General features: G+C 44.6%; 2 protein-coding genes across 3 annotated transcripts; both read left to right on the top strand.

Moving 5' to 3' along the window:
• The first annotated feature begins 7,888 nt into the window (after positions 1-7,888).
• Positions 7,889-10,667, top strand: SOX11 (SRY-box transcription factor 11). The gene has a single exon (XM_066597615.1). The coding sequence runs from the start codon at positions 7,925-7,927 to the stop codon at positions 9,104-9,106; it is 1,182 nt and encodes a 393-aa protein (XP_066453712.1). The 5' UTR covers positions 7,889-7,924; the 3' UTR covers positions 9,107-10,667.
• A 34,625-nt stretch (positions 10,668-45,292) lies between these two features.
• Positions 45,293-52,622, top strand: LOC136621826 (uncharacterized). 2 transcript variants are annotated; one of them, XR_010791279.1, is made up of 3 exons: positions 45,293-45,534; positions 45,801-46,095; positions 52,544-52,577. XR_010791279.1 is itself a non-coding variant. In XM_066597598.1 (2 exons), the coding sequence occupies exon 1, from the start codon at positions 46,589-46,591 to the stop codon at positions 51,944-51,946; it is 5,358 nt and encodes a 1,785-aa protein (XP_066453695.1). In that variant the 5' UTR covers positions 46,561-46,588; the 3' UTR covers positions 51,947-52,277; positions 52,544-52,622. The 2 variants fall into 2 exon arrangements, 1 of the variants encoding a protein (XP_066453695.1); XM_066597598.1 differs by lacking the exons at positions 45,293-45,534; positions 45,801-46,095 and adding an exon at positions 46,561-52,277 and having other exon boundaries at positions 52,544-52,622.
• The last annotated feature ends 19,467 nt before the right edge of the window (positions 52,623-72,089 follow it).

The following is a 72,089-nucleotide window of genomic DNA, read 5'->3' as shown; positions in this document are numbered from 1 at the left end:
TGCAATTTAAAAAAAAAAAACGGATCTGCCTAAAGAGGAAAACGAAAAGCAGATGTGAACTTGCACTGAGACTACCTACACAGGTGAGAGCACGCTATCAGACCGTGAAACTGCGATTTACCTGCAAATGTGTGGTGTTTTTTAGCCAAAAATGCCTTACATCGCATCTGTGAAATTCCGATCCTCTTGCATGATTTCCACATGCGATAGGGAACCGGAAGTGTTTCTCACGGATTTTGATAGGAAACAAACCTCGCACAACTTTTTATTGGGCCGTGTGAAATCGGCCTGAGGCTAGTTTCACATTGGCGATCGTGATTTTGCCGTGAGAATATTCATATTCATACTGACCCTTGCATCAGGCAAAAATTACGCGATTTTCTCGCCCATGTGAAACCACTCTAAGGGCGCATTCAGACGACCGTATATAGGCTGAGTATTCACGCCGGCCGATATACGGCGTCCCTCTCTGCAGGGGGAGGAGGCTGGAAGAGCCGGGAGCAGTGCTCTGAGCTCCCTCCCCCTCTCTGCCTCCTCTCCACCCCCCTGCACTATTTTCAATGAGGAGCTAATTCCCGGAACTTAGCCCCGCCCCTGTACCACCTGCTCTCATTGCAAATAGTGCAGAGGGGCGGAGAGGGGGTGGAGAGGAGGCGGGAGCTCAGTGCACTGCTCCCGGCTCTTCCAGCCTCCTCCCCCTGCAGAGAGAGACGCTGTATATTGGCCGGCGTGAAGACCCGGCCGATATACGGTAGTCTGAATAAGCCCTATGGGTGTTAGCAAACGGGGCAGTTCGATTGCAATAAAAACTGCACCAAAAATTGCCACATTTCACCACAAACACAGTAAAAACACAAACGCTTCACCAACGCACTTTTTGCTGCATTTTGTGTTGCAACCGAACCGCCCCATGTGAATTAAAGCTAAAAGAAGCAAGCGGAAGGGTGCGACCCTGCGAACAATCCTTTTTTTATGCGCAAATACCCTCCGAGCGTATTTGCGCTACATTTATCTGTTGAAGCTCTAGATGTTGTATTATTGTAACATTTTTCACTTTTAGGTCAGGCTCACATGAGCGTAAGTTTTTCACGTATTATGCGTGAGATGTGCGTGCGTTTGATAGGCGGTAATTCGCAGGCAATAAAATACATTGCCTTACACTGATTCGCTCACGTTTTGCGGGTATGCATTGCGTAATACGTGAGCGTAAAAAAGAATACAGCATGTTCTATTTTGACGCATATTACGCGCAAGAGAGCCCATTGTTCTTTATGGGCGTGTAATCGGCGCTGCCCATGCGTGACGTATATATGTGCCGCTGTGAAGCAACAGCGCAGGCCGTTTATATTAAAAAAAAATATATAAAAAACGGAAGACTGCAGGAAAACGTGCGTGTGGTATGCTATCATGCGCAATACAATATCGCTGCCATCCGCGGTGATTGGCCGACTCCTCGCCAGTTCCACAGTTGTAAAACTACGCAGTCTTTTATGTGTACGGTGATCTCGACCTCATAATCATGTGACTATACGAAGCACTTGATTTTTAATGTGAAAAATGCTGTAAAAATCTGCAAACAAAAATGCAGTTACTGTAACCGACTGTTGTGTATAAACAACCCAAAAAATACTACAAAGTACCAGAAATAGGGGCAAAAAGAAAACACCCACAACAATACTGTAAATACATTTTTTTTTACCTAAAATGCATGAAGGTGCCTTTATCCAGGACGACAGTCGGCCACACTCACACACGTTTTCAGATAAATGGCGCTCAAAACCGCGGCATTTTATCACAATTTCGAGCGCGATTTTGAACGCATGGTACAGGGTTTCACAGCACTTTTAAATATACCCAACATTGTAAAAAACAGGCAAAAAAATAGAACATACAGCGCTCAAAAATTGTGGCATTAGAAATGCCGTGTTCGGGCGCAGGTCTGAGAGGCCTCATTGAAATCAATGGGAGTCCCGAGCGCAGCACTACCACCCAACTATCACTCCTGTGCTGCATGCAGAAAACTGAATGACGGGTTATTCTATGTGAACAGGCAGTTGTTCGTCTATGAATGACTGCCTGCTCACTGTGAATGCAGGTGGATGACAGGAATGACCCCCGACCCGCTCCGCCTCCATTCAATCAGCGATGCTCCTTCCAGGGTAAACGCACAAGAATGCTTACCGTTGGGTCGACCTATCAGGCGTCTGCTGTCCGACAGGTCGTCCTGTGTATAGGCACCCGTAAGGCGGCTTGAGACGAGCGTGTGCACAAATACGTGATGCTGAAGCGAGTGAATTTGCGCAGTGAACTAGGTTGATTTGCATGTGTGTTGGCACATTGTACTGTACTATTCGTGCACACAACGGTCCTGTTCACATCCGCATGCTACACCTCCACCGCCGCCCTGACTATAAGGGTTCGGTCACACGAGCGCATAAACGGCGCGTTTTTGCGCCCAATTGTATAAATGTGACCATCTAAGGCGTTGGTTTGCAATGTATTCGTTCACACGGGCGATTTTACGGCGCGTAAAAACGGCAACCCGAAAAAAAACCGGAACATACGCGACTAAAATACGCGCCAACGCATATTCGATGGCCGAAAAGATAGTTTGCAAAGTAGGAAAAAACGATAATATGCTTTCTAGCTCTGGTCGTGATCGCCGAAAAACTTTCTTTCCGGCGATTAAACGCTGCGCACGTGCGAACGTAAATACGCCTATGCTCGTGTGACCGCGCCCTAAAGACTATTCAGCCTAATGAGGTCCAGATGCGTTTCTTCTCTTTTTCACGTAATTGCGCAGCGTATTGCACATGTTTTTGTGTTTTGCGCACCTCCCATAGACTTGGAGCCCTTGATGCACAAATAAGCAGAAAAATAGTGCAGGTCCTCCTGCAACTTACCGCTCACCCCGCCGGCACCCGAATCTTTTGAGACGAGCGGGCAGGTACTCGCAAAAGGCACTACTCGCTCGAGTATTTGCCCTTAGTGAATACGCTCGCTCATCTCCAGTTGTGTTGCTTGCCTAAGACTTGAGGTCACATGACACTTGTGGTAATGTAGACGTAGCCTAAAGCCCTTTTCCATGGGCCAATGGTCATGAATGAAGCTTCATTAGAATGCTCGCTCACCTCCTCGTAGCTGTGGAATTAGGGCAGCAATAAGCAATGAATGAGCAAACCCTCGTTTGTCAGCTGATTGGTTTATGTGTGCCGCCAGAGAAGTAAGCCTGAGGGCTCTTTCATACGACTGTATGTGGTTTTACGCCGCCGTAAAAGCGTATGAATGAAAAATTGCCGAGATCGAGTACCGAATGTTAGCCTCGTATTTTCTGCCGTTCACACGGCGGCTGCGGTATCTTTTCCCAGCGTTGGACGCAACTAAACTCCCTCCCCCTCCATTTTTTCCCGCTATCATTGAAGTCAAAGGCAAAAGATAGGGCAAGCGTATAAAATCGGCGACCGAAAACGGTCATCAATATGCTAATTTTTTCGGCGCCCAGAAAATTGTTCATCTGAATGAATCCATTGGAATCCAATGCTTCAGCTGGTCGCCATTTTTGATACGACTAAATAGCTGCGTATATACGGTTGTGTGAATGAGGCCTGCCTCTCTGTAAGGGGGGGTAGGGGGGTCTCATATGAATGGATTCTAATTCCAGAATCCGCGACAGACTTTCCACGGCAAAACGCTGGCATGGAAAGGCATGTAGTTTCAGGTTTTCCTGTACACTTGCGGACACGAGTTTTGCTGCAGACTCTGCGCGGATGACCTCCATTGAAGTCAATGGATGCGTTCGAACCACAACCTATACGCAATTAACATTGCTTATGAGCTGCGGGCACCCACATCATCGCTATGCGAAGGCGTGGGAAATACGAATAACAAACAAAAAAACTGTAGTGCGCATAACCGCCTGTGAGTCACCGCGATCATTCGCAATATAGTTTAAACAGGTATGCACTGGGCCTCGGTCGGCAGAACGCCTTTAATGACTTTTAAATGCCCCACTACAGGCAGCTGTCAGTGTTTAGCGGTGCTAGCCGCTGTTAAACTCCCTCCCCCTCCCTTTTTCAGGCAGCTCCCATAGAAGTCTATGAGTCCTAGTGCGTTTTGCGGTCCACAGCTAGGTCTTGCCCTTTTAGCGCACAAATAAATTTTGGCATTAAAATAACGCGCTTATGTCCCATCTTTTGCGGTCTGATTTTTTGAGGTACGTCCAAAAATTGTTTGTCTGAAGGAATCCATAGGAAACAATTGGTTCTACTGCATGCCATTTTTTTTTTTTTACATGCCTACTTATGGTCAAAATAACGCTCATGTGTAAGAGGCCCCAGGGTGCATTCACGCGGTCCGGGAAAAGCAGAGTGATATCGCATGTGATTCTAGATGCGAGCGTGATGTGGTGTTGGTTAAAAAAAAACGTATCGCATCCATGTAGTTGCGATTTTCATGTTTTCAATGGTAAAAAATCCCATTGCCCTCGCAAATCATAAGGCATCCAGGAGTGATGGGATAAAAGATCCCATAGGAGATGATGTGGGATTCCTTATGGGAACCGCCAATAATGGGACAGGCAGCAATGCTTCAATGTATTATCAGATGCAACTTCTGGCCTTATTGTTATCGGATGACACACGGGGAACACCATAGGAGCAATGCAAACGGGTGAAAAATGGTGTGGAGCGAATTACGGAGGAGGATGGTAGCTGTGTGGAGCATTATGAAGGATGATGGGTGTTGGGTGAAGGACTGTGGGGGATGATGGGGGTTGGGTGAAGGACTGTGGGGGATGATGGGGGTTGGGTGAAGGACTGTGGAGGATGATGGGGGTTGTGTGGAGCATTATGAAGGATGATGGGTGTTGGGTGAAGGACTGTGGAGGATGATGGGAGTTGGGTGAAGGACTGTGGAGGATGATGGGGGTTGTGTGGAGCATTATGGAGGATGATAGGGGTTGTGTGGAGCATTATGGAGGATGGTGGGGGTTGTGTGGAGGATGATGGTGGTTGTGTCGAGCATTGTGGAGGATGATGAAGGTTGTGTGGAAGTTGATGGGGGTTGTTTGTAGCATTATGGAGGATGATTGGGGTTGTGTGGAGCATTATGGAGAAAGGTAGGGGTTGGGTGAAGGACTGTGGAGGATGATGAGGGTTGTGTGCAGCATTGTGGAGGATGATAGGGGTTGTGTGGAGCATTATGGAGGATGATGGGGGTTGGGTGAAGGACTGTGGAGGGTGATGAGGGTTGTGTGGAGCATTATGGAGGATGATAGGGGTTGTGTGAAGCATTATGGAGGATGGTGGGGGTTGTGTGGAGGATGATGGTGGTTGTGTCGAGCATTGTGGAGGATGATGAAGGTTGTGTGGAAGTTGATGGGGGTTGTTTGTAGCATTATGGAGGATGATTGGGGTTGTGTGGAGCATTATGGAGGAAGGTGGGGGTTGGGTGAAGGACTGTGGAGGATGATGGGGGTTGTGTGGAGCATTATGGAGGATGATAGGGCTTGTGTGGAGCATTATGGAGGATGGTGGGGGTTGTGTGGAGCATTATGGAGGATGGTGGGGGTTGTGTGGTGGATGATGGTGGTTGTGTCGAGCATTGTGGAGGATGATGGGGGTTGGTGAAGGACTGTGGAGGATGATGGGGGTTGTGTGGAGCATTATGGAGGATGATAGGGCTTGTGTGGAGCATTATGGAGGATGGTGGGGGTTGTGTGGAGCATTATGCAGGATGGTGGGGGTTGTGTGGTGGATGATGGTGGTTGTGTCGAGCATTGTGGAGGATGATGGGGGTTGTGTGGAGCATTATGGAGGATGATGGGGGTTGGGTGAAGGACTGTGGAGGATGATGGGGGTTGTGTGGAGCATTATGGAGGATGATAGGGGTTGTGTGGAGCATTATGGAGGATGGTGGGGGTTGTGTGGAGCATTATGGAGGATGGTGGGGGTTGTGTGGAGCATTATGCAGGATGGTGGGGGTTGTGTGGTGGATGATGGTGGTTGTGTCGAGCATTGTGGAGGATGATGGGGGTTGTGTGGAGCATTATGGAGGATGATGGGGGTTGGGTGAAGGACTGTGGAGGATGATGGGGGTTGTGTGGAGCATTATGGAGGATGATAGGGGTTGTGTGGAGCATTATGGAGGATGGTGGGGGTTGTGTGGAGCATTATGGAGGATGGTGGGGGTTGTGTGGAGCATTATGGAGGATGATGGGGGTTGTGTGGAGCATTATGGAGGATGGTGGGGGTTGTGTGGAGCATTATGGAGGATGGTGGGGGTTGTGTGGAGCATTATGGAGGATGATTGGGGTTGTGTGGTGGATGATGGTGGTTGTGTCGAGCATTGTGGAGGATGATGGGGGTTGTGTGGAAGTTGATGGGGTTGTTTGTAGCATTATGGAGGATGATTGGGGTTGTGTGGAGCATTATGGAGGATGATGGGGGTTGTGTGGAGGATGACAGGGGTTGTGTGCAGGATGATGGTGGTTGTGTGGAGGATGATGGGGGTTGTTTGTAGCATGATGGAGGATGATTGGGGTTGTGTGGAGCATTATGGAGGATGATGGGGGTTGTGTAGAGGATGACAGGGGTTTTGTGCAGGATGATGGGGGTTGTGTGGAGGATGATGGGGGTTGTTTGTAGCATGATGGAGGATGATTGGGGTTGTGTGGTGCATTATGGAGGATGATGGGGGTTGTGTAGAGGATGACAGGGGTTGTGTGGATGACGTGGGTTGTGTGGAGGATGACGTGGGTTGTGTGGAGGATGACGTGGGTTGTGTGGAGGATGACAGGGGTTGTGTGGAGGATGATGGGGGTTGTGTAGAGGATGACAGGGGTTGTGTGCAGGATGATGGTTGTTGTGTGGAGGATGATAGGGGTTGTGTGGAGGATGACGTGGGTTGTGTGGAGCATTATGGATAATGACGTGGGTTGTGTGGAGCATTATGGAGGATGATGGGGGTTGTGTGGAGGATGATGGGGGTTGTGTGGAGGATGATGGGGGTTGTGTGGAGGATGTCGCCCTGCATCATCAGTGTTTGTATATTTAATGAGCAGCCCAAGATAACTGTTCGTCTTCCCATATGGCCCACAGACCCCAATAGGTTGGACTCCCCCTGCAGGCTGTGATGGCTGCTGCACTCCCCAGCAGATACAGCTACAAGCAGCAGGCTGTGATTTCCCTTACTCTCCAGGCTGATGCTCTGCAGCTTCTGCACATTAACGGATTTACTACAGCTGTTGCCCTTAGCAACCAATCAGAGCGCAGCTTTCATTTTTCCCAATAGCAGGGGAATAGGAAACGAAAGCTGCGCTCTGATTGGTTGCTAAGGGCAACAAAAACCGTTTTTTTTTTTTCATTCAGACAAGCTCCCAGCCGTTATCGCATCCTAACGGCTCCTAATCTCCCACGTAGAGCCGGGAAAGCGAATTATCCCGCCTGACAGCCTTTATATGAACTGCCAGAGCTGCTGCTACTGCTGACCTGACAACGGTCCAAGCAGCGCGGAGAGGGTTAATTAACGCTCCCCAGCGCTTACTCTATATCGGACACGCCCACCCTTGGACCCTAAAGGCGAGAGGAGGGCAGGCTTTGCTAACGATTGGTCCGTCCAGAGGTGACGTAATGCATATGTATAGCTCTAACGAGCAGCGCCTATAGAAGGGGAGACGTGATGATGCCGCCACTCTGGTCCAAGCCGGCGTGCAGAGCGTTAATCCCAATCAGACGCTCTCCAGCGGTTAGGTTAGCCACGCCCATTTGGGAGATTTACCGTCCAATGGGGGAAAGGGGGCAAGGACGGGAGGGCGTGCCAGCGCGCTACGATTGGCGCTTGCCTCAGTGACGTCATGCCCACGACTAGCTCTAATAACTAGTACGGTGGGAAGTTGAGCAGAAGGAGCATTGCAGGCGGCATCACCATGGTGCAGCAAGTAGACAGCCTGGACCTGGACAGCAGCCACCCCACAGACACCGAGGAGGGAGAATTCATGGCTGGCAGCCCCGTAGCCCTTGATGAAAGTGACCCGGACTGGTGCAAAACGGCTACTGGCCACATCAAGCGCCCTATGAATGCATTTATGGTATGGTCCAAGATTGAAAGGAGAAAGATCATGGAGCAATCCCCGGACATGCACAACGCTGAGATCTCCAAGAGGCTGGGCAAGCGCTGGAAAATGCTCAATGACAGCGAGAAGATCCCCTTCATCAGGGAGGCGGAGAGACTCCGGCTCAAACACATGGCTGACTACCCTGACTATAAGTACAGACCCAGGAAAAAACCCAAGCTGGAGGCATCTGCCAAGCAAGCCTTGGGGCAATCTCCAGAGAAAAGCCCCAGTGGTGGCAATGGTGGCATCAAGAGCAGCAAAAACTCTTCCACCAGCACCTCCAAAAAATGTCCCTCTAAGCTGAAAACCAGCAAACCCGGGGCCAAGTCCCCACAGGAATACTCTGGGATGGAGGACTATGTGTTTGGCAATCTCAAGGTGAACAAGGCTGTTAAGTGTGTCTTCATGGATGAGGATGATGATGAGGAGGAGGAAGAAGAGGATGAGCTCCAGATAAGGATAAAGCAAGAAGAAGACGATGACCAACTGAGACAATACAATGTAGCCAAAGTGCCGGCTAGTCCTACCTTGAGCTCCTCAGCAGAGTCTACAGAAGGTGCCAGCATGTATGAGGAGGTGAGCCATGCCACCAGCCTCAATGCCAACCACACCGCCGCCACCAACAGTAGACTCTACTACAACTTCAAAAACATCACCAAACCCAGCACAGCACAACCCACCGTCACCCTGGCTCCATCCCGCATTGTGTCTTCTACTACTACCTCATCCTCCTCCTCCTCCAATGACAAAGATGATCTCCTGTTTGATCTGAGCTTAAACTTCTCACAAAACCCTCAGGCCACCGAGTTGGGCAACTGCAATTCAGGAAACCTTTCGCTCTCCTTAGTGGACAAAGACTTAGATTCTTGCAGCAGTGAGGGAAGTCTTGGTTCCCACTTTGAATTCCCAGATTACTGCACCCCAGAACTCAGCGAGATGATTGCAGGAGACTGGTTGGAAGCCAACTTTTCAGACTTGGTCTTTACCTACTGATTTTGTTTATTTTTTTTCATTTTTTTTTTTTTTTTGTTTTTTTTATTTTTGTAATTTTTTTGTATTAATATTTTTGGTGCGGGAGGGGAGGTTTGAAAAGACAGAAGAAAATGGGACCTTTTTAAAGACATGATGGGGGTTACTTTAATTTACACCCCCCCTTGCCTGTGATTTCTGGCTGTTCACTGTAAAGATTTGTGAAGAAGGAGGAGAACAAGAAGAAGGAGACAAAAAATGTTTGGGTTTCTTTTTATTGCCTTGATGATGATCAACGGTCTGGAAAATGTTGTGTAGAAATGTATATTTCTTGGCAGCTGAGCTGATTCTCAAGGGGGTCATTTGTGTATTTTATTATTTTTTTTTTTTTTACTATTCACATTTCAAATTTGAAAAAAAAAAACATACAAAAATGACTGACTTATTTGCAAAAACCTTTTTTTTTTTTTTTTTTTTGGAGGGAGAAAACTGATTCTTCTATGCATCTGATTTTTTAAAGCTGCAGGGAGCTGAAAAACAAAACTTAAAAACACACACACATAAAAAAGAAAAAAAACAAACAGGACAACCTAACTGTGAACTGATGATATCAATCAGGAGTTTTTACTTTTTTCTCAGATCAATGAAAAAAAAAAAAAAAATCAACAAAAAAAAAAAATAATGTATATGGTTTCACAATGTGATTTTAATTGCCAACTTTTTTTCTACCTTGTTCCCTTTAATACCTCCTTGAATTTCAGACAACCCAGACCTCAGTACAAAACACAAAAAAATAAAATAAGGTATTGAAACGTTTTTTGATACATGACAGACCTCAGTCTTTTTTAAAAATTAAAATATTTTCAGGCGTATTTTTGTACAGTTCAAAGAAAAGGGAACATTCCTGCTGTCATATTTTTTTTTTTTTACTTTTTTTTTTGTTGTTGTCGTTTTCAGTGAGACATTCAGGCACTTCCTATGTTTTTGTTTTTTTTATCTGTTTTTAGCATGCAAGTAAAATGTTGATTAAAATGATGTCCTGATCGAAAGGATTAAAATGGAAGAAAAAAAAAAAAATAATCCTTGCATCTAAAAAAAAAAAGTGATAAGAATAAGGCCTTGTGATTTAAAAAAAAAAAACACTTTTTTTTTGTACAGCTATAGTTCAGATTTGTCCGATATTTGTAGGTAAAGATTTATTGAAATGGTGACCTAGACCTCAGAGCTGTTAGCTTGAAGATTGTATATGTACTGTAATATAGTAGGATTCTATGTATATCATATGCTGTGATATGTGGATGGGGCCTGATAGAAAGTTATGAAACTGGATGCTGGATTTTTAAGCAGTAAAAAAAAAAAAAAATTAAAAAAAAACTAAAATTTTTTTTTAAAAGGCACATACTAAAAGGTTTCTAAAATGTGCAATATAATTCGAAACATTAATACAGACCATCTGCATATTTTATAGCAAATGATGGAAAAACAGACTTGTGCACTGTCTCGACATCATTGCCTGTTTTCCCCCCTAAAATGCTGAAAGTCTGTATCTTGATGATTTTAATAAATCAGCTGGAACTGATAGAAATTGCTTGTGGTGTCAGTGTGTTTGGAGGGGGATGAGTGGTGGGGGAGGGGTGAGTGCTGAATTCATGCATTTTCTTTAATTGTATCCAATTCATGTGCAATGTTGTATTTTTTTTGAAGGTGCATGATGAGCTGAACTGGGGGTCAGTTTTGAATTTGCTGCAAACATCTACTGCTTCTGTATATTCCAACCTTTCCCCATTGCATGTTGTATTGGAAGGGGGTGTGACGGAGCGTCCCTGGCTATATACTTCCCCTAATGGATGCAGCGAAAGTCCTATATGTATATACTGTGCAGCATTTGTTAAAAAATGAATGAGGGGCAGTTCAGATCTTAAGGGTGGCATTGCATGGCATTATTCTCCAAGTGCAGGGGGTGACATTGCATGATTCTATAAGGGAAGATCTTCGATATTATGTATGCAGATCTCTCCAAAGAGCATGCATGCTTTTGTTTAAGGGAGCTGCATGCTTCCACATCTGTGCAGTCTTTTTATTACCTGCTATGCACTAAAATGAGGTTAATATGTAGGATTTATTGTGCTAAAGGGTGACATCATGTCAGTCCCCATGTGCACGCTCTGTAGAGGGTGGGGGGTGTGACTGCTTGCACTAGCATGTTCAGCCACATGCATGTCCTATTCTCTATGCTTTTGCAGATGTGGGGGGAGGGAGGATTGTATTGGGGAGGAGGGCAGATTTCAGATTTATTTAGGTGAATTAGTCTACATTTGGGGGTGATTTATATTGTTGGGTTATATATGATATTGCATGATCTGTATAAGGGAAAGGGGTAAGTCTGGTTTAGAGCATGCTTCTAGTAATGTATGTTGCCACATAAAATATACATATTTGGACACCTAATACTAATATTATTGATTGTTGCTTTTTTTTTGTTATTGTTATGTATTATTGCATCTTTCATTTAATTGCAACTTTGTATAATCCAGAGCTTGCTAGACACAGTCAATGTGTGTGTCTGTATATATATATATATATATAATCTATCCTATAAATCGCACACCTATGTGTATATATAAACACACACCCATGTGTATAATATATGTTAAAAAAAATTCACACACCCATATATGCATATATAATATATAAATCACACACACATACATGTACTAAAGAACATGCAAACATGCCCGCCTTGAAGGTATAGGAGCATACTGGAGAGACATGCATGGCAGCAGGAGGAGGAGGAGGGGGGTGTTGGGCGTGCCTAAGTGATAAGACTCCAGACCCTGGGTTCATGCTTCAGTAACATGACACTGCTCAGTGCTTTGTATGCAGTCAGTGGAGGTATCCTGACTTGTGCTGTAACCCCCACCTCTCCATTCTCTACACATCTGCATTATTTCTCTGTCTGCACAGATCCATGAACCTCAGACTACATCTGCAGCTGCTATTGAAATACATAGACCAGGTCTTGGAATATTTAGTGTGATGAAGGGCTTTAATTATTTACATACATGGAGGAGGGAGGGGGGTGATGGTCTAGTGCACTGTAGAAAACCGACTCTTGGCTGGCTGGACTTGTGTGTAACACCATACAATGAATGTATTTAAAAGACGCCAGTCACTATGGAAGGGGATCCATTTACCCTGGTGACCTAACCTAAAGGTCTGTCTTATCTCAGTTGAATGCAATCTATTGTTTCCTGTTATCAGCCAGAAGGTACTGAGTGTAGTGTTCAGTGGGACACTGACAAAGCCCAGGGAAATATTTGCCCCCTTTTTTAGTCCTCTAGGTTATAGATTCTCTCTTTCTCCATATATAGATACAGTACTGGGCAAATGTTTTATTTAGGCAGGTGTGGAAAAAAAAAACGCTGCAAAGTAAGAATGCTTTCAAAAATAGAAATGTTAAAGAGTTTATTTATTTTTGTCCTTTTAGCCAAAGAGAAATGTAAATCAAATCAATATTGGACGTGACTACCCGTTGTCTTCAAAACAGCATCAATTCTTCTAGGTACACTTGCACACCGTTTTTGAAGGAACTCAGCAGGGAGGTTATTCCAGACATCTTGAGAGAATTTATGTGGATGTAGCTTGCTCAAATCCTTCTGTCTCTCCCATGTAATCCCAAACAGACTGGGTGATGATGAGATCAGGGCTCTGGGGGGTGTGTGGGGGGGCATATCATCACTTCCAAGACTCCTTGTTCTTCTTTACCCTAAAGATAGTTCTTAATGATACTGTCTGTATGATCGGGGTTGTTGTTCTGCTGCATGAGAAATTGGAAGCCTTCTATTTTTGAAAAACCAAGAATTGTACTTTGTAGCATTTTTTTTCCACACCTGCCTACAACTTTTGCACAATAATATATATATTAGTACCGAGACTCTCTTATTTATGCATGTATGTATATATTTATATATATATATATATATATATATATATATATAATGTCACCCCAGATGTAAGAATGCTGCTAAATCTACCCCTCTCAGTCTATTACTGCCCTCTTTGAGCGTGTAACTATCAAAGAAAGGAGCAGACACATGTAATGATGCTATGACTGCTGCTTCTGTAACAGGAGAGATTACATCATTGTATGTTGGCAAGGAATAATAAGCTTGGGATGGGAATCTAATCCCTTAACAGTATGTCATCGCTTACTTATAACCCTGCACATATGAGCCTCAGCGCTGAGTTGATTTCTTGAAACACCATTATATAATATTATGCATATCATATATTTTGGATCCGTTGAAATCTTCAGCTGGAGACATTGTAAGAATAACATTGGAACATGTGACTTTTTTCCCCCCTTTCTGTCTCTCTATTCATGGTTTAAAAAAAAAAAAAAAAAGGATTACTGTGCATCTGTTCATGAATAGTAGTTCTGGCAAGCCCCAACTAGACCAACAGCAGGCGAGAGAGATAGCCCCTGCACTGGTCAGATGGTCTAAAGAGCATTATTGGACGGCCACAATAAAACGTAGCATCTGTCTACAAAGAAACCAAATGAAGATTTGCTGGGAGAAAGAAAAAAAAAAAAAGGTCCTTAGCAAATGCCTGCACCCTCAGGGCTTTCCGCTTGTGGTGCCTATAGCAGGCGCAGGAGGTGGTTAGACAACATCCATCAATACCATTCTTCCCCTCCCCCCCCCCAGCAGACAGCTCTGTGTCTGCTTCCTCCACACAGGACTGGAACCATGCACTGAGGAGAGATGGATGGGAAATGCTAGACATTCTTTATTATCTGGCATACCTTGCAAACAACTCCACATTTTAATGGAGGCTGCATTGTGCGTATATTCTCAGGGAGCTACTACAGTGGGGGCAGAAAATCAAGTGCTCTAATTTTGTAGCTTCATATCTGTGGAAAGGAAGACAGCCTCGGGGTTTGGATTCCGTAATTGTTTTCTGCAAGGAATACTTGCAGGCGGTGTCAGTTTGCAGCCTGTTTGTCACTTCTTCAGGTGTAGGAGGCTCAGCTTGGAGAAAGTAGACAACACACTATATATATATATATATATATATATATATATACATACATTAAAATAAAGGTAAAGCAGTAATAAATGTATATTTATATGTATATGTGTGTGTATATATATATATATATATATATATATATATATACACACTCATTAAAAAAATTATATATGTGTGCACACATACACATAGGGGTTTTTTGTATTCGGTCACGCCAGAGTCAATTGAGTTTACACGCAACAGAGGCTGAACACTCAGCTGCTATTGGCCTCTGTCTTGTTTAGTTGCAGGGATACAATCTAGTTGGGTAGGTGAAGTACCTGGGAGGCAGAAACAAGCCATTTTGGTTTGGCAGGGTGTTTACAATCAGCCCTACGGCAACAAAGTGATTATTTTTGCCCCCAGGTGAGGGAAAGACTAGCTACACCTTTGAATGGTTCCATTCCCTTTGGTGTCGCTCTCCGGAGAAACTATATTGTTGGCAAACAAGGTGATACAATATTTAGCTCAGTAGTTCTACATGGGGTGTTAAAAAAATCTAAAACCTTTCCGTCACTGGGTGACAAAATCCAGAATTATAATGGGAGCTTTTCTTAAACATTACCATTGGACTCCCTTCCTTCTATGTAGGCTACTATGTGTATTATTAATAATAATCTAATCGAGAAACTGGTCACGCTGAATATGATGTCTGGTCTGTAGGCATTATGTTATAGAGCGGGGGAGTCGACAACACTAATATATAGCTTTAGGGGAAAAGATTTAGTATGACTAGTAATGGACATTCCTGTTCTCAGGAGTCCAGTGGGCGGTCCTGTCAGTGATTGGCGGTTATTTCTCTATGCACAGCTATACAGAAAAGGCTAAAAAGGACCCCCCACTGGACTCCATACAACAAATTACAAGTGAGACAGAATCTTTGCCTACGTATGTTAATCTACTCGGCTCCTCCTGCTCTACAACATGCTGCCTGCAGATTGCACTCTTTTTTCAAGTTGACAGGTTCCTTTGAGATAACAATCTATTCTAGCCCTGAATTTCAGTACACTGGCCACAGAAATAACTATTGTGAAAAAGCAATGACACATCATAAGAATATAGACATTGGTGGACTTGTCTACGATAGACCCAGTTAAATTGGTCTTCACAACTCATCAGATAGCCAAATACAAGACACTGTTATGTCACTTTGGTTTATTGGTTGTATCAGCCAAAAGAATGTCTGTTGTGCAACTAAAATAATAAAATAATTACATAAAATAATAGTTGACTGATAATTATCTTTTGGCTGATAATTAAAATGGCTAATGCCTCTAATTTTCTTGGCCAAGCAAGTTTGCTACAGCTGGCCATACATTTTAGCTATAGGTCGGCCAAACCTGCCAATGTTGGCAGAATCAGACTATCATCTAATGCTTATGGTGGCTACCCGACTCCTACCCGATTGCACTTGTTGGGGGATGTAAGGATCATGCAATTGGATTTCAGCTGTCATATCTTCCTGTATTAGGGAGATAAGCTGGTGCTAAAGGCTTTCTCTCCACTCTATGTACGAGACACATGCACACTCAGCCAAGTGCATATATGTGTATAGAGGGATCAAAAGAAACAGCTGTCTATTCAACAAGTGTTCGGCTGATGACTATGTTTTGAATGGGCAGCCTAAAGGCCTGAAAATGGGCCCGCTGTAACGAGCGTCGATTGACGAAGCATAGCGATCAGTGCTTGTTCACACACAGCAGATGATCATCTTTATGGGGAAGAACGATTGTTAGTACAATTGTTCATCCTAAGGCTGGGGTCACACAGGGCTGATTTGCCGCGGATTGCCGTTGCATATCCGCACTGCGGCAAAACCGCTGCGTTTGCAGTGTAATGCAGCACAAATGAGATTTGCCAAAAAGCTGTTCTCACAGGGCGGATTTTTTCCGCACAGCCGCAGTGCGGAAATGCAACTGCGGCGCGGTTTTAAAAGATGCAGCATGTTCATTCTTTGGTCGTTTCCGCAGCGCTTTTTTGTCCATAGACCTCTATGGACGCAGCCAAAACCGCACCAAATACGCGACAAAAGTAAAAAAGCGCTGCGGAAAAAAACGCTTGCGGATTTTTCTGCACGAAAATCCGCAGCAAAATCCGCAAGCCCAAATTAACCTTTGAAGCGGTTTTGCCGCAGAAGCAGTTCTTCTGCGTCACAACCGCAACGGAAAAACCGCAGCAAAACCGCAACAAATCCACCCTGTGTGACCCTAGCCTAATAGATCTATTATTGGTCGCCTGCATATTTCTGTTTATACGGCTAGATGTGTAGTCAGCCAGAGAGAATTTTGATGCTTGCATAAATGAGCAGATTAGCCGATGAATGAGCATTTGCTCATTTGTCATCTGATCGTTTGCACATTCAGATGAGCTGATCATCGCTAAAACGGACGTTCTGGCAAATTTGCCTATATGAATGGGCCTTACCTCCATAGAGGCAAGTGGAGCTATTAGATGCCTTGTGCACCCCAGGATCTGACAATAAAAAACACTATATATGATGTATTTTACTTGAAGAGGTTTTCTGAGTTGTACAGTTTTTGTAAATCCAGCCCCCCCCCCCCCCCGTGCAGTAAAATGACAAACATATGATCCCTTCTCCCCGCTCCCACTGTGTCTCACAGCTCTGCTCCTGATCTCTCCTCTGACATCATGTTTACAGGCTTCCCTAGCCTGCTTCTGGGATATCCCAGACGCTGCAGCCAATAGCAGACCTCAGCGCTTGATTGCTGAGCTCAGTTATTGGCTGCAGTGCTTGTGACATCACCTTAAGTTGGGCAGGACTGAAGCCATTACACAAACAGAGGTGTGGAGGACCGAGAAGCGCCGTGGTATACAACGGGAGCAGGGAGAGGTGAGTATATGCTTATTATTTTAGTAGGGGGCTGGATTTACAGAGATTATGTCCACGGGGAAAATCAGGCCCACCGCGGATTCTTCATGTAGAATCTGTAGGGGGTCCCTCCTGCCCCGCGGACATGAGGCTTAAAAATCAGAATAAACTCACCTGCTCCGGACGATGCGGATCTTCCTTCCTTCGCGGCCGGATCTTCTTTCTTTGGCCTGGCAGATTTGCTCGGCACGCCGGCGGCGTGCCGCGCGCATGCGCTGGGCACACCCGCCGGGCCGAAGAAAGAAGATCCGGCTCCGAAGAAGGGAACAACCGCATCGTCCGGAGCAGGTGAGTTTAATTCTGGTATGGGTCTTCCCCGGATCCGGACGGCTTCTATAGGCTCCAATAGAAGCCTGCGGGAGCCTTCCCCGCGGGAGAGCCGCACTAAAATGGAGCATGTCCATTTTTTTCCCGCACGCGGATTTGCGCCTGACAGGAGAAATGACATCCGCAGTTATTTAACTACCTGCGGGTGTCTAATGCATCCCTATGGGGCGCGGATCCGCGTGCAGGAAAAACGCTGCAGATTTTAAGCCTGTGGACATGAGGCCTTAAGGATGTGTAATGGTCATTCTAGACGAGCCAATTCTTGTTTGAACGAGAGCGTAACGTCACCGCTAATTCGTTTGCACTCGTACAGCCTGTTTAGAACAAGAATCGTTCAGTCTTTCACAACCGCTGTATAATTTAACGACCGAACGATTGCTCTTTAAACTGAACGATAAGTGAATGAGCCAATGGTGGTTTTTATGCCTGGATGAAATGAATGAAAGGCAAAATATTCTCGTTTGTCGTTCACTCGTTGACGCACGTTTAGACCGAACGATTCTTGCTCACTTTTGTTCGTTTTAACGATTTCTTGGAACGACAATCGTTACACCTAAAAGCAGCTTTATGCAGGCCCAGTGCAGGCCACATAGTGTGACATGCAGGATTTCACCAGTGGCCAGAAGAACGCTGTTAGTAAATATGAATAAATTAATTCCACTATATATATATATGGTAATTTTTGGGTGATTGGGACATGCTGCTTTTATCACAGTCTGCTTTGGACACTGTGTTTTGTAGCATGAGCTTTAAATGCCCACAAACAAACGTATACGGTGCAAAACGTTGGTCCTTCGAGGACGATGTTTTAGGGCTTTTGTACATGGATGTTTGAAAGCTCTTAGTTGAACAGATTCACAACATGACACCCATAAAAATCTATAGTCCTACATTGTACCTACATATCGCAGGCCTCCAATTAAAAGGTGCAACGTGAAGCTGCTGGACTCCATTGCAAAATCTCTAACAGGGCCCCGCAACTATAACATTTCATTTATAATACTGATCTCCTCATGTAGAGTAGAGAGATCTTATGGGCCCCCAAAAGTTCCAGGGCTCAGGAGTCACCGCACCCTCTACACCCACTATAGTTAAAGGGGTTGTCCCGCGAAAGCAAGTGGGGTTCAGCACTTCTGTATGGCCATATTAATGCACTTTGTAATGTACATCGTGCATTAATTATGAGCCATACAGAAGTTATTCACTTACCTGTTCCGTTGCTAGCGTCCTCGTCTCCATGGTGCCATCTAATTTCAGCGTCTAATCGCCCGATTAGACGCGCTTGCGCAGTCCGGTCTTCTCCCTGGTGAATGGGGCCGCTCGTGCCGGAGAGCTGGTCCTCGTAGCTCCGCCCCGTCACGTGTGCCGATTCCAGCCAATCAGGAGGCTGGAATCGGCAATGGACCGCACAGAGCCCACGGTGCACCATGGGAGAAAACCCGCGATGCATCGTGGGTGAAGATCCCGGCGGCCATCTTGCTAAGGTAAGGAAGAAGTCGCCGCAGCACGGGGATTCGGGTAAGTACTAAACTTTTTTTTTTTTTAACACATGCATCGGGTTTGTCTCGCGCCGAACGGGGGGCCTATTGAAAAAAAAACAAAAACGTTTCGGCGCGGGACAACCACTTTAAATCACTGCTCCAGTTTTTTTTCTCATTGAGTTATATGGGTGATTCAAAAAATTACAACACGTTCTATCACACATTGTATTGTAGAGGTAGAAGCATGAACCCTAGGGGAGAATATGGTGTAATATGGAGGCACCATACCACTGCCTATGGCTCTGTCCAAATCTGTTTTGATGCCCTAGGTAGAGCTACTTTAACCATAGGGCAGATCGTGCATCTGCACCAAGCCCTTTGGCATCGGCACCAATTTCAACTATGAGGATACGGTTGAAATGTATTGAGGAAGTTAAAAAATAATAAAAAGCTATAGTCACCTATTGAGTCTCTTTGCTATTCTGGCCTCCACTGACTACTTGGTCTGTTAAAGCATATGACCACTGTGACCAGTCACCAGTCTCATTACCTATTTGCTGACAGTGGTCACATGATTAGACACATGACTGATTGACCCAAAAGTGAATGGAGTCTGTGGAAAGATGCACAGGGGGGCCCACTACTTTAGGTAAGTATAAGCTTTATTTTTTTTTTTAAAGGTAATCTATCACCAGCCCAAAGTACCATAACCTAATTTATGATGCTGTTAGGGCAGTGACAGGAAGCCGGGTGATGTATTTTTTTATTCACTCGCTCCCTGGATCCTGTGGTGCCCACCACTAAAGTCTGCACGGTACATCAAAATCTGCCTCTCTTCAGAGTCTGGTGCGTGCATTCTCACCCAACTCCCTGTCACCTTCCCTAACAGCACCATAAGTTAGTTTATGGTGCTTTAGATAGGTGACCGGTTCCCTTTAAGACAAAAAAGCTTGGTAATGGAGAGGTTGAACAATGGAGTCGGGTCAGTAGGACATTAAAATAGCCCAAGCCTTGGTGGACCCTGTGCAGGAATGTCATGAGTGAGGCCCCATGCCCCATTTCTCTGCCTTCCTCCACCCCTATGGTTAAAGGGGTTTAGACACTTTTTCCTATTAATGACCTATCCTCTGGTCGATTACCTGATTCTCTACCCAGCTGTCAGTATAGTGAGGCCAGATATTCACATCAGTGGTCATGGCTGGAGGTGTAATAGCCGTTTTCACTTGCATTGAAATCAATACAAGTGAAGCCGTCTTTTACACTTCCGGCACTGACCACGCTGTAATCGGGGCAGGAAGTGGAATAAACAGCTTTACTCCCATTGATTTCACTGGGAATGAAGCCAGCTATTACATTTCCAGCCATGACCACTGATGCGGATGTGCGATCCCGCTGTACTGACATCGGTCTGGAGAAGCATCAGCCGATCCCAAGTCGATAGTAAAAAGTGTCAAAACCCCTTTAAAGCAGCTCTGGCTCTTTAATACAGAACCGTAGAAATACCATGTGCTACAATACAAACTTTATATGATTACAGCAGAATGAGAAAAAAAGTGTGATAAAATGATTTAAGAGGTTCTAAGTTAGAAAATCAATCGGAGGCATTACTAGGTAAAAAAAAAGAAGTTTGGGATACTAAATCATAAGAAGCAAAGGTTGATGTGTAGATGAATAGTATCTGCTAAGTAAAAGAAAAAATAAAAATCTTTACCTAGTCATCTGTTAAAGGAAACTGATTGATATGGGCTTAGTACGTCCTAAGGGTAATTATTCTTAACCCACAAATAAAGGGCCATCTGCTTACAATTACCATTCACTCTGCTAGTAATTTAAGGAGAAACAGCTCTGACTCCCCCCCCCCCCCCCCCCCCCTCTTTCAGACTTGACAGCTTAACATGTACAAGTTGAAAGAAGCATTAAAAAAAGAGAGCCGTAATGGAGAAAAGCAAATAAAAAAATAAATAAAATAAAAAATAATTAAATTGCAGTTAATCTTTATTGATTTCTTCTTTTTTTTGTTTTTAGAATAGATTAACATCTACTCTTAATATCTAATCCCATTGTGTAAGCTAATTACATAGGGTTTTGCTTGTTCGGCGCTCCAGCATGCACATGATGTTTATTTTCCTATGTTGCGCTGTTTATATTAATGGAGCCAGAGACTCACATGTAGACACATTTTAGGCAAGGGATCTGGATGAAGTAAACCTTATTTTTTTTATGTATTACTGAAAATCTCTTTGAAGTGTCTTTTTTAGCCACTGGGTGTCATGCTGTGCTGTTGAAATCTGTGCGCTACATAGAGACAAGGAGAATGGTGGCTGAATCACCAGGCCTCAATACTAAAGTCACAGCATCTGTGTATACCTCTAAGGCACCTCCAGGGAATTTATGATAGTGTTTTCTAATTCTTTTTTATTGCCCTGCCCCCCCCCCTCTACCTCCCCCCTCTACCCCTCTCTACACACCTCCCCTCCTTTTCCCTTCAGTCAGAAAACCAATTCACTTTTATAAATAGGTAATAGAAACCACCGTACCATTTTATTAAACCCAAAATAAGATCCACCCAAACAGGTTTCCAGCTCTGATCTCAAGTATTAATAGCTGTTAGGAAAATATTTCCACCCTCCATGCAGCTGTGGTTACATAATAAAATTCACGTTTTTGAAGCACACTGATACGTTGTTTAGGATATAAACATACACAAATCACACTTTCAGAGTTTAAAAAAAAAAAAAAGTAACAAAAAAAAGCTAAAAAGAAAATATCATTAAAAATTGTGTTTATTGTTTTATTATTTTGCGATTTGCAATTCACATTCTAACCACCGGGGAGTAACACGGTTTGTGTTTAGAAACATCGACAAATTACAAGACGACTTGACACCGGGAAGAATGTTGACTTAAACAGCAGATTGTGTTTGTCTTTAATTTGTTTGGTAACGCTCCGCCCATCCAGTCCTCTCACCTTACTGGTTTCCATGTGGTTCCCATCAGGTAGAGAAGCTGAAGGTTCTCTCATTTATTCCATACATTCCCTGCCTACATTCCATATTATAAACTGTTCTGATGAGCCATATGATTAATAGATTATTACTATCAGTACCATCAGTACAAATGGGAATTGCAATTTAAAGGAAAAGTCTATTTTCCGTGACCATAAATAAATGTTAGTAACTAAGGGCCCTTTTACACGGGACGGTTTGTCAGGCATAGATGCTCAACAGGTTGCCCCAGTAATGATTGCTCCTGTGCTTTAAGGCTGCATTTCCACGAACGTATATCGGCTCGGTTTTCACGCCGAGCCGATATACGTCGTCCTCATGCGCAGGTGGGGGAGGATGGAAGAGCCAGGAGCAGGAACTGAGCTCCCGCCCCCTCTCTGGCTCCTCTCCACCCCTCTGCACTATTTGCAATGAAAGGAGGTGGGACGGGGCGAGGCTAAGTTTCGAGAATTAGCCCCGCCCCGTTCCGCCTCTCCCCATTGGAAATAGTGCAGAGGGGCGGAGAGGAGGCAGAGAAGGGGCGGGAGCTCAGAGCACAGCTCCTGGCTCTTCCATCCTCCCCCCCCCCCCTGTAGAGATGACGTATATCGGCTCGGCGTGAAAACCGAGCTGATATACGTTCGTGGGAATGCAGCCTTACCCACTGAGTGAATGAAGGTGGAGCGGGCCTGAGATTGTTCCGGCCTGCTTGCCTCCATTCACAGTAAACAGGCAGTCTTTCATAGATGAATGACTGCCTGTTTACATGGGCCAATTGTCGTTCAGTTTTTATGCATGCATAAACTGAACGATGAAAGAATAAATTATTGTTAGTCATGCAATTAGTGCGTAGCATTCAGACTTATTGACAATCGTTCAAATTCTCACTGGATCATGGGGACCTAAACTGGTTATCTTCCCATGTAAAAGGGCCCTTAAGGTACCTTTACACCAATGGTTTCCCAAATAATCGCTCAAATGAGGGATTATGGCTAACTGCCATCCGGTGTATATAAATCTCTACAGGCTACTGAGTGAGAACTGGCTCAGTAGACGCTTAGTCTTTCCATTTCAGCTCTCGAAATGGCCCTATAGGTGACTGCCTGTTTGCAGTAAATGAAAAGGGCTAGTAGTAGAGATGAGCGAGCGTACTCGTTTAGGCAAATTACTCGAGCGAGTATGGGCATTTTCGAGTACCTGCCTGCTCGCCCGAAAAGATTAGGGGGCCGGCGGGCGTGAGCGGTGAGCGGTGAGCGAGAGAGAGACCGTGTGCTCATGAGCCAACAATTGACTATAATTGCTCATTTGAGCAATAATTCGGGCAACTATCAGCCAATATAAAGGTACCTTGAAACAAAATGACTACTCAGCAACTTCTCTTTTAGAGTAAACAGGAGTCGTTCAATCTTTGAACGACTGCCTATTTATAGTGAATGGAGGCAGGCGGACGGACTTCTATAAAAGCACAGAAGCAACAGTTGTTTATCGTTAAAGTACCTTTATATACTTAATTGATTTGCAATCTTTCTCCACCCATATAAACTCATGTCAAAGAAAATCCCTTCCCTAGAAGGAGTTGTCGGAATGGAAGGAAACTTTCTTCGTGTGATTGTAATGTTGTAAGTGATTACAATATCTCTGCTCTGCTAACGAACCTAGACTGCGCACCCCTCTAATTCGAACTTCTCATTCCCTCCTCAAAGACTTCACTATTACTACTTGGGCTACTAGAGGGGACACGAATACTACCAGGGCCAATATAGGGGTCACTATTACTACTGGGGTTCATATAGGGGCCACTTACTACTGAAACAACTGTGGGGATACTATTCCTACAAGGCTGATATAGAGGTCACTATTACTACTGAAGCCACTGTTGGGGTCACTATTACTACTGGGGCCACTGTCGGTGGTCACTATTATTACTGAGGCTTCTGTGGGAGTCACTATTGCTACTGGGAACACTGTAAAGGTCACTATTATTACTGAAGCCACTCTGGGGGTCACTATTACTACTGAGGCTGCTGTGGGGGTTGTTATTACTACTAAGGCCAATATAGGGGTCACTATTACTACTGGGGCCACTGTGTGGGTCACTATTACTACTGGGGCCACTGTGTGGGTCACTATTACTACTGGAGCTACTGTGGGGGTCACTATTACTACTGGAGCTACTGTGGGATTCACTATTACTACTGAGGCTACAGTTGGGGTCACTATTACTACTGAGGCCACTGTGGGAGTCACTATTACTACTGAGGCTATTGTGGGGGTTGTTATTACTACTGAGGCCAATATAGGGGGTCACTATGACTACTGGGGCTGAAATAGAGGGCACTATTACTACTGGCGCTGATATAGGGAACACTATTACTACTGAGGCCACTCTGCACATGGCAGCATACCTCAAGCTGACTTAGGGTATGTTTACATTTGGTGGAAATGCTGCGGAATGTCCGCAGTGGTAATTTCCGTGGCAAATTATGCAGCATTTCTGCATCCAAAAAATAGTCAAACTTCACACTTTTGGTGCAGATTTTAACTGGATATCCGCCGCATATCTGCAGCTGAATTCATACTATGCGGTGCTACCTCCTTAGTAGACTTCCCGCTGTCAGCGCTCCCTGGCTTCTGTTTCTCAGCGGCCTGGTCAGGTGATGCCAGTCAGGTGTAGCTACTACAGGCCGCTGAGAACCAGAAGTTGGGGAGTGCTGTCAGCGGGAAGCCTACAGAGGAGGCGAGGGAGAGTGCGGCATAGTATGAAAACAAAATCCGCACCAATGGTGCTTCAGTGCTCCGGCTAGGAAAAAAACACACGGCGTTCCTCCCTGTCTATTTTGAAACAGCCTTTTCCTTTTTACGACATAGGGAAAATTATACGTCGTGATAAGCCCCGCCCCCTGAAGTATTGGCACCTTGTGATAAATAAGTGGGTTTTGGTTTGCAGTTTGGGCACTCAGTCTCTAAAAGGTTCGCCATCACTCTTCTAGGTGCTTGATTTTGTTTTACAAAGACTGTACTTTGCAGATGCATTACCTGCAATTCTCTAGTCCCTAGCTGAAAACCGAGGAGGAAAGCCATCATGGTGTCAAATTGCTTTAGGCTTCCTTACAATCTCTGTTGCATAGGCAAACTATGTCTTGGGCCGTATACACAAGGCAGAGCCGGATTTCACATGCGGAATCCCGCAGCAGAATCTGGCCCTGGCAGCAGCGGCATCCATGCGTACCTGCCTATCTTGATCTTCATCTGTACGTGGATGGTCCACAAGGCTCGGCATCGGACATGCGCAGTACAGATTATTTCTTAAACCCCTGCTTTTCCTGCGGAATCCATGGCCTGTCCGCAATGTCAACTGCAGATGGGCCGCGGGTCGGACGACCTCCATTGACTTCAATAGAGGCTGTCTGTGTGGACTCCGCCGGAATCTGGAGGCAGACACCTGTGTGCATGAGGCTTTAAATATTAATCATTAGGATAAGTTATCAATATCAGATTGTTGGGTAGCCCACTCCCGGCAACCCCACCGATCAGCCGTCTGAAGGAGCCTTCAGCCTGTAACATCACATTCACGGTCACTTGCCTTTCCGCAGTTCAGTCGCATTCAAGCGAATGGGATTGAGCTGAAACACCAGGCACCACTACTACAAAATGTATGGCTCTGTGCCTGGTAAACAGTGAAAAGGCTGGAATTCTTGGGAACATGCATGAACATTGACCAGGAATTGGGACACATCTTTCTTTGCTCACTTTATTGTCAACCGGATCTTTAGTGATCGGCACCACCTTTAGATTGCAGGCAATGGTAACGGGTCATGGTGGCAGCACACAACCTCACAGAAGCAGTCAGTTTCAGTTTCTCTTCGCCCATAGCTTCACATCTAAGTATCAGTAGACATTAGAGATGAGCGAGCACCAAAATGCTCGGGTGCTCGTTACTCGGGACGAAATTTTCGCAATGCTCGAGGGCTCGTTTCGAGTAACGAACCCCATTGAAGTCAATGGGCGACCCGAACATTTTTGTATATCGCCGATGCTCGCTAAGGTTTCCATTTGTGAAAATCTGGGCAATTCAAGAAAGTGATGGGAACGACACAGAAACGGATAGGGCAGGCGAGGGGCTACATGTTGGGCTGCATCTCAAGTTCACAGGTCCCACTATTAAGCCACAATAGCGGCAAGAGTGCCCCCCCCCCCCGCACTGTCAGCGTAAAGATCGTTCTCCTCTGCCATAGCTGTAACAGCTGTGGCAGAGAAGAACGATGTTTGCCCATTGAATTCAATGGAGCCAGCAATACAGCAGGTTCCACTGAATGCAATGGGCTGCCGGCGATCGCAGGATGAATTGTCGGGAAGGGGTTAAATATATAAGCCCTTCCCTGCAATTCATCCAGAAATGTGTTACAATAAAAATATATACCGGCGTATAAGGCGACGGGGCGTATAAGACGACCCCCCAACTGTCACCTTATACGCCGGCAATACAGTGGAGCAATGAATAAAAATCATTACTCACTTCTTCTGACGTTCTGCGGCGCTCCTGCAGGCTGTCGCTCCCTCCTGGTTCCACGGCAGAGCATTGCTTTCTGGACGCAGGGCTTGAAATAAATAATACATTTGCTAGATGTTCTCCTGCAGAGCTTCCTGGTCAGGACTTTAACCCCTTAATGACGCGGCTCTTTTTTTTTTTTCATTTTTGTTTTTTCCTCCCCCCTTTAAAAAAATCATAACTCCTTTATTTATCCATCGACGTCGCTGTATGAGGGCTTGTTTTTTTTGAGGGACAAGTTGTAGTTTTCAATGGTGCTATTTAATGTACCATATAATGTACTGAAAAACTTTTTAAAAATTCTAAAAAATCTGGAGTAAAATGAAAAAAAAAAAACAACATTCCGTCATCTTTCAGTGTGTCTTGTTTCTACGGCACACAAACTGCAACAAAAACGACATGATAACTTTATTCTATGGGTCAGTAGGATTGCTACGATACCAAACTTGTAGAGTTTTTTTTTTACTATACTCCTTTTTATTTTCAAAGACATTTAATTTTTTTCAATTATTTTCTGCGTCATCTTCTGCGCCCAATAACATTTTTATTTTTCCGTCAACGTGGTTGAGCGAGGGGTCATTTTTTGTGAGATGTCCTGTATTTTCCGTTTTACTAATTTGGAATACATACGACTTTTTGATCGCTTTTTATTACGTTTTTTCTGGGAGACAGGGTGACTAAAAAAGTGCATTTCTGGCGTTCTTTTTTTTTTTTTTTCGGACTACGTTCACCATGTGGAGTAAATAATGTACTACTTTGATAGATCGGACTTTTACGAATGCGGCGATACCAAATTTGTATTTTTATTTTATGATTTAGATTTTATAATTACAGATATGGCAAAAGGGGGGGGGGGTGATTCAAGCTTTTATAACTTTTTTTTTTTTACAATTAAAAAAAACTTTATTGATCTTTTTTTACTTTCCTTTTAAGTCCCCCTGGGGGACTACAATATGCAATGTTTTGATCGCTCCTGCAGTATGACGTACTGCTATAGCAGTACGTCGTACTGCATTCTGACAGGCAGCCTATGAAGCCACCCCACGTGGATGGCTTGAAAGGCAGTCTCTCAAAGCAGCCCTCGGGCCTTTCAGGAGGCCCCCGGCAGCCATGACACCTGCACGGCTCTCCCGATTTCACCACGGGGGGCCTTACGATTTAAATGCCGCTGTCTGGATTGACAGCGGCATTTAAAGGGTTAATAGCCGCGATCGGCCAATTGCAGCTATTGCCCATGGGTGTCAGCTGTAGTAAACAGCTGACACCCACGCTGTATGCAGAGAGGTTGCCCCGTGACACCCCTGCATACATACCCTGACGCTCCAGGACGGAAATGTATGTCCTGGAGCCGGAAGGAGTTAAAAATCCCCGCCTCCAGGAAGCTCTGCTCCAATTGATACTCGAGCACCTGGCTCAGCCAATCAGAGCCAGCGCTCAAGGAACCAATCACAGCCAGTTGTTGAATGGCTGTGATTGGTTCATCAAGCGCTGACTCTGATTGCCTGAGCCAGCAAATTGCAGCAATATCGCATGGACCACCAATGCAATATTGCTGCGATTTTCTCGCGGCGGTATCGCGTTGCCCGTGTGAAACAGGCCTAAATCACAGTCCTACTTGGGATTTAATCACTTTATACAAATCTTTGCATTTATGTATCATTAGAATAGAGGTCCCCCTTTCTTCGAACACCATACCCTACAGTGAAGAGGAACGCTTAGCCTGCATGTCACAACTCCATTTGCTTTGGGAAGGGTATAGTTTCATCTTAGGGAGAGCACCTAGAAGGTGTGAGGAGACTTATAAGGCCATCCATGCTCCTGTGGGAAATTTGAATATGCAAATTGACGATGGAACAATACCTCTATTAGAAGGCAGCATTCCTGCAAGTCAATGTCAGACCTATTAACAAGCCTTGTAATAATGACGGCGCATAAAAGCCAAAGCCAGATTTTTCTCCAGGAGGAAAAGATGACCATTGCCACTCCATGCAACATTATGTGACTGCCAGAGATTACTGGGCATTATATTTACCTTCTCTTTGGCAGTCCTATAGAGATGAATAGAGTGGAGGCATGCATGTTTTTCCAAAGATATTGTATTAAAAAAAAACAAACATATCAATTTGGTATCTTCGTTATCATACTGAACTCTAGAATAAAGTTATCATGTCATTTTTGCCACAGTGTGTATGCCATAAAAATAATGCAGAATTTTGATTTATTTTTTTTGTTTCACTCCACTTTTTTTTTTGAAAGTGGGAATTTTTTGAAATTTTTTTGAAAGTGGGAAGGTAAAAGCGAAAATCAAAAATGGGCAGCATTCTTAAGGGTTAAGGGGTTGTCTGGGTCATTTACTATTGATCACCTATCCTGAGGATAGGTCATTAATAGTTGGTCAGTAGGGGTTCTGTCATGTTGTGCTCCTGGGACCTGTCGTTCTATGGGTTTCCAGGAGCACACTTTCACAGGTATGGGATGATTGAGCTGGCTGACGGTGTGGAGTTCTCCCGGCAGCCAATCACCATAGGTAGCTGTATATAATTACTAGCCCCTCTTACTTGAGGGTGCTAGTCATTTATTCTTTTTGCTATTTTCCTCATTCCCTCTCAGAACCCTGGTCATGAATGTGGTGTTGCTTGCATGAGGTTCTGGGTGGGATTCCCTGTTGTTGGTGTGAACAGCGATGTGTTCAGTGTCTGTGTAGGTGACCAGACACTTGGTGTGATCAGCTCCCTGTTCAAGGTGTGTGTCCCTTCTCTGTTTGTGTATGTGAACTGTGTCCTATTCAGCGTATATGTTGTATACCATCTGAGACCAGCCAGGCCCCTAGGTTCCAGCGTAGGGCCGTCCCTAATGGGACAATTTCTCCTTTTGTAGGCAGGACTCCTGGGGTTAAGTTGTCTTGTTAGAGTAGAGACTCACAAGAGAACGAGGACCCTTGTCATGTGATCATGAGCTTAAGTAACTTGGCGAAAATATAAACCAATCGTATGTACTTTAGCTATGCGTGTTGGTATTCTAGGTAAATGTTTTGGTGGTTGTCAGTCGACATTGGAGATCTGCTCGTAAATCTCACATTGGTGGTTCAGTTTGTTATGGTGTTCAGTGCATGCACGTCCGCCTATTCCAATCTTTTCCCTCCAGTCCTTGTTTGGATTGCGTCCATGTAGGTCGTTGTTTCCATGGCCTGCATTGATGTTAAATAATGACCAGCCTGCTATTGGCGCTCATCTTGGGTATGGTTTATCTTTCGCTTAGGGCGAACGTGACAGGTTTGTTTCTTGGGATCTCCACCAATCAGTTGATCGGCAAGATTCCACTGATCAACTATTGATCTTGAGACTAGGTGATCAATAGTGAAAGTCCTGGACAACTACTTTAAGGGTATTTCAAACCATATATTTAGCTTATCCCATTAGCCCATTAGTAGCTAAGGTAAAATGATCGCTCAAAACTGTTAGTTTCTGACGAATGTTGAGTGATCATCTTTGTGTGTAAATGGGCCTTTAGGCTGCTTTCTGCATGATTAGTGATGAGCAAACTTTTGAAAATGGCTAACACTCTTTCAATTCAGAACCTACGCACGTCCCTGTGGATAGGAAATAACTTGTAAACTTGGTACAGCCCCTTTAAGGTATTGACTAAACTTTCAACAGACTTTTGACATGTCATAATGGTATATCAGAAGTTTTGATTGGTGAGAACCAGGTGATGAGACCGCCACCGATCATTAAATCAAACGGGCAGAAGTGCTCAGTCAAGAGCTGTGCCCCTTCAGTGTGACTCTTCAGACTTTCTATTGATCCTATACACCAGTCTCGGAAGAGCCAGAAAGATCTGATCTGGAACAGCCCTTAGATACACACTTCTGCTGCCCCTTTGCTTTAGTGCCTTAGCTCCAAGGACCCCCACTAATCAATACTGCTGACATGTTACTATGAAAATTTACATATGCTTTAGGCCGTTTCCACATGGGAGACATATGCGATTATTTGTAGCCCATATTTTCCTATGAAGCCTTCCTATGTATTGCATTGCGCGAAAATGCGTTTTTTGTGCGATACAACTTTTACAGTAGGAAATCTTACTATTTAAGCCCTAAAATAAGCCCTAACTGCAATTTAAAAAAAACACACACACACCACCTAAGAAGCGCTGTCAGCTCTGCCGCGTCTTTTTCCCAGTCCCCTGCCCCTTGTCTTCAGGCATCTCTTTCTCATCAGGGATTTGAAAAGCCCTGCCTCCAAGAAGTGCTGCCTCTGATTGGCTGAGCACTGCGGCCAATCACAGCCAATGAATGTCTGTGATTGCTTCATAGAGCGCTGGCTCTGATTGGCTGAGAGCCATGGCACTCAGCCAATCAGGGGCAGCGCTTCCTGGTTGCAGAGATTTTCAAATCCCTGACCAGGAAGAGATGCCTGAAGACAAGTACCGGGGACCAGGGAGAAGATGTGCTGGAGCTAACAGTGCTTCTTACGTTTAGTATGTGTTTTTTTTGTTTTTTAAGGCTTATTTTCGGGCTAGGGCTTATATTTCAAGCTCCTCCACCCCGCGAGAAAATGCAGCGATATCGCACTGAGCAGCGATATCGCCAGGTGTGGAAGTGGTCTTAAGTTTATGTTGATGCAGGATCACTGTATATATTTGGCTAGGTAAGCATATGTGTCTGTATAATGTATATACATATATAATACACAAAAACACGTATGCTTACCTATCTAAGTATATACAGTCAACCTGCATATATATATATATATTTATGTCCACTTGCTCTATCACGCAACTTTCCTGCCTTTTAATTAAGTGGGCTAGGAAGGATTGTGCATAGCTTGACATTAATCAGTTCTGCTAACACTTAGCCAAGCAGTCTACAAATGTTTCACCCACCTCGGCACATACTCTAGCCCAGGCACCATGCAATAAATTGTGTCATAATTTACTGAGACACATGGTTCCCTGAAATACTTTATAACTTTATTCCTGAAATGAAACGCACACTCCAAACAAGCTGGCTTTTCTGTCCGCCCTCCAAAGGGTTGTGATTTATATCACTGAAATAAAAAGTAATTCTGCAAACCAAGAAGGTTTTTTTTCAGACCTGGTGAAATGTATGTTTTGTAAGTAGTTCAAACTGGTTTTTTGCAAATCTCTGCCATCTGTAACATCCAGAGCAAGAAAGTTTATACTGGAGCCAAGAAGTCTGCTTGTAGTACAAGGTACATTGAGGAAACATATTGCAGTTTGGTGTTCTGGCGAATGCACATTAAAAAGGTTAAAATGATAGAATTGTGGCCGTGTTTATGGAGGCTGTACTGCAACACGGTGGCTAATAAATAATCTGTTTTGCTTAGGATTAATATTTATTTTCCTAGCAGTGAAAAGTTGTAATAAACTTATTACATTAAGTCGAACAGTTTGCTATAAAACTAAGTTTTACTCAAGTTTTTTTTTCCTTCTGTGGCCGTATTCTGGCTTCCACTTGGGGATAATAGTCATCTGTTGGTCAGGATGAACACTTTGTGGGTCATGTACCTAAAGTGTCACTACTCAGAATGAAGTGTAAAGAAATTATGGACAGATATGCTTTTTCAGTTCAAATGGGGGTGGCATAATAAAACTTCTCATGCTAGGCCTTTTCAGTTATGATCAAGATGGGATTCCAGCCATACAGAAGTATTTCACTTGGAGTTCTGCAAGTACGTTCTCAGGAACACCTCAAACAGCCCCTGTAGAGTTGTGCTGGGTAGATTCCCTCTACACCAGTGTACACTCTGGTCCTCAAGGAACCCCAACAGGTCATGTTTTCAGGATATCCTATGGAAAGAACAGCTGTGGCAATGTCTGAGGCATTCACAAAAATGACATCACCCGTGCAATATAGAGGAAATCCTGAAAACATGACCTGTTGGCGTGCCTTGAGGACCGAAGCTGGGAATCGCTGCTCTACACTTTACAATCCAGAAGAGGACACTATCACTCTGGGCCAACCAACAAATTAGTAATCCAAACTCCTACCATCACAAAGCTTTGCCACACAAAGGGCTCCGAGCAAACTTGAACGACCGATCCAAACCCAGCTTGGTAAACCAGCAACTAGCACCACCTCACAAAAGTCAAACTCAAGAAAACAATAAACAGGAGCCCAAAGGAATATATTGGTGACTGGAAGAATGACCTAAAATCATCCCAAAATTTGACAATATACCAGCTTCTACAGAAGGACTGCAAACGGGCCCCATATCTGGAACTTACTACCAAATCCCAAAGAGCAACAGCCTGGCCACTGAATAAGGGTGAAGGACAACTGTAAAAAATGCATCTGATTGTATAAAATTCCAACAATAACATGCGTTTTGAGACTTCCGCTAACACATGACTCAGTTACACAGGTAGTTGTAGATCAGGCACCATGTGCAGCAATAGGACTGTTTCAGTGCCGGTTTGCGGTGTTAGAAGCTGCCTGTATCGCAGCTTGTCTGATGAAGAGGCTCTTCGTCTTGAAACGCATTTTATTTCTGGAATTTTAGACAAGAAAAAGTATTGAACTTTTTTGACTTGTCAAAAAGATTTGTATTTGAAGGCTTCACCAACTCCTTTTTTACAGTTGTCCTACGCAATATCCCTCCCCCACACACCCACAAGGGTGAGATGTCCACCTGGTTGGCAGCATCTCCATTCAAACTTCATCTTCATTCTTACAGTTTTATTGAACCCCCCAAATCTCTAGACACTAATTTAGGACTACTCCACCCACATTTCCTTCTCTATTGAGCCACAGATAGGACTGCAAGCCCAGGGAAAGCCGAATATGTCAATAGTGCCAGCAGTAGGCTGTAGGCATACTTCCTTTTGTGATGCCCTAGGTATTCAGCGGTGGGGGACGCTCACTTCAGGAGACTCTCTGATCTCTTCCCAGACTTCAACTCCATGGAGGAGGAAAACACAGCAGAATAATATATTAATGTCTGCCATAGACTGAGAAGACTGTGATATGCCATGGACTTCAACACTCCCTATATCAGATGTGTCCATATCCCCCGATTCCTTGGCCTCAATCCGTCACCCTGATCCCTCAATCCTTATTCTCCACTTGATTTGGCAATGCTATTGGTTATTTGATCCTGCCAATAAAGCTTTGTTGAATTTAAATTACTGGGCCCATAGCAGTTTCTATCTCTGCTATAACAGTAGTAATGCCTTTTGCAATCCAATTTTGAATTCAGGGGTTTCTAGGGGGCTTTCTCTTTCTGCCATTTTACAATGGCACCATCTGCTGGCTAGAGCCGGTACTGCAGTATGCAACAGGCCAGAGAGGCCCCCGACAACAGAGTGGCCAGTAATATACAGTAAGAATACCCTGCCAGACGTCTTCTGACATTGAAGCAGTACAGGCTTCAATCATAATGTCTTCAGATGTCAGACAGTGGATTGGAAAGGCTTAAAACAATTGGGCCCCAATGCAAAGTCTGTAATATGACTCCCTGACTAGCAGGTGCTATGTATAGGTCTGGTATCTATGCCTTTCAACCACTCACGAACCAAGTCCTGGATGTGAATACATCCTCTGCACCCCTCATAGCTGTGCCCCCCACATAAGTATCACCATGAAGGAGTGGAATTAGTTTTCACTGTTTGATCAGTAACCATTAATGTTCTTATGTGCAGTCTTCATATTCTCCTGGAGGGATTCAATTAAACAAGTTTTCCTACTTTTTCATAGTTCAATCAAACTAATTTTCAAGGAATTTTACTTCTGACTGATTATGTCTGACGGATGTGTCTATCTTCTGATGAGTCTAAGCACTGGAGCTTCGATGATGGCTTTGACCAATCACATTGTCTGGTGCACAGAAGGATTGGGAGGTAACATGAAAGACCAATCACATGTCAGTTTTAGAGGAATCTCCTAAATTATGTATGAGGGTAACGGTTCACAGTGAATGGAGGTAAGTGGGTCAGAAGTGACCTCCAGCTCTCTCCACCTGTATTCACTGAAGGACTGTCGCTCTTGCATGAACGCACAGGAGCAATAGTCATTGAAGCAACTGCTGTCGCCCAACAATCGTCATGCATAAAAGTATACTATAGCCGCACCGGATCAATCTAGCAAATCTTTGTTCGTTGGCCGATTGCATCTTTTGTACATCTGAAAAATCACTATTGTTGGCTGCACACCTCCTGCGTGAACAGGGGATGTGCTGCTGACAGCAGTGATTCTCTATGCCGGATGAACAATCATCTGCCCTGCATAGAGTGTAAATCAATAGGCCAGGTAAACAAGAACCAATTTTGTGATCAGTGAGCATATTGCACCATGTAAGAAGACCTTCAGGCCTCATGTCCATGGGGACAGATACGCAGCGGGGCACCCGCACACATAATCCGCGCCCCATAGGGATGCATTGAACACCCGCAGGTAGTTAAATACCTGCGGATGTAATTTTGCCTTAAGGTGCGGATTGCGTGTGTGGGAAAACACCCGCAGCATGCTCTATTTTAGTGTGGGTCTCCCACAGGCTTCTATTGAAGCCTATGGAAGCCGTCTGGATCCGCGGCACACCCGCAGCTGAATTTCTGCTCTCCGGCGCGGGAGAGCGGGAGTTTAAAAAAAACGTGCTGAGCTCATCCGCCGGGCCGAAGAAAGAAGATCCGCAGGAAAGGAGGGACCCGCTGTATGTAGAATCTGCAGCGGGACTGATTTTCCCTGTGGACATGAGGCCTTAGGAAAGACACTTTTAATACACTATTCCCTTTTTTTTATATGTGGTGGACAACATTTCCAAGAAATATGTATATATTGAATTGAGTACATCTACAAGTTCTTTGCGGTTTTGCTGGTTGACCTTGGAAATAGATGACTGTTTACCTCCACTCTACTGCCCACATTGCTCTTGGAGTGTATAGTATATATACCCACACAACTGGTTGGTTTTTAGGGCTCCATCACACAGGTCTATTTGTCCGTGTAAAATTTACACGCACAATATGCAGGGAATAGAACCCATTGATTTCAATCGGTTCTTTCACATTTGTTGTGTGAGCACAACATGCTTTACTTTTCTGCACATTTGTACACCAAAGGTCCCCAAAGAAGTCAATGGAGGGAGGGTTGTGCGCAAATGCAAGCAAAATATACAAGGATATGCGTGATACGCTGCGTAATTCCCACTGAAAAAAGAACACATGTGGAACTCATTAGACTAAATGAGCCATTTCAAGTGGCTCATCTTGTTTGCTGTGCGTATATGAACATGCCCTCTACAGTTACATATGATGATACGCATGCAAAAAAAACCCTTGATCAGTGTGCAAAAAGTTGCGCTGTGGCACGTGGAAGTGCACATATGCTCATGTGAAGAGGTGCCTAAAACGATTTTCTACGAATTTTCGTTGAGGGCCTATCCAAAGGCGCCTTTACATAGGACAACTGTCGGGGTATGAGCGCCCAACAGCCACCTCATTGAGTATCGCTACCATACTTTTACACAGGAGTCTAAATAGAGCCAGAGCAGGCCGGAGATCGCTCTGGCCTCCTGCCTCCATTCTCTGCAAACAGGCAGTCCTTCATAGGTGAATAAGTGCCTGTTTACATAGGCCAACAGTTGCTTGGTTTTTGGCTAAGCTAAAAATTAAGTGACTCCAACAGGTGAGCGATTTGTTGCTCAGTTCCCTGTCGCCGGCTTCTTGTACATATGACAACGTTTACCCAAATTTGCTGTTTCTAGCAATTATTGAGGCAATAATCATTCCATGTAAGGGCACCCACCCACTGGCGTTTGCGATTTTCGTGCGTGAAGAACGCCGCGTTTTCGCGCGTTTTTTGCGGCGTTTTCGCGGCTTTTCCGTTAATTTCCATTGACTTTCATGGGTGCATTAGGAGAAAAATAAGGACACATATGCAACTGACAGTTCCTATGTTAAAAAACGCAATGCAACGCAAAAAGAAACGCCAGTGGACAGGAGTACATTCAATTCTAATTGCTCTTGAGAAAAAACGCAAAACGCAAAGAAAAAAAAATCGGCAGTGGGTGGGCGCCCTAAAGGTACTTTTAGAATAGGCTGTGATCAATGGGAGTCAAGTGAATGGTGCTAAGGTCCAGTACCAGGGACATACATGGAAATGATGGATGCATAGTGATTGAGCAGGCACCACTGCCATTTAATACTGCTGTTTATTCAGTTTCCAGGGATCAGATCCCCATTGATCACACATTGATGAAATCTTTTCTGTGTCTCACATCATAAGTGGATCTTAACAAGACATAGATACATATACAGTCTTCGTTTGTTACTTGGGCACCCTAATGTTTGTTAACCCTTTGCAATCCAATTTTAGATTCAGGGTTTCCTAGGGGGCTTTCTCTTTCTGTCATTATACAATGGCGCCATCTGCTGGCTAGAGCCAGTAGTGCAGTATGTGACCTGCTGGAGAGGCCCCCGACAACAGAACAGCCATTAATATACAGTAAGAATACCCTGACGGACGTCTTCCGACATCAGAGCTGTACAGCCTTCTATCAGAAAGTCTTCAGACGTCAGACAGTGGATTGGAAAGGGTTAATGTAAAAAATAATTAGCGTAAAAAGATAAAATAATAGTAATATAAACTACTTTGCTGCTTTGTGATTCTCAGGCCATGACTTCATTCTAGACAACTATCTGCTTGGAGTTTGTATATTTTCCCTGTCATTAGGGTAAGCATGGCTGTGTACAGATATGATTGATGTAAGGAAAGTGTATTAGAAGCTTCACTGGCATATATGTAGGAACATATTCATTATTGAGCTTTTTTTATTTATTGTGACTCATTAACATAGCACATGCATATTCCACAGTACCGTAGACCCGCACAAGTAAAATATGGTAATTATTCCTAAGTGAAGCTCCAGCTCGGCCAACCTCTTCTCACATGGTGGCTGTTCGAAGGCTAGTGTGATTATGGAGAATCTCCAAGAGATCAGCTGTTATCTGTGGGAAATGACCATGTGAATGCTCCCTGCAGTGCTGTAGAGAACACAAAGCATTCCCAGGCACCCAATAAAATGAAAAGGAGTCTATATTGTCTATTGACAGTTGTGTGTCCTCCTCCAACCTCCAGAGTCAAATGCTCTCGGGCTTATCAGAGAGTCTTCAGGAAGACATGTATGAGCTGCATATGCCCAAACAGGGCCCATAATTGGAGACTGTTTATATAACAGACTGCATCTTTATGGGTTGGATTGGCCTAGTAGAGGGCCAGAGGATTGCTTCTGTAGTGGTCAGACCTTGATTCAATAATGGATCCTAATACAACATGGCCCCAAAGGTCCAAAAAAAGGCAACTCCATTTGAAGCTGACTTTAGAGTCAATCACTTTCAGTACTACTAGAGTCCATTCCTGTTAGATGTTACAGATTATATGTCCTTCTTATCATGCAGTTTAAAGTGAACATGCACAGGTTCAGTATAGATGGAGGCAGGGCCAGATTGAGGTTTGTTGGTTACCTCATCCTACCTCTGGGATCCAGACTCAACCTGACCCTCTTGTAGCCACATATTAGATAGGTGGTAGTGCATGTATGTGGTCTTTTCCATAGAAGCTATGGAGAAAACATCAGCAACTCCCTGCTTCACATACGGAGTCCATCATCTGTGCAGAGGATCCACAGCAAATCGCACGCATTGAAAGGTATATACTTTCACTTTTTTTCTTCACACTTGCGGATACGAATTGCATATTCCGCGAGCCGAGGAAAAATCGCAGCATGCTCTTCTTTACTGCGGACTCTGCGTGGACAGCCTCCATTGAAGTCAATAGAGGCCGTCTGACCCACAGCCCGTACATATTAACATTGCCGCATCATCATCTAGCTATGGCGTGGGAAATACAAATGTTAAAAAAAATAAAATCTGTACTGCGCATGACTACCTGTGATCCTTTGTGGTCATCCGCATTACAGATAATGCAGGTACGTGGGGTCGCTGGCCGGGGGCACAGACAGATTCCGCTGCGGGATTCCGCATGCGGAACCTGGTTTTCCCATGGAGCCGGCTTAAGACTCAAAAACGTATAATCACAGTGAGGCCTCATGCACATGGCAGGTCTGGATTCCAGCTGCCGAATCCCGCATGGAATGCGGCCCTGACCATGGCAGTTGAGCTTGCATACCTGTCGTCTTCTTCGCTGGCGTCTGTGCGGATCTGTCTTCTTCCGGCTTCTCTTTACTGCGGATGGCCTGCACGGCTCGCCGTTGGACATGCACTGTACAGATTTTTTTTAACTCCTCCTTTTCCTATGGAATCCGCGGCCCGTCCGCAATGTCAATTTCGGATGTGCCACAGGTCAGATGACTTCCATTGATTTCAATGGAAGCCGTCCGTGCGTGAACCGCTGAAAAATCGAGCATGCTGTGATTTTTCATCCACGAGCGGAAACCTGAATTGCTTTCCGCTTATGCGCATGGAGAATCATTTTTTCAGAGCATGCTACACCGGCCCTGGATCCCACAGCAAAAATCCATGGGGCCTGAAGTGTGATCACCTCTTGTCAGCTAGGATCACCAAATGACCATTAAAGGAGTTGTGCTAAGTTATAAAGTTAACCCCTACCCACGGGATAGGGGATGACTTTATGATCAGTAGGGCTCTGACCAGAGGTACCCCCACTGAGCCTGAGAAGGGAGATTCAGTCAGTCCCAAAGTAAATGGAGCATAGGTCATGCAGAAAGCTGCTCCATCCACTTTAATGACAGCTCTGAAGATTGCCAAGTTTAAGCACTTTGGCAATCTCTGGTGCTGTCATTGAAATGAATGGACCAGCTGCATGCCTACGTGACCTCCAGTTCATTCACTTTAGGCTGACTGAATCCCCACTGTTAGTATTGGTGGGGGTCCCACTTGTTGGACCTCTACTGATAGTAAAGTTATTTCCTTAAGGTCCATTTACACGCAAAGATGATCGCTCAAAATTCGTTAGAAACTGATAGTTCTGAGCAGTCATTTTTCATTAGGTACTAATGGGCTAATCAGCCCACTAGTAGCTAACTCGCTTCATTTGTATGTATTTAGAGAACGGCAGGTGGTCTGTTCTCTAAATACATTGCTTTTGTTCTGCCAGGAGCTGCTGGCTGCATACAATGCTATTAGTGCTGCCCGCGGAGAGCACAGCATGCCATCCCTCGCGACGTCTTTTATGCTGAGCTTAACTCAGCAATTGACGAAGAATGCCCGGTAAGTGCACAAATGGGCACACATTTACACGCAATGGCTATCGCTCCAAAGCCATTGTTTGGACGAATTTTGAGCGATAATCATTGTGTGTAAATCAGCCTTTAGAGTGCTGAAGATGTCCTAGGGCAGGGGGGTCCACAGGCAGATATTTTAATAGACTCACCATAGAGGAGATAGTGGGGCTGGTTGGCTCCATTTTTCTGAGCACTAGGGGAAAAGAAGGCCCTGTCAAAGGTCTGACCAGACAGAATATAGCATGAAGGAACATACCCTTAAGCAGACCACATCGTGGTATTTTTTGTCATTTTGATTGCTCAGTTTCATGGACGGACAGTACAGGGTTTCTTTGACAGTAATACAGAGCTCCTTACACTCAGGTAGCACTTTTGGCAGGCAGCATCAGCTTTAGTAGATAGGATGCCCTGTCGGAGGTATCTCCTTGGCATTCTCTGTAGATCATGGCACGTTTTCCATGCAGGCCTCCCTTCTTTCTAACAAGAACGCTAACTCAACCCAAAAAATTCAGCTGCGTTACAACTATTGACTTCCATTCTCCATGGAGCTCTTAGGACCTTCTGTTCTCCAGTAACTCTCACTTCACTCCTCCTGCATGATCGTGCCATTGTGCTCAACAGCCTGGAGGTAAAAACATTTAAAAAACAGTTACATAAGAACAAAAAATAACCATTTTCTTATCAATAATAAAGTCTATAATTGACATGAAAATACCAACACTATGGTTTGCAACACAAGGACCCCACTCAAGAGCACAGCATTCTGAGATCAGGCAAAGCATCCATATCATGATGGTGCCTGTTAAGCCCCCTTACACCGATTCTCTTGTTGGGATCTGAAAAAAACCATACTGATATGAAGCTAATTATAGTGAGCATTATTACTAGGTATTAAATAAGCATTTTCCTAATTGCATTCCCGAGTAGGTTAAATAAAGCATTTCCTCCCTAGTTACACAACACTTAACACTCCTTATCTCCATGGCCTTTTGCTGCTTTAACACTTCTTGGGACCTGTATCTCTCCAGCTGTTCCGGATCCCTATGTTGCAGTTTGATCTCTTAAGCTTTGACAACTTTAATGTTACATACTGTCTATTTAGAGGACTCCTCTCAGGAATTATTATGGTATAGTTTGTAAAGCTTCCTAAATTAATTCTGTATTTTCTAGACTCTAGAGGGTTGATATTTGCTGATGGTAGGGTGGTTTCACATCTGTGTTGGGGATTCTGCTTTCTTGCTCCGTACGGGGAGCAGAATATGGCAATCCCCACGGCAAAACGGCTCCATCCTTGGACGGAGCTGATCAACTCTGGATGGACCCCATTGACTATAATGGGGTCTGTCCGCTTTTTGCCCAGCTGCCCGGCTTTTGGACGGAAGAAAAAGCTCTGCATGCAGTGCTTTTCTTGCGGTACTTTGAGCTGAATCTGAGGTTCCGACGCAGATGTGAAACTGGCCTTAATTGTCTAATTTAAAGGACTTTAGCACACTTTGAGTTAAGGTCCCCGTACACTTGAGAAAAGTTTATTAATTTTGGCCATTTCAGGCAACCATTGATTTTTTTGTGATGGCCAAAAGCAGTCTTTAGGAGACAACCCCTTTAAAACAGACCTGTTTAAATGCAGGTACACCCTTCCCTTAGGAAAGTACGACAACTGGGTATTGCCATTACTTTTCTTAAAGTGACCCTCGGGTTTCAGGACAAAGTTTTGCCCTGGGATCCAAGGGCTTAGTAGTATATTACCTGCACTTGTTCTATTATGATATCCATCTGATTCACTGGCTTTACTTCCAGTTTTAAGCCATCCGGGATGGCCACTGCAATTTTCTATCTAGCTACTGCTCTTTGATTGGTCAGTGCTGATCACGTGAGCAGCACTGACCAGTCAAAGAGCATTTATAGTGCATTGGGAGTATAACACTCCATACGTATTTTGAGGATTAGGTAGTCATTGGCTATCTTGGATGGCTGAAAATGAGACCCATAACCAGAAGAAAGGACAGACGGTAGAGAAGAATAGGTAATATCCCTCCCTCTCCCTACAGTCCTGAGACAGAATTATGTCCCAAAACTGTAGGGTCGCTTTAATTTGTGTGTTCCCGGGAACTCTGAGACTGTCCAATCAGTGTTGACTTAAGGTAACTTTAAGCGGGGGTGATTATCGCCCAAATAATCGCTGCAGACATCAATGTTCAGTGCTGGCAGGCCCTTGAACAAAGCGCCACCGACAGGGCACTGAGGGAAAAAAATCGCAATACTCCAGAATTGTTATTTCAAGGTGAATGCAAGCGTTCATGACAGCAGATGTGTCAGGGGAGCTGAAAGATCTTCTTTAAAGCATTTTCCAATATACATCGTTCCAAAAATGTTCTCTTTGCACAAAGACCATCATTAACACCTCTGCCGTATTTTGGATTTAATGTGAATAATTTACTAGATGATGCAATTCATTTCACAGCTATTCATTGATCTTTCTTCACTTTCTCTTTCGCTGGATCCATGCAAGTCCTTTCTATAACACACGTGTTACATGGTGTTGATTTCTCCATGAACCGCGTGTTGATATTCATTGTCCTATGGGCTGACGCACAATGTCGGTCAATAGTTCCCAGTGCTGCTGTGTATTGCTGTTTATCAGTAAGCATCCTGATGGGCATTATTTCTTTTTTAAGTGCTACTAACTTACATAAACCTAGCTTGGCAGTTCGGCATTGAAATGGTAATCGGTTTTCAGAGGGAAAGAAATAGAGTGCAATGTGGCGCTTTCATGTGTAAATTCATCCTGCATTATCATAAAGCACAATTCAATGTTACAGCAGGTTTAAGGTTGTTTGCTAACATTTTGCCATTCTGAAGGACATGTGGCAAGCTTTACTTTTGCAGATTTTTTTAATGCTAATTTTCAATGTATTGAATTCCCTATTTTTGGCAGATAGAAGTCAAGTTCCTAAAATGCTTTATTGGGGCTGCCATATTTGGGCACCACTTTGCCATTAACTAGTCACTCGGGGAAGAGTGGAGGGGTGTCTTACTTTTATTCCTTGGAGTAGTACTTAGCAAATGTCCCCTTTCTAGAAGGTAAGTGAAGCATTACATGTCACACATTCAAATCAAAGGGCATCCATGCATTGTAATGACATCTGTTGACCTACGGAGCAAGAGCTTCTCTTTGCTCCGACTATTTGCTTTGCCTAAAAGTGGGAAATCTTGATCAGGGGAGAGGCCCAGCGACAAGCGAAGGGTATCTCAAGAAGACAACATTGTTAGGTGAAGTTCTGAGTGTTACCATGCGGCGGTTGCTGGTCCTCATGGGGCGGCGGTGTGCAGGTTCCCGTGGTCGGGGCTCATCTCCCGGCTTGCTGCCTGGCTGTCGGGGGCGTGGGTGCCTGGCCGGCGTGGGCCACCTGTGAGTGCAGCTGCCGTGCACGAGCTCCCTTTCGGTTATGTTCTGTTGGAAGTGGGCTGTCTCTCCCTCTCTTCGCCCCTGGACGGAGGATTTTGTTCAAAGGTCGGGCAGAGACTTGCAATCACTGCCAGTTATTGGTTTCCCTCAGTGTGCTAACTAGTCTGCTTCTGTTGGTCTCCTGCTTCTGTCAGCTTGTCTGCTATACTTTGCTATTATCTGCCAGGTTTTTCCATCTGCCTCGGTTCTGATTAATTTGCTCGTGTTGGTTGCTTTACATCTGCCTTTTCTGTCGGTATTCTACCCTTTCCATCCAGGTACACCAGCGTCCCTTTTTCGGTCCCTAGTGAGAGTAGGGACCGCCACCCAGTTGGCCACCTGGGGTTAGCCAGGAGTGGAGGCAAGTAAGCAGGGACAGAAGTTGTGAGTGAGATCTAGGGAACCCGGGCTGGCGTAACAAGGGTAGTATACCATAACACCGAGCTCCTTTGTATAACCATTCAAGGCCTGCTCATTTCCATTCAGGCTTGGATTTGAGGGGTGTTCCCATCTTGGCCAAACATGGCTGAAACAGGAACACCACTGATTATGAGACGACTGGGATGATGGAAACAGCTGAGCCCGGCTGAGCATCGTTGTTTCTGTAACCTCCGTAGAAGTCAATGGGAATTTGGCAAATAGCTTAGCTACGCTGTTTAATTAGCTGCTAGTTACTGAAACAGCGTAGCTCGATGTCTTACACTGTTTTCATAACTCCCATTGACTTCTGTGAGAGTTAAGGAAACAGCATAGAGCAAGACACTATAGAGCTATTTCCATTCTTTATATCATTCCATTCATGGGGGTCGGGGGGGTTGAGGGTCCAAACTTAACATAGGTACAGGTCCCAAAGGTGGAACCCATAACTATAAGACTTTTATGGCATATAATGTAAATATTCTATCAAAGTTTGAGATGGAAATATCCCTTACGGCTAGCAAATGTGCAGAAAATGTGGTGTGGGCTCATGTCCAAACTTTCCAATCCAGGCCCTAGCTGACCCCTTGTCATGGTGATTTGCTGCATTAGGCAGATCAGGTAAATGACACAACTCCCCATTCCCCAATTTTAAAGGCAAAAGAATATTGCACTGCTGGACAACCCCTTGATTACAGACGCCTAAATCAGCCCATATTCACAGTTAATACAGACTCACTGGATCAGTCGCCATTATTAATACAGTCCTTAGGCAAAAAAAAAATACTCATCTCTCCTCTATTCAAGGCTTTGGCACCACCTTCACTGCACTGGGTCTTCTTCTGCTAGAGGTGCTGCACTATGTCCTGATGTTGCCACTGTTGTACATTACATCCTGACGATGGACAGCGCAAGGACATTACAGATACTGTAAAGCTAAGCGGTGCAAAGTTTTTCCTTTTCAATTAAATCGTACTCGTTCCTCAGCTATAATGAGGTGGCACCCAAGATAGATGCCTACCTCTTGTCCCAACCCTGATCACAGCCATATATGGGAAAGGTTGTATGTACATGACTCTCTCTACTGAAATCTATTGGAAGAATTATGCAGATGGTGACTCCTTTAGGCCTAAGATGAAAGAGCCACATGCATGCGTCCCCTCCTCTTCTTGGTTGGATAGGTTTGCGAGCAGCCATCATGAGATACTTGCTACCTTAAGAGGTGGGTGGTTTATGATAGGCGCTCTATCCTCTATGTAGCTTCTTAGGTCATAATTAGCTACTTAACGGGTCATTGATTTAATACCTAAACAGGTGATATCCATGAGAGATAGATAGCCATCGGATCATGATAATATTCAAAGCAGCAGAGCGTGTCCTGATTATCTGGAAAGACTGGTGACACCATGTAACAGAGTAATAAATGGGAAGTTGGAGGCAAAACACTGGGTATTCCTGTTCCATCTATTATAGGACCAAATTCACACCTATTGATCCTTCACATTTAAGAACTAAGAACACAATAGTGAACACTGCTTGTATACACATTTTATGTACACTGTAGTATATCTGGTTTTCATTGGAAACCGCTCAGTCAATATTTTATATAAGTTTTTTTTTTTTTTTTTTTTACATTTTCTTGTAAAAGAGAAATCATTGTTCATAAAGTTAACGTTTTTTTTTTTTTTTTAAAAGTTTTTTTAATGTGCAAAAATTATAGACCACAGCATAATTGTAACAACCTGTAGCATAGTGAACATGTTTGTCATGCCTTTGGCAGTCTCTGTTCAGTAAAATTGTCTGTACTGTATAAGATATATGATATTGCTTTATTTCTGGCATTATTAGATGGACTTTCTGTTAGGGCTCCATCTAGTGTGCATTCACATACTGAGCCTCAGTGTATTTTGTCCTCTGAGGGATGCTGTACCTTTTACCCATGACCTCAGTGACATCATCAGCTCAGCCCACAGTAGCCATTTTCTGGCACATTCCCTCCATGTCTGGACTGCTCTAGAGACCCTCTGCAAACCTTTATTATCCAGGCTCACAGTGGCATCGTCGGTATGTGATAACTTCTACCTGATGTCCTACTCTTAGCATCCTGTGTATATATGTTTCCAGTTCCATCATTATACCACTTCTATAGTTTCTAGTCCTATGTGTGTTATTCAGATAGCATAGCATGTGTCCTAGTGTATGCGCATGCACACTTATCATCCCTCATGGCTGTATTACATGCTTCCTGTCTTCTCACATGTATGTAATGTATTCTATGTACTGCTATGTTAGTGTACATTGCTAAGTGCATCATTTTCTTTGTTCTACAGTTTTACCTCTACCTTGCAATAAAGTTGAAAGCGGACATTGCTCCATCGTCATTGTGTTGCAGGGAAGGTTATCTGCCTGTCTACTTATGCTCCACTCATAGGGAGGACAGAACAGTAAAACGACGGCCACTTACAGACTGGATACCAGTAAAACGACGGCCCCTTCGCAGGCTGGATAGAGAAACAGGGACTTCTCACAGGCTGGACACAGGGCACCAGCAGTCTAGACAGCAGGATACTAAACCACGTTTTGTGCTATACGCAGAGATACTGCTACAGGACGCCCACTACAGCGGTAAGCACGCAAGCTCGTCCGGAGCGTCACCATGTCAACGTTAGAGACTGGACTGTATGAGACAAGGTCTCACATCTCAGCTAGCTCCAGAAGCTCAAAAGGGTCAGTGAGTAGCTCTACAGTAGCCATTGCTCGTGCAAAAGCGGAAGCCGCCAAAATGCGAGTGCATTATGCTGAGCAAGAAAGGCAATTAAAAGTAGAGAAAGCACGCATGGAAGCAGCACTGGAAAAACTATCAGTAGAGAAAGAAGCTGCAGCTGCTGTGGCTGAAGCAGAGGCTTTGGAAGAAGCAGCGATCTACGCAAGTGAAAGATTCAGCAACATGTCTAGGCGCAGTTCTGGTCACCAAGACAATCTCCAGCGTACTTCAGACTATGTTCAGCTACATGCCAACTCGGGTGACGACTCGTGCTCAGATCCGGGAGAGGAGTCAAACCTCCAAAAAAAGCTCCGCCAGCAACCGGTAACACAGCAAGTGACCTCAGCACACCAAATGCCCAACATCAAATTAGATAGCAGTTTGATATTCAGTCGGCCCTCAGTACAACCTAAGCTTGAACCAACAAATGTTTGGAGTACCACGGTCGCCACCAATAAGAATGAACCTTTAGACTGTGACTATTATCATAGCAGCATGTCAAAGAATCGCTGTAACTCAATAGGACCTCCACAAAGCAACTTACCTTCAGATCTACCACGCAGAGATCAAGGTATGACAGACCTCGTCAAATTCTTTGCACGACGTGAGCTAATAACTAAAGGACTCACAAAGTTTAATGACAGACCTGAAGGCTATAGAGCATGGCGTTCGTCATTCAGAAATATGATCAAAGATCTCGACCTGTCTGTAAGTGAAGAAGTCGACCTCCTAGTCAAATGGTTAGGCAACGAGTCAGCAGAACATGCAAAGCGAATTAGAGACATCAACATTAACTACCCAAGCAGAGGACTAAAAATGATATGGGAAAGACTGGAGGAGTGTTATGGCTCAACAGAAGTGGTAGAAAATGCACTCTTCAAAAGGATTGAGGATTTTCCTAAGATTCCCAATAAAGGATTTCAGAAGCTGAGAGAATTAAGTGACCTGCTGATGGAACTCGAAGTTGCTAAAGGTGAGGGAGACTTGCAAGGTCTCGCATTTTTAGACACAGCACGTGGTGTCAACCCCATTGTACAGAAATTACCTTACAGTCTACAAGAAAAGTGGATTACTCAAGGCTCCAAGTACAAACAACAGCACAACTTCTCATTCCCTCCATTCTCCTTTTTTGTGGATTTCATAAGCCAACAATCAAAGACTAGGAACGACCCAAGTTTTGACTTCTCAACATTTGAAACCACTTACATCAGAACTAACAAACCTGCTTCACTTCGTAACCTGAAAGCTACACCTGTTGCAGTACACAAAACCAGCATATCTGCTGTGCATCCCTCAACAAGAGACCCTTGCAAAGACTGCCCTCTACATAAGAAGCCTCACCCATTGCAGAAATGTAGAGGATTCAGGGAAAAAACTCTTAAGGACCGGAAAGCCTTTCTCAAGGAAAACCAGATTTGCTACAAGTGTTGTGCCTCAACATCTCATAGGGCGAAGGACTGTACAGCAAACATCGAGTGTTCAGAATGTCATAGTAAGGAGCATACCACGGCCTTACATCCTGAGCCCGCCCCATGGACTCTCACGCCTTCAGACCAGGCTACAGAGCATGGCGGGGAGGAGAAAGTCACAGTACTTCCTGAAGTGTCACCCCAGTGTACCCAAGTCTGTGGAGAGGGCCTCAGAGGTAAATCCTGCTCTAAGATTTGTCTTGTTAAAGTTTATCCAATTGGACACAAAGAAATGGCTGTAAGGTTGTATACCATTCTTGACGATCAAAGCAACAGGTCCCTTGCCAGCTCTACTTTCTTCGACATCTTCAACATTGAAGGACATAGCTCTCCATATTCACTTAAGACTTGCACAGGTGTGACTGAAGAAGCCGGAAGAAGAGCTACTGGTTTTCAAATAGAATCCATGGATGGTGAAACATCCCTGCCTCTACCTAAACTGATAGAATGTAATCAAATTCCAAACAACAGAGAGGAGATTCCAACGCCTGAAGCGGCATTACCACATAAGCACTTGAAGACCATGGCCCATCTCATCCCTGCCTTAGATCCTAAGGCTCAAATAGTGCTTCTGCTTGGAAGGGACATCATAAGAGTCCACAAGGTCAGAAAACAGGTAAATGGCCCTCAGAATTCTCCATTTGCACAGAAACTAGACCTAGGATGGGTCATTGTAGGTGACGTCTGCCTAGGAAATGTCCACAAACCATCCACGGTAAACTCCTATTGCACTAATACACTGGAAAATGGACGTCCATCCTTCTTCCAGCCTTGTCCTAACAGGTTCCTTATAAGAGACACACCTAGCAGTATTTCATACTCTGACTCTACGGAAATCGGGACCCATTTCTGTGACGAAGACAGAGACCACTTAGGGTGCACAGTGTTCCAGAGGACAAAGGACGACCACAAAATTGCCCCCTCTATTGAAGACGAAGCCTTCTTGGACATAATGGAACAAGGCTTTTTCAAAGATGAAGCAAACAATTGGGTGGCACCACTTCCTTTCAAAACTCAGAGACGCCATCTCCCCGACAACAGAGATCAAGCACTGAAGCGCTTTTTCTCACTCAGACACAACCTTCTAAGAAGGCCAGATATGAGTGAACATTTCTTCACATTCATGGGGAAGATATTTGGAAACGGTCATGCGGAAGTTGCTCCACCTCTAAGAGAAAAGGAGGAACACTGGTACCTGCCAAGCTTTGGTGTCTACCACCCTAAGAAGCCAGGACAGATCCGGGTAGTATTTGACTCCAGTTCACAGTATGAAGGAGTCTCCCTCAATGATGCTCTCATGACCGGACCAGACCTCAATAACACACTATTAGGAGTGCTCATTAGGTTCCGTAAAGGATTAATTTCCATTGTTGCCGACATACAGCAGATGTTTCATTGTTTTCTAGTGAAAGAAGAACATAGGAACTTCTTGAGATTCTTCTGGTTTAAAGACAACGACCAAACCAAAGACATAATGGAATACCGAATGAAAGTACATGTTTTTGGCAACAGCCCATCTCCTGCAGTCGCCATCTATGGACTCAAAAGGTCTGCCCGAGAAGGTGAAGAAGAATATGGACAAGATGTCAGGCAGTTTGTAGAAAGAGACTTTTATGTGGACGATGGCCTGAAATCACTTCCATCACCAGATGCAGCAATCGACCTACTCAGAAGAACCCAAAGTATGCTTGCTTGTTCGAACCTCAAACTCCATAAGATAGCTTCAAACAGCAAGGCTGTCATGAAAGCCTTTCCCACTCAAGATCACGCCAATGACCTGAAGGATCTAGACTTGGCAACGGCCACAATACCCTTGCAGCGCAGCCTAGGGCTCAACTGGGACCTCAACAACGACACCTTTACCTTTCAGGTGGATCAAAAGCCAAAACCATTCACACGACGCGGTGTCCTATCTACGATCAACAGCATCTACGACCCGCTTGGGTTTGCAGCTCCCGTGACCATTCAAGGTAAGATGCTGCTCAGAGACTTGACTGCAGATACATGCGATTGGGACTCCCCACTTTCCCCAGAGAAGGAGACATTGTGGGTAAAGTGGAGAGACTCCCTGGTAGCATTATCCGACCTACACGTTCCTAGGCCGTATGCACACGTGCCTATTGCAGAGGTCAAGTCTAAAGAGCTGTGTGTATTTTGTGATGCCTCAGTGAAAGCAATTGCTGCAGTTGCCTACCTCAAAACGATTGACATTAAGGGCCAGACACATATTGGGTTTGTGATTGGAAAGGCAAAACTGGCACCATCTCCTGAGCCTACCATACCGAGGCTGGAGCTTTGTGCTGCCGTTCTGGCAGTAGAACTAGCTGAACTCATTGTGACAGAAATAGATATGACACTTGATGACACAGAATTTCATACAGATAGCAAAGTAGTGCTGGGCTACATTTACAATGAGTCTAGGAGATTCTATGTGTATGTGCATAACAGAGTCCATAGGATTAGAAAGTCATCAAAACCTACTCAGTGGCGCTATGTACCGACTGATCACAACCCAGCAGATCATGCTACAAGAGCTGTACCAGCACCACTCCTTAAAGATACCACATGGCTCACAGGGCCAACTTTCCTTTATAAACCAGTACTGGATACTCACAAGAAAAGCACCTATGAACTGCTAGACCCAGATTCCGATGCAGAGGTTCGCCCTCAAGTTTCCACGCTCATTACGACACTTTCTAGCAAACAGCTGGGATCTAAACGTTTTAACAGGTTCTCAACTTGGAAGTCACTAAACCGCGCTGTAAGTTGCTTAATTCATATCGCCAGAACCTTCAGAGCCACGCCAGCAAGATCAAGTCATTGCAGAGGTTGGCACCGCTGTCCAAAGGGCTATACAGTGGATGAACTTACACAGGCCAAGGACGTTGTCATCCATTGTGTGCAACAAGAGATTTACGCAAGAGAACTAGAATCACTCCAAAATCAAAAGAATGTGCCTAAAGATAGTTCCCTCAGGAAACTTGACCCATATATAGATGCTAATGGACTGTTGAGAGTTGGAGGACGTGTCTCAAATGCACAGCTTGATAGTAACGAGTGCCATCCTGTAATACTCCCTAACGATCATGTTGCGTCTCTACTTGTGCGGCATTACCATGAACAGACTAAACACCAGGGACGTTTGTTCACTGAGGGAGCTCTATGTACAGCTGGATTTTGGATAGTTGGAGCCAAAAGACTTGTGAGTAATGTCATTTTCAGATGTGTTACATGCCGGAAACTCCGTGGTACGTTTCAGTCGCAGAAAATGGCTAGCCTCCCTGCTGACCGACTCAGCACTGAACCACCGTTCACAAATGTTGGGCTCGACGTGTTTGGCCCATGGTCCGTCACCACGCGGCGCACTAGAGGAGGCGAAGCAAACAGCAAACGCTGGGCTGTCCTATTCACTTGTATGAGCATCAGGGCAGTGCACATAGAAGTTATTGAGTCTTTGGACACATCCAGCTTCATAAATGCATTAAGACGCTTCATTTCTATAAGAGGTCCAGTCAAGCAAATCCGTTCTGATAGAGGTATTAATTTCATTGGAGCGTGCAAAGAGTTGAATATTCCCTCAAACATTGACAGCGACCATGTAAGAAGATATCTTGCGAACCAAGGTTGCACATGGTCATTTAACCCTCCACATTCTTCTCACATGGGCGGCTCATGGGAGCGTATGATCGGCATAGCACGTAGGATCCTTGATTCGATATTCCTCCACGAGGGCACTTCAAGACTCACCCATGAGACCCTCACAACTCTTATGGCTGAAGTAGTAGCTATCAGAAATGCGAGACCATTAATGCCAATATCCAGAGATCCAGATGACCCTCCTTTGCTAACTCCTTCCACTCTACTCACGCAAAAGTTCGATGCAATTACAGCTCCTGCTGGTGAGTTTGATTCTAAAGACTTGTACAAGTGTCAATGGAGACGGGTACAAAGCTTGGCAAATGTGTTTTGGGAAAAGTGGAGGAAACAATACATCTCAACCTTACAGACTAGGAATAAGTGGCATTCCAGTAAACCCAACATGGAAGTTGGCAATGTTGTTCTTGTCAAGGACTCTCAGTCAAAAAGAAACAAATGGCCTATGGGACTCATAACCAAGGTTTTTCCTAGTGAAGACGGGAAAGTCAGAAAGGTGGAAGTCAAATTGTGCAAACAAAATGAGCCTAAACTCTTCTTCAGACCTGTTACAGAACTAATTTTATTACTCACAACGAAGAGGTCTTAATGTGGTAACCTTGGGTTACCAGACGGGGAGTGTCATGCCTTTGGCAGTCTCTGTTCAGTAAAATTGTCTGTACTGTATAAGGTATATGATATTGCTTTATTTCTGGCATTATTAGATGGACTTTCTGTTAGGGCTCCATCTAGTGTGCATTCATATACTGAGCCTCAGTGTATTTTGTCCTCTGAGGGATGCTGTACCTTTTACCCATGACCTCAGTGACATCATCAGCTCAGCCCACAGTAGCCATTTTCTGGCACATTCCCTCCATGTCTGGACTGCTCTAGAGACCCTCTGCAAACCTTTATTATCCAGGCTCACAGTGGCATCGTCGGTATGTGATAACTTCTACCTGATGTCCTACTCTTAGCATCCTGTGTATATATGTTTCCAGTTCCATGATTATACCACTTCTATAGTTTCTAGTCCTATGTGTGTTATTCAGATAGCATAGCATGTGTCCTAGTGTATGCGCATGCACACTTATCATCCCTCATGGCTGTATTACATGCTTCCTGTCTTCTCACATGTATGTAATGTATTCTATGTACTGCTATGTTAGTGTACATTGCTAAGTGCATCATTTTCTTTGTTCTACAGTTTTACCTCTACCTTGCAATAAAGTTGAAAGCGGACATTGCTCCATCGTCATTGTGTTGCAGGGAAGGTTATCTGCCTGTCTACTTATGCTCCACTCATATTTATACTGTATGATGGATGGCGTAAAACAAAATCCCCAATCGCAATGGCAAAATTGGTGTTACTTTCACCCCCAAATAAAATAGATATAAAGTTAATCAATAAGTTATATGTACTCAAATGATCCACAAGAAAACAAGCTCAGTAGTTGCTTGTCACTTCGTTTTAGCTGAAAAGTCACGACTAGTGAGTAACTTCTCGCTCAGTGTAAATAGAATTTGTTCAAACTTTGAACGACTGCCTATTTGCATGCCTGGTTCATTGCTATATATATATTAGACGATCCACATTGTCTGTGAACAGGCCGATGCATCTGTCAGTTATTACACCCTGACCACCCTTTCTGATAGCACACTGGCAGCAGGGCAGGCAAGCACATGTTGTGCAAGCTCTGGCCACTCATCCAGCTTAGACACCCACAAGTCAAAGGCGCCAACGCTATGTCTGAGTACATCCATGTCGGAGCTGACATACTCATGCACCATCATGGATAAGTGCTGTCTGTGACTGTCCTACTCTGCGCTGTTGCTGCAGGCGGTTAGACTTGCCCTGCCACCAGTGGTGGTGCTGTTTCGGCAGCTTTCTGCTCATGCGTCATGAGCTGCAGGCTTGTGATCCATGGGGAGCCATGGGGAGATGCTGTGCTCAAGCTCAACAGTCAGTCCTGATAGTGTTCCTTCTCCACTGCCAGAATGAGATTTGTAATTTTGGCGTAGTAGCTAGGATTAAGGAGGATGGCCTACATTAATACCAGTAATGATCTGATGTTTTAATGTGGGATATGCGACGGTCCTCCTGCAAGCACTGTAGCATAAATGCACTCATATACCCCAGAGTGCCTAAGGATAATGGCCTACACTTCTTGGGGTCAGGCCTAAGAGTGTCCTCTGGCTGGTCCCGCTATCCGCGTCGAATAGCCAGGATTAGTGAGGGATAGAGGAATGTTGCATAGACACATACCCTGCCTCTGGACCTATACTATCCCCCCAGCAGGCAGACAACAGGGATGGTCATACTGATCTGTGCACCATTACAACTGACCATTTTGGTCACTTCCTCAAAACAGGCTAAAACAGCATATATCTTTGTTCTGCAGCCACCCCACTGGCGTCATGTGACTGACCTGCATACATTGCCTGCTAACGGCATACACCATCTGGTACTCCATGATCACTTTCTACTGCTGACTTAGCCTCTGCAACAAATGCAATGAGGAATTCCACTGTGTAGACACGTCACAAATGAGACGGTTAAATGGTGCACCCCTGCCAGACGAAAGGCGGCTGGGTGTGAACACTGAAAGTGTGAGCACAGCTTCTTGGCCCTTTCCAGCAGGAAATGTAAACCTGGGTAATTGTTTAGGAAGTGCTGTACTACCAGGTTCATCACATGGGCTAGGCACGATATGTGTGGGAGATTGCCAAGGCGACGGGCTGCCAGCTGGTTGGCCCCATTGTCATACATGATCTTGCCTGGCTTCAGACTGTGCATGGTCCGACACTTGTCAACCTGGGCATGGCTCCCATCAACAGTTCTCCGGCCGTGTGGCTGCGCTCACTTAAACATATGATTTTTAGGGCAGCATTTTGGTGTTGACCACATGGACCGCTATGTGGAGGTCATATTTTGTCACATACAGATATTTGTTCCAGTGTGGAAGATGTTGATATTTGGCACAGCGTAATTGAATTCCCCAACCCCAACTGGTAGCTGCATATGGTTTGTACCCCATTTGTAGTGGCCGAACCTGCGACTTTGAATGACATCTGAGGCCACAAACAGAAAACTGCAATATTTCCCATGCTAAAGCTTATTTTGTCTGTCTTCTTTGCTGCTGTATATGTTGAAACCAGCAAAAGTTTAACCTTCCCCAATGTACAGACCATGTTTTATATAGCCATATAAATGTGATGCAGCTTAGCTGTCTTGTGCTCTACTTTAAAATGGCCGCTGGTTACACTGTGCCTATGTTATATATGGCTAGGTCATGTATTGCAGGCATCCAATGAAACTGCTGCCCATATGCAAGATGGAGGGCACATTTGGTGACATCATCAAGGAGCTCTGGCTGCAGATTGATTGCACACTGGCCTCTACATCAGCAAAGGAGGGTGATGGAAATAGCAGAGTACAAGGGCTCAGCTATTTCTGGCAGCCCCACTGAAAATGAATGGAGTGGCGTTGACCACCGCTCCATTCAATTTTCTCCTCGCTGCAGGGGTGGCAGTGAGCCTGCAGTGAGGAAGAGAGGGGAAGAATGGCCTCTTGCGCAACATCGACTGGCCCTTTGAATCACTGGGTCTTCCAGTGATCACCCTTCAGCTGGGATCACATGGGATTCTAATGTAGAGTTTAACCCTTTGCAATCCATTTTTGGATTCAGAGTTTTCTAGGGAGCTTTCTCTTTCTGCCATTATACAATGGCGCCATCTGCTGGCTAGAGCTAGTACTGCGGTATGTGACATGCTGGAGAGGCCCCCAACAGCAGAGCAGCCAGTAATATACAGTAAGTATACCCTGCTGGACGTCTTCTGACATCGGAGCTGTACAGCCTTCAATCAGAATGTCTTTAGACGTCAGACAGTGGATTGGAAAGGGTTAAGGCCTGTTTATGGGACGTCACCTATGACATTCCATTTCAGGGCCTCTTATTGGCTGTAGAGGTCAATTAGGTAAACAACCACATGATCGCTGTAGCAAATATACATGGAGCTTGGCTGGGAGGATGGGAGCATTGACGGAGTATTGTGTTTGTTTTTTAAGACTTTTTTCGTACTGCCACTAATGTTGCTTTTGATGGAAAACCCCTTTAAAGGGATTATCCAGGATTAGAAAAACATGGCTACTTTCTTCCAGAAACAGTGCCACACCTGTCCATGAGTTGTGTCTGGTATTGCAGCTGTGTTTCATTGAAGTGAATGGAGCTCAGCAACAGAACTGCACACAACCTTTTGGACAGGTGTAGCACTATTTTGGAAGAAATCAGCGATGTTTTTCAAATCTTGGTCAATCTCACAAATTTAGCCATGTCTTTAAGGCCTTATTCACACAACCGTATTTATGCAGGTATTTAGCCGTGTAAAAAATTCACCCAAAAATCGCGACCATTCCAATGTATTCATTCAGATGAATCATTTGTAGGTGCGTAAAAAATCATGCTGAGAGAAATAGCACATACACGACCGTTTTCGGTCGCCGATCGTATATTTGGCGTGGAAATATAGGTCTTGCCCTATCTTTTGCCCAGATACGCAGAAAGCTCCCATAGACTTCAATAGAAGCTGGAAAAAAAGAGGGGGAGGGAATTACTCGACGTACAACATTGGGGAAAGAATAGAGCTGGCCCGATTAAAGCATTATTGGTCCTTCCGAGCATTTTACATCAATCGATGGGTTTCATCGGTACTGCATATTTCTTGCCTATATGCAGCAGAGGCCGTGTGTATGGCAGAAAATACGTGGCTATAGTTCGGGACTCGATCGCGGCAATAATGTATTCATACAATGCATATGGGGGACCGTAAAAACACACACGGCCGTGTGAAGGAGACTTAAGGCTGGATTCACATGAAAGTATGGTTATTTACTAGAGATGAGCGAGCGTACTCGGTTCGGGTGTTTTTGCACTCGAGCACCGCTTTTTCCGAGTAACTGACTACTCGGACGAAAAGATTCGGGGGGCGCCGGGGGTGAGCGGGGGGTTGCAGAGGGGAGTGGGGAGTGGGACTGCTACCCCCCGCTCCACCACCCCGCCGCCCCTCGAATCGTTTCATCCGAGTAGTCAGTTACTCGGAAAAAGCGGTGCTCGAGTGCAAAAACACCCGAACCGAGTACACTCGCTCATCTCTATTTATTATCTCTTATTTACGCATGTATTTGCGCCATGTTTTAGCGTATTGGGCATTTGCACATTTATGCGCGCAACTGCGTTTTTTTTACAGTACTTTTTGTGTACTCAAACCGTGCACATTTGCGTGTGCAAAAAAGCCCGCAGTTTGAAATCTCTAATTAACCTAATTATTTTCATATGCTCAGGAAAATAGAACATGCTGCGTACTTCATTGCGCTGGCAATCTACGGGTCCCGTGCACTGCGTATTGTGCAGGAAAATTTTGCACTAATACGGTCATGTGGGTTTTTTGCACGTACAAAAAGTATAGTTAAAAACGCAGCTGCATGTGTTGAAGAACGCAATAGCCAATGCACAAAAATGCGCATCTGGCCTAAGAGTTTAAACATCTTCGTGAAAAATAGAAACGCAGAACTATTCAGCGTTTGCACAGAAGGCAGTGAGAATAATGTTCCTTTGAAATATTTACCTTATTTGTAGGCAGCTCCAGCATTATCATCCCGTATTATGGCATTGCGTTAGATTATTTATCACATCGTTAGTCAGTCCGAGGCTTTTAGTTGTTGTTTTAGTTTACCTTGCAGCTTTGGAGTTGGGGGGGGGGGGTAATCTCTTCTGGAATTGTTTGCCTTTATCACACCAATTGCTCACCTCCTTGGAAAATAAACAGTCCGACTAAAAGAAACAAACTGCAAACTACTTGAGTCTTCCCATATATTCTGCTTGCTTCTCGCTAATAGAAAAAGCCTTGAACCCAAAACCAGCAGATGTTTTATGTTACATATTGGACATGTGATGTGGAAGAAGCTGCAGATAGAAGACGATGTCTCTATATGTTTCCGTACGTGTGTGATTCATTGTTTCAATTATATAGAGAGAATGAATGGAACAGACTAATCCTGCAAAAATACTCCAAAACATTATCCTAATCCAGAAATTGTTCAGTGGGGCAGATGACAATCCAAATCTGCGGGGAAGAAAGAAGATCACGATAGCCTGGCCTACTTTGGTGCTTGTTGATAGGACATCAGCTCCATAAGATGCAGGTATATTTATTCTGTATTAGATAGAACTATAAGGCCACGCTCAGGATTCCGCCGGGATTTAAGCCCGGTTTCCGACAGAATCTGCTGCAGTTTATGAAAGCAAAGGAGGTATTTTATACCCCATTCACATGTTCCACCTAAAGTCTATGTGGAATGATGAACGAGTTGCACAATTTAAAATAAACACGGCATGTTCAATATTCTGCACCGGGAGGGACCTTTCACACTGGTCACAAAGGAATTTGGCGTCACGGAAAACCACACCAAAATAAAAATGGATGTAAAGTTAAGCCACTTCGAATCCACAGATTTTGGTGCAGAATTCTCAAAAGGACAGAAAATTCTCTGCGTCCAGTTCTGCCCTGTGTAAGATTCCAAAAGCTGCAAGTTACCCCATTGAATTACAATGGAACTTCTGTATCCAACTAGCTTTCTCAGTTCGCCGGCATAATAATGCACGTAAATAGTCTTGCCAAGAATGAATAGCTTGTACCTGGTTCCCCAATAGTAATCGGCACTGGGGTACACGCCTCATTAGACCGCCCCACGTGGTGCGCCTGACTGTGGTTTCATAGATCCCATTAAATTGTTTCTTAGAAACCCTGCTGTTGGAAAATTAAAATAGATCAGAGGAGATTTTAAGGGAACATTTTAGGTGCCCTAAGTTGCCCGGGCAGCAGAGTATGCTAACAGACACTCTGATTTCAGAGGTCTGTCACTTAAACAGATCGGCTAAGTGGTTTTGAAACTTTAAAGGGCCGGACAGGAGATTAGTCCAATGAAGCTCATGCATGCTCATATATGCATGCTCCCTCTTGCTTTCCTCCTCCCTCTAAATGCTGATTGGCTGGTACCTCCGTGTTACTGTGCATACATGCATGAGCTTCATTAGACTCATCTCCACTCCAGCCCTGCAAAGTTTCAAAAGTGAGATTTGCAAAACCACTAAACCGATTGGTATAAGTGACAGACCGCTGAAATCAGCATGACTACCACTCTACCATGGTGCCTGCAGCCTGGCCAATTTAGAGGACCTTACAGATTCCTTTTAAGGTTCATAGACGCTGGCATGGAGTCTGTGTAGTACTACATGGAGGCTGAATGGCTCCTTAAATACAAAGCCGTGCAGCCTGTGTTTGACTGTGTATATGGAGATAGTCTACCCAAGAAGCAAGAGAATAAAGGTAACTTTATGCAGGATAATGGATTGCTGCCCAACTTTCGCTCCTGTGCTTTACACACCAGTGATAATCGTTTAATTGAGTGGAAGAGTAGTGGAACAGAGATCGTTCAGGCCACCCCCTCCATTCACCATAAACAGGAGTCATTCATAGATTGAGAAGCTCCTGTTCAAACGACCAAACAGTCACTTGGTTTTCAGTTCTGCGAACAACCAAGCAACTTCGACAAGTGAGCGATTTCTCGCTCAGTGCCCTATTGGCAGTGGTGTGTACATGGGGCAATGTTTGCCCGAATTCGCTTTTCCCAGTGATAATCGCCCCATGTAAAGATACCTTTAATCTCTACCTATGCAGAAAATATCTCTATATTCCTCCATATGAAAATGGGGGTACGCAGAAGTACGAGAAAGGGTAATGTACCTTTTCGTCTCTGTACAAAATGGAACTGTAATACTGCCATATGTATGAGCGCTTTATGCAGATCACATTATGAGCTAATAAGCAATTTGAATGGTAGGATTAAGGCCTTGTTCATAAGAGCTTGCAATCTATGAGGAAATAGTTGTTGCACAAGAAGTACAACTGCTTGTTCTGTACGATGGTCCAGCCATTTTTTCTAAAGAGGGTAGTAAAGCTGTATGAGCCAGTCACCAGCCAGTACCTATGTATGTACAGATGTTAAGTGTATTAGGGTGCATGTAGGGTGGGAGATGCTGCAAGGTGAAGGGAGCCAGGTTCTGAGGGAAGTTGCAGAAGATGGGTAAGTGGAGAAGAGTTAAAATATGTGTGCTGGCAGCCCTAAGGTACCTATATACTGAGTAACTATCATTCAGATAGTCGCTCAGAAAAGTCACTAAGGGTTCCCACCCACTGGCGATATTTTCTTTCTTGCGCTGCCAGAGCACGAGAAAACTCTCGCATCGCAGCGCAAGAAAGAGGCCGGTATAGAACCGGCATATCGCAAGTGGTTTCAATGGGGCCAGTGACAGCAGCGCTAGCCCCATTGAAAGCATAGGGTGAATGCCGCGGACTTCTGCCACAGCGGGGACTGCGGGGATGAAGGAATCCTCTGCCACAGCTGTGGCAGAAGTCTGCGGCATTCTAGCCCATTGCTTTCAATGGGATCGGCTGCCGATCCCGTTGAAAGCACTACTTTCTGCCAAGCCCCGCAGAATGATTATCGGGGAAGGGTTTGAAATGTAAGCCCTTCCCCGATAATCATCAATAAGTGGTAAAAAAATTTAAAAAATTATTACTCACCTCTCCTGCGCTCAGCCGCGTCCTCCTGCTGGCTCCCCGGCACTGCTATTAAGCTCTTTCAGCAGTCGGGGATTTAAAAATCCCCACCTCCTGAAAGGGCTGTGCAGATTGGCTGAGGACTCAGCCAATAGCAGCTACTGCTTAGCTATTGGCTGAGCGCTCTGCCAATCACCCATAGCCCTTAGCTATTCATTCCCCGCGGGGATGAAGGAAACTCCTGCCACAGCTGTCACAGCTGTGACAGCTGTGGCAGAACTCCCTGGCATTCTCCATCTCTTTTTAGTGCGCTGCTGCCGCTGGTCCCATTGAAAAGACTGGCAATATGTCGGCGTGATGCCGATATCCCGGCGTCATGACGATTTTTTTTCTCGCACTGCGATGCAAGACTTTAACTTTAGTCTCGCATCGCAGTGGAGAAAATATCGCCAGTGGGTGGGAGCCCTAAAGGGTATGAACAGCAGTCATTCGTTTGTTTTATACAGAGCACTTATTGTTTGTTAGTTATTATTAGTTAGTTATTAGTTGTTCACTGAGATATTCTTTGTAGGGGAAATCTCTGTGCAAATTCATTCGCAAGTCGTTGAAGTACGAACAATTGCGACGTTAGACCAAACGACTTTTGATTGGTCGGCGACTACTTTTTAGGTGAGCTGAAATGAAATGACTAGTGAGCATATTATTGCTTGTCACCCAGTTGTGGCTTTGTTTACATGGAGCGACTATTGTTTACAATCGCTCTTTCGAGCAATTAGTTGGACTATAGTTGTATTATATATAAAGGTACATTTAGATCGTTAGCAGAAGGAAGAGCACAGGGTAAGGTGGTAGACAAAGAGGAGGGAGCAGATATACAGCAGTGCATCACTATGGAGAGCTTCATGGATAAAAGTGGCGCAGGGTGCAGCATCGTTGTGGAGGTTGGGCAGAAAGATTAGCTTGGCTGCTGCATTCAGGATAGATTGAATAGGGGAGGCTCTAACGAGCCTCAATTGTCAAGTATTTGGCAAAAGTCATTGATTCCTTTTCAGAAAAGTTAACCAAAAGTTTTGTTCTCAGATAGTTTTAAGGGGCGACTGAAAATGCAGAAATAAGGACATCTTTTCTGTGGATGTGCTTTTGCCACTTACATGCTGCCTTAAAGTGACTGTCCAGCTCATGAGCCAGTCAGTCGGAGCTGGGGATTTTCGTAGGTGTCTGAGAACAAATTCTGGACACAGAAATCTCAGACCTTTTGGTTTACATGGTTAACACAGGTTCAACAATCCCCTCCCCCAATGTAAATATCTACTGATTTGGGTATGTTTTTCTAACATAGCAGTAAAACACCTCCTTAGGCATTATCTTACTTGCACCCAGAACATGACCCAACACCCAATGTAGACACTCATTTTCCTTAATGAAGCCCTCCTGAACTTTAGTTAGTATGCACAAGGGAAATTAAAGTGCTAGTTTCACTGGCGTCACATGTGTGTAGTCTTAATTGAACCGTCTTCAATATTTTTAGTTTGGAAACTAATAGTTGTAACTGGAGTTAAAAAAGGCAATATACTTCACATTTCTAATGACTACAGTTGGACTGCATTATTTTGGGGCTGTAATTGTTGTGTTGCGTACATAGAAAAAGAACAGATCCATTGGGTGCCTCACGAAATCTATGTCCATATTTAGGAAGTTAGTTTTTGTTGCAAAAAGTCAATGGAAGAGGAATTAACAGAATTCGACAATTCGATCCCAATTTGACCATTTACAAAAAACCTTATAGTCAGCTCTATTAACATTCCCCCCTCTCCCCCACTCCCAAGGTACATGCACAGTAGCTAGTACAGACAACACGTCTGGAGATTTCATCACATGTATCGGGAACATCCAGCCACCCTCTGCCTGTGACATACGTGATGATGTTATGTTCTGAGCTTGGACTGGGAGCTATGGATCGACACATTAGCGGACGGTGGCGACTGAGGTTGCGGCAGCATCACAAGACTTGGCATCGTAACTTGAAAGTAGCTCACTTGCAAAAAAGTGTAGGTATATTACACATGGCGATGCAGGGGCAAGCACAGTGGGAAAGAAAACCTTATTCATATAATCGGGAAACCCCTTGAATGAGTAATAATAATAATCTTTAGTTGTATAGCGCCAACATGTTCCGCAGTGCTTACATAGACAGGGGGAATACAGACAGACAAAAAATACAAAAATTACAGAACCACGGTTACATAGTAATCAGTTGATGGAAACAGTAGGGGTGAGGGTCCTGCTCCAACGAGCTTACATACTACAAGTAATTGGGTGATACAGAAGGTCAAGGGCTGGAGATGTGCACGGTATGGTGAGGTGAACAGGGAGGGATGCTATACACATAAACAATGGTCAGACATTTAGCCGTGTGACGGCAGAATCGTTATGACTGCAGGAGCGGTTTATGATGGCTAGCAGGGATTGCAGTCAGTAGGTCAGGGAGCATGTTATCAGACGGCGTACAGAGGTTTTTTTTTAGGGAATGCGGTATGCCTCCCTGAAGAGGTGTGTTTTTAGAGCACGCCTGAAGTTCTGCGAGTCCTGGATTACCCGGGTAGCGTTTGGTAGTGCGATCCAAAAGACCGGTGCTGCTCTGGAGAAGTCTTGGAGGCGGGAATGAGAAGTTCAAATTAGAGGGGTGCGCAGTCTAGTTTTGTTAGCAGAGCGGAGGGTGCGGGCTGGGTGATGCATTGAGATGAGGGAGGCAATATAGGGGGGCACTGCGCTGTGGAGGGCTTTGTGGATGAAGGTAGCGAGTTTAAATTGAATTCTGTATTTAACGGGCAGCCAGTGCAGTGACCGACACAGGGCAGAGGCATCTGAGTAGCGGCTGGACAGGAAGATGAGCCTGGCTGCCGCATTCAGGATGGATTGGAGAGGGTAGAGTCTGGTGCAGGGGAGGCCGATCAGCAACGAGTTGCAATAATCTAGCCGTGAGTGGATGAAGGCAACAATAAGCGTTTTTAGCATGTCTACAGTGAGAAAAGAGCGGATAAATAAGCTTTTACAATTTTCCCAAAAAATACTAGCAACGATAAGAACACTCAGGACTAGAGATGAGCGAGCATACTTGATAAGGCAAACTACTCGAGCGAGTAGTGCCTTATTCGAGTACCTGCCCGCTCGTCTCTAAAGATTCGGCTGTCTGTGCAAGTAAGAGGTAAGTTGCGGCGGTGAGCAGGGGCGAGCGGGGGGGGGGGGGGATCTCCCCTCTGTTCCTCCCCGCCGGCACCTAAATCTTTAGAGACGAGCGGGCAGGTACTCGAATAAGGCACTACTCACTCGAGTAGTTTGCCTTATCGAGTATGCTCGCTCATCTCTACTCAGGACCCTTGTCTATCAGCTGACCGTCCAGCCTGCTGCACTGGACAGCAGAATGGGGAGAAAGTGAGTATGCCATTGAAATTGGGTCAAGAGGGGTGTTTTCTCTCCTTAAGGAAAGCACCCAAAAAGTGTGTGGAGACACCTAGGGAGTGAGTGGGTTGGGGCATGGCATTGTCTCTCCCCAAGTAAAACAACCACAGGGGGTGTGAAAAGACACCTGAAAAGAAGGTGAGGAGACTTATACGCCCATGCATACTCCTCTGGGTAATTTATGCAAATATGGAAGATTAAATAATACCTCTACAGCGCCACCTGTTGGATGGCAGCATTCTCCTTGGGGAAAGACGATGCCATCCCCAACCCACTCACCTATTAGGTGTCTCCACACACTTTTTGGGTGCTCTCCTTAAGAAGAGATGACACCCCTCTTGCCCCACATCACAGGCCTCTCACCAGTTAAGCCAGAAACCTGCTGCACACTAATAAGGGGCAAACATCCCAAAACAGCTGTCTGTGTATGGATTTCTAGCTTGGTTTCCTATTCCCAATCATTGTTATAAAGACCTATATAAGGGGTCTGACATTGTTTTGAAGGAATGCTGCCATCCAGTAGGTGGCGCTGCAGAGGTATTATTCTATCTTTCTTATTTTCCATTAAAATCATCATGGACATCCTGTTCTGGGAGTGAGGCTGTTGTCCGCACTTCCTCCCCTGTCCTCCTGAACGGTCAGCTGATGGATGTGGGTCCAGAGTGGTAAATCCCTGTCCATCCACTACTGATGGGCGAAATGAGCGCAGACAAACCTTTTAAGGGTTTTAAGAATTTAAGCTTCCCAATTGCAAAATAAACTTAGATATCTCCTATACTACAGGAGGACTTGATTGTGTAGTCCACATGTGTCAAACACAAGGCCCAATTTTATGTGGCTTGCAGCGTGCCGACAGTCGCTCACCACTGAAGTGATTACCAGCTGGGGTGCTGCAGCTCCCCACTGGTAATCACGCTGTTAGCTCTGATCCCGGCGCACAGTCTGATGTCAGTCTACAGCTGGGATCCTCCTCCCCTGAGTCCCCTGCTCCTCAGTTCCGCAGGAGAGGATTCAGAGAGGAAGCGTTCTGGGCGCACACACTGATGTCAGTGTAGACCCAGGCTCAGCACGAGCAGAGGGGGAGTGGCCCTGACAGCAAGGAGGAGGTAAGTATATGGGTTGGGGGGGAACTATTATTACTGAGGGGGGGTAGTATTACTGAGGGGCGGTTATTATTACTAAGGGGGGGTAATATTACTGAGGGGGGGTTATTATTTCTGTGGGGGGGTTATTATTTTGGGCGGTATTATTTCTCGGGGTGTATTATTTCTGAGGGGGTGTTAATATTTCTGAGGGGAGGGTAATATTTCTAAGGGGGTTAATATTACTGAGGAGGGGTTAATATTACTGACGGGGATAATATTATTACTGAGGGGGGTTAATATTACTATAGGGGGTTAGTATTGCTGAGGGGGATAACATTACTGTGGGGTTATTACTACTGAGGGGGTTAATATTATTACTGTGGGGTTCGTTATTATTACTAGGGCTACTGTGGGGTACCCTGTTACTACTGGGGCCACTGCGGGGGTTGCCATTACTACTGGGGCCACTGTGGGGGTCGTTATTACTACTGGGGCCACTGTGGGGGTCGCTATTACTGCTGGGGCCACAATGGGGGTCGCTATTACTGCTGTTGCAACTGTGGGGGTCGCTATTACTAATTGTCCCACTGTAAGGGTCAATATTATTACTGGGGCCACTATGAGGGTCACTATTTTTACTGGGTCCACTATGAGAGTCACTATTTATACTGGGGTCACTATCAGAGTCACTATTACTACTGTGACCTCTATAGGGGTAACTATTACTATTGTGACCACTATAAGGGTCACTATTAGGGCTCGTTCACACAGGCATAATCGTATTTCGGTCGCACAAATACACTGTGTATTTGCGCAATCGAAAATCTCTTATGCCTGCATATTTGGGCATGCAAAAAAGAACGCAGATGCGCCCACTGAAATGGTGCGCAAATATGCAGTGAATACACAGGTTTCCTGCGCATTCACCACGTATTTGCGCGGCCCATTCACTTCAATGGCATATTGCGGTGCATAGTATGTAACAAAATAGGTCATGCTGTATGAAAAGATACATCATGTGAATGACCTCATTGAAATCAATGGCTTCTATTCACTGCATATTATGTACGCAAATACGTTTGTGTGAACGCGCCCTTACTATACTGTCTTACAATCGGCCCTTTGAAGGTCACCATAAGCCTGATGTGGCCCTCGGTGAAAATGAGTTTGACACCCCTGGTGTAGTCATATGTCTACTTCCTTCCCACACAGAGGATGGGGCTCAGTGGTGGACCAGACTTGAAAAAGTTAATTTTGACACACAGCAGGTAATTACTAGCTATCTCTACATTGGTGCAGTGATGTCACCAGTGATGTCACCAGTGGCCCAATGCATACAGAAGAGTACAGTGCAAGGGTTTATAGATATCGTTCCCTATAAAGAACAGGACTGGTAAGGTCCTACTCTGAAGTCTTCTGGAGATATAACTGGCCAGTATATCTAGCTAATTCTGTAACACAGCAACAGGTCAGCTCATGGACTCTCCATTTAGAAGAAGAGCCCATACAGGATGGAATTAGAAGCAATGAACTGGAGCTGATCCTCACATCTTTTCTCAGCATGGTCCTGCTGTAATTTACAGGTAGGAGGGCATATGTTAAATGGTCTCCTTTTCAGAGATTTGTTCTATGTACAGTATGTTAATAACACTCCTTGGACACTTACAGTTGAATACTCTTTTCTTCACTGAGACCTTAGTTCCCGAGATCTAAGGCGTCAGTGTTTAACATTGTTTATTTGCCAAGGTAAATACAATTAGAGGCTCTTCTAATATTAATTTAATTGTCAGCTTCCTTTTACCATTGTGGCTTAAGAAAGAGGAAAGCAGAGCAGGGCTATAATCATGAGTAAGCAATGACTTTTCAAGATCACATATCTGTAATGATAGACCAATAAGATAACCACAGATAATTTCAGTGTACTCAAGGAGCCTTCTCATCCTGTTAATATCATTCTCCTTACAGCAATGCAAACAGCAAAAAAAAAGGTCTCGGGAAACATAAAATCCATACAGGTCATAGTTCTTAAAGGGGAAAATTACTTAAAATGTATCTTCTCATATCTACAAAGCACTGTGATCCATTAAGGCCCACATACATATTATTGAAAAGTCGTCTGAACCCGCCAATTTCGTAGGGACTGGAAAACTGTGGGTATGTACAGAGGCCTTCTAAATTTCCCTAGACAGATGATGTTAGGGAAAAGAAAAATTGGGCATGTTGACACCCAATGCTTTTGTTCAGTCTGGCGATTAGCTACTGGATGCGGATTTCTTCACCATCCTCATAATGTAATTTCACTTATCGGATGCTTTTAGAGTGTGCGAGGAAATGTATGCAAACACAGGGAGAAAATATATAGACTCCATGGCCTCCCTCACACAGGCGCTTTTTTCCGCAATTAGCGCAGTGTTTTCAGTGCCGCGCTAATCACGGTATAATGCTCCCATTGTTTTCAATAGAGCCTCTCAGACAGCTGCTAGATCGCAATGCTTTCCAGGTTTTTGAGCGGAGTTTGTTCTATTTGTCGGTATTTAGGGCACCTCATAATGATGAGGTATGCTAAACCCAATACCATATGACCAAGGACAACAGCTGCATGGAATTAGAAAACGCCATGTAGCTGTTGTCTTGGGTCATATTTGAACCTAGAACTCCATCACTGCAAGGCACTATACCAGCATTCTTCTTCCTTCTCCAGCAGACGAGAAAAAAGAGAACATGTAAACCCCATGCAGATGTTGTCCTTGGCCAGATTTAAATCTAGGACTCCAGTGCTGCAAGACAACACTAATAACCACTATGCTGCTTCTTATTTCTTTGTCTTCCTCTTTCCTCATTCATCCTACTCCGGAGGAGGACAGGGAGAACAAGGAGAAACAGAAATACAGGGAAAACATACAAACTCCATGCAGATGTTGTCTTTACTCAAATTTGAACCTAAGATCCCAGCAATGCAAGGCAACAGTGCTAACCACTGAGCTACATCCATCAAAGAGGATCCACCACCATGTCCTCTTTGTTTTGGGGATTTTTCAAAATTAAATCTTGGTTTGGCAGAAATGAACCGCCTGAGGTTTGGGTTCTCGCCAAACCAAATTGTTAGCAGAGTTTGACCTGGATTGGGGTTTTGTAGGTTTATGTTTGCTCATCTCTAATCTTAAGAGTCAAAGGAATTTCAAGTTCATGGAACCCTACAATGCTGTATTCTGGTATGTCAAAATTATCCAAAGATAATCTTAGGTGGATTTAACCTTATTTTAGTAAAAATAATCATTTTCCTTTGGATTTTATGAAGTCTGTGAAGAGGGGTATTAGCAAAGCCTTCTCCAAGGATCCTTCCCCATGGGCTTCTTCCTTTCTTGGTAACAGCAACCTTAGGAAACAAGAGGGGAACTGGTTTGAGTTCTTTATCTTCCTTCCTTTCTGAAAATGTATGTGCTGTAGATAATTGCTGGTTGAAGTTGTGGTTAGCAATTATCTCCCTAAGTTTCACCATTGACATGCGAGTTCAGCATGGCTTGTTCCTTCCAAAAACAGCAGGGTTCAACAAGAGAGATCTAATATGCAAATGTGCTTTACATTGTGGATTCATGCTTTTGCATAATCATGGAATTTTGGCATTGTTGTAGAATGGGTAAGGATTGTGTTATTTTAAAGTCCTGGGGCAGGTAACAGTAGAGGAATAGTATTTCAATGCATTGCAGTTGGATAGTAGCAGTTTGATTAGCAGTTCGCTGATGGGTCTACCTGTGAAAAAGAACAACTGATGTAAGCCAAAAAGAAGAATGGTAGCAATCAAAAGGTGATTGCTCCCCAGTTGATACCTAATTTATATCTACAATATTGGGCAAGATGATGCGGTGCCTGAGCGGAGGGCGGCCATTGTGGGTGAGACCAAAAGGTACTCAAGGTGGTTCTCACAGGTGGCTTTGTGAACAATGGTGGAATGTGGCCCAGCTTGGTCGCGCACAGTGCAAAAAGAACAAGCAGATGTAAAATGATCCTATCGATGTTGTCACGTGACACCAGTACCTCTTTCCAAGTAAATGGTTACTCATTGCTAAATAAAAGTTCACAGACAAAGATAGTTTTCAAAACCAGAGGTGCACATTTTTTTTACTCACGGAATCCAACTTTGATTTTTTCAAAGAACACAGCAAATGGACAGTTTCAGGAACAACACTTCTGGCAGGCGTCCTTCCGTATCACTTCTGTTACACACACACACATTTTCCCTAGGAGGAACGTTCCTTCCCGATTCTAGGTGTCCACAGCCAAATTATCTGATAGACGAACCCCGGGGGTACACTCCTGACACGATGGGTCAAAACCCAACTTTTGCCTTTCCTTGTCGGCTAGTTACTCATTTCTTTTTGGTCCTAGCAGGAGCCATCACTCTAAGCTTTAGTCCCCAGGGGGGAAGATATCCCACGGCAAATGAGTTAGGCCCATGGCTCTGCACAGGCAGAAGCAAAAACCGAGCTTCAGCCTCCCGCTGACTCGTCCTCCTCCACTGACTACATGTCTGCACACTCCTCTCTCTCTAGACTCCGCCCCCAACTACTCCTAAACTCCCACGAAACCACACACAATACACAAGTCAGGAGAGACAGAGTTGTCACAACACAGCTTGATAGCACGTACGCAGAACACAAGTACACACAAGAGAGTTACACAAAACGGACCTACAGCTACTCTAAAGACACCCCAACTATGGGCCACTGCAATGACAATTGTTGGGACCTGCCATGCAGAACTTTTTCCACTAATGAAATGTAACAGTAGTTGTCCAGGATGAAATGTTTTTTAAATAGTGTCCATAAGCGATCACGTTACTACAAATAATACAATTTTCAATTTAGTTGCATTAAAAATGGTCCGTTTATGTGCTGGAAGCCACCCCATCCCTAGTGGCTTCTATAGAACATGTGGTAAGCCCAGTGGGTATATGTTAAATTTCTATAGATTTGGAGCTTTGTACAGCTACAGATCTGTTACTTTTAGTGACCATATGATAACATCATGGCATAAACCGTACCTGCAGGGAGCAGTCTATAAAAAGAGAAACATGGAATATAAAAAATCAAAGCACAATATAAGAAAGTGACGGGCTCGCTGACTGCAGTGATATGTCTGTCTTATGTATCTGGTAAGCAGTTTGTCAGAACATGACATTTTATCAGTAGCAGCGCACACATAGAGGAGTACAGAGTAGTAGTCCTCCATGATCTGCAGGCTATCCTCACCCACCCTGCCCTCCAGCCACTGACAGCTGTCTCTCTACGCACAGTAATAGGTAGACAGTTGTTAAAAATATCTATAATTGCACTCCAATTTGGGAAACTTTTTGGATTTCGAAGATATGGAAGCAAAATTCCCTGCCACCATGCCACAATATTTGTCAATAACCCATTATTAAGATCTGTACCACTTAAGCCCCATTTACACTGGACGAATGTCAGGCAAACAATGCCTGACTCATCCCCGCACATATTGTCTCCCGTGCTGTTACACAGGAGTATCGTTGGCTCTCTGACAGAGCGGCCAACAGGGGGCCGCAGCAGCTGGAGGAGATTTCACTCCTTGCTGAGGATCGTTCAGGATCATCGCTCATCGTTTAGGCTGCATAAAATCCTGAACGATGATTGTTCAGTGTATAAAGCAGCTGTTCAGTACTGAACGACCGCTGTGTTACGTGAATGGATAGGGGCGAGGGAGAGCGAGGAGTGAAATCTCCTCCAGCCTCCCCGGCCCCATGCTGGCCTCTCTGTCAGAGAGCCAGTGATACTCGCTCCTGTGTGATAGCACGAGAGCAAGTATATGCGGGGACGAGTGTCAGGCATTGTTTACCCGACATTCGTCCGATGTAAATGGGCCTTTACTTAAAGGGGTTGTCCCGCGGCAGCAAGTGGGTCTATACACTTCTGTATGGCCATATTAATGCACTTTGTAATGTACATTGTGCATTAATTATGAGCCATACAGAAGTTATAAAAAGTTTTTCACTTACCTGCTCCATTGCTAGCGTCCTCGTCTCCATGGTTGCCGTCTAATTTTCGCCGTCTAATGGCCAAATTAGATGCGCTTGCGCAGTCCGGGTCTTCTTATCTTCTCAATGGGGCTCCGTGTAGCTCCGTGTAGCTCCGCCCCGTCACGTGCCGATTCCAGCCAATCAGGAGGCTGGAATCGGCAATGGACCGCACAGAAGCCCTGCGGTCCACAGAGGGAGAAGATGCCGGCGGCCATCTTCACCGGGTAAGTAAGAAGTCACCGGAGCGCGGGGATTCAGGTAAGCGCTGTCCGGTGATCTTTTTTAACCCCTGCATCGGGGTTGTCTCGCGCCGTTTCGGCGCGGGACAACCCCTTTAAACATTGTTGTAGAGCAATTACCCCCTTAATGGCGGTGATATTTCATAATGGCAGTGACCTGTCAGCTAGATAATGCACCCTGTCACACTGCAAAGATTGTTCAAAAATGGATAGACAAAAATGACAAAAAGATCAAAGAGATGACTTGGCCTCAAAATTTTTTCAGATCGAAATCCAATTGAGTATCTGTGTGGGATTTGCTAAAACAGGTCTAATCTATGGAGGCTCCCCCTCACATCTTACCGGACTTTAAGGATCTCCTGCTAATGTCTTGGGAACAGATACCACAGGACACCTTCAGAGGTTTTGTGGACTCCATATTTCCATGGGTCAGAGTTGTTTGGGTGGCACAGGGGGGACTTATGCAGTTTTAATGATATGTCTTGATAAGTGTACCGTACAGTGTACCCATTGCTGCATAATGCCATAATACACACCACAACTGCTGCAGACCTACTTTTGTAATAAAATGGGAGTGTAGATGAGTAGTAATTAGCACATTTTTGAGAGTTCAATTTGTTCGGTTAGCCAAACTTTTGCAAAAAGTTGGCTTTGGTTCGAATTAGTTCAAACTGAACCGGACGTTTACCAAAACATATAAAACTGGTGTATAACAGAGTCTAAGAGCCAATAAAGCTCTCTGAGAGTGTAAGGCCGCCTGCACACGAAAGGTTGGATTCCGCATGTGGGAGCCCACAGCTGAATCCACCTCTGTGCCCGGCCGGCATCCGCGTGTACCTGTATTTAATCTGTATGCGGATGGTCCAAATGATCATGTTACTACTACCTTCAGACATGCGCAGTACAGATTTGTGTTTTTAAATGCCTGCTATTGCCGCGCCGTTGCTAGGCGATGACCTAAAATCCGTACCTTTTCCCGCAATGTCAACCGCGAAAAGGCCACGGATCAGAGGGTTTCCATTGACTTCAATGGAAGCCGTCCACGCGGAATCCGCACAAAAATAGTACATGCTGTGATTTTTTTTCCGCAAACAGAAACCGCATTCGCTGTCCGCTCGTGTGAGCAGACATGCGAATGTTCTACACTTGCTAATGAATGTGGAATGCCACAGATCGTCCGCGCGGTTACGATCGCGGATTCAGCCATTCAAATCCGTCCATGCGCAGCCGACTTAATCCAGGCCTTTTAACAAACAGCATTCTACTAGTTCGGTTCATGCAACACTATAGATCTTACTTTTAAAAAGAGGTTCTGCA

This window comes from Eleutherodactylus coqui, chromosome 1 (assembly GCF_035609145.1).
Source record: "Eleutherodactylus coqui strain aEleCoq1 chromosome 1, aEleCoq1.hap1, whole genome shotgun sequence".
NCBI classification, from domain to species: Eukaryota; Metazoa; Chordata; class Amphibia; order Anura; family Eleutherodactylidae; genus Eleutherodactylus; species Eleutherodactylus coqui.
Note: the sequence above shows the minus strand (reverse complement) of the source record. Positions and strands in the feature narration are given on the sequence as shown.

Excerpts from the sequence above, each read along its gene's own strand:
- LOC136621826 (XM_066597598.1), top strand. The coding sequence starts at position 46,589 with ATGCCCAACATCAAATTAGATAGCAGTTTGATATTCAGTCGGCCCTCA.
- SOX11 (XM_066597615.1), top strand. The coding sequence starts at position 7,925 with ATGGTGCAGCAAGTAGACAGCCTGGACCTGGACAGCAGCCACCCCACA.